The sequence below is a fragment of the Choloepus didactylus genome, chromosome 17 (assembly GCF_015220235.1).
Source record: "Choloepus didactylus isolate mChoDid1 chromosome 17, mChoDid1.pri, whole genome shotgun sequence".
Taxonomy (NCBI): Eukaryota; Metazoa; Chordata; class Mammalia; order Pilosa; family Megalonychidae; genus Choloepus; species Choloepus didactylus.
This window is the reverse complement of record NC_051323.1, coordinates 42259091-42331179: the sequence shown is the minus strand read 5'-3', so window position 1 is coordinate 42331179 and position 72089 is coordinate 42259091.

The following is a 72089-nucleotide window of genomic DNA, read 5'->3' as shown; positions in this document are numbered from 1 at the left end:
GAAGACATTTACCTTGAAGAGATATATACATTGAACTCTAGTTCCTCTCTTATGCACTTTGGCAAAGTTACTCAGTTTTCTGTGCCCCTATTTTTTTCCATCTGGAAAGTGGAAAGAATTATTCTAATCACCAGAAATAGTGACACAATACCAAAAGTAACAAATGTGGCAGTGCGTTAAGAAAAACTATTTTACATAAGAAAAGAATAGGATAGGAGTTAAGATCATTGCCTTTAGATTAAGATGGAATTAAATTGAACACTAATTTTCAGTAGATTGTAGGCAAGCTACTTAATATCACAGAGCCTTAGTTGCCTCACTTATAAAATAAAGAAGGATAATAACAGTGGCATGTTCACATGGTATCATACTTAGCATGCTTAATATGGTTCCTTGTACACAGTAAATATTAGTATATAGCTATTATGAGTTCTTCCTATCAAATGTTGACTAGTGGAGGTGAATCTCTGATAGCGATTGCAGTACCAACCTTACATATACTGATAAAGGGCAGATTCCATTAAATACTCTGGTGATGTCACTTTTATAAAGGCAATGTGCTCTAAAGAAATTTTTTTCTCTCTCTTTATTTTTCCAGTCAGTGCACAAGATACTTCTTGTTACTGAGAGCCACTAGTAAGGAGACTCAATGTAATTAAAAAATTGATCTTATGGAAACAATGCTTAATAACAGGCATGAAAAAGTGAGTAATTCTACATTTTCAAACACTATCCTCAAGTTAATTTAGCCTGAGCTCTTTGCGAACAACCAAGAAAGTCTAGAATCAGTATATCCAGGCTGAAATCTGTGGACCAGAGAAAGGAGACAATCTCCAATTGGCTATTTCATTCAGATCTCTGAGAGCCTTCTGAAAGAAGCACTTAGTGAAACATCCATTTTGAATGCTCCAAATACTAAAGTTCAGATTTGCAATAGCAATCTTTTATATTTTGCAAGTTCTCTAAAGTAAAAATCAATTTTATGCATGTATGTATATGTGTGTTTACAGATATATGTGAAAAACTATTTTATATATTTCAAAGTGCAAAAAGTGAAAGTGGTTTTGAACAACTTTTTCTCCTTACTCCAAAGCTTATCCTCTAAACAAGCAAACAAGCAAATAGGAAGACTTTGAACAATTCTCTGTTGCATTTGTTTCGAAGTTTCTTCACTTAGGGATCTTGGGAACACCAAAATTTCATTACTACCCATTCAATCTCTTTATTTCATGTTCTTTACCTACGCTTCTTGGCCAGATTTTCTGTACAATTGATTTGCCTCCAAGGCAGTTTCTCTTCTGTTCTATTAATTTCTAATAGTTGATGATTTTTCCTTGGGAGTATTTTCAATTCAACATTTATTGAGAACTGAGTATGAGAAAAGCCTGAAACAAAATGTTACTCATGGTATTTTCTCTTGCCTTCTTACCCAAATATTATAACCTTTGAGTTTTTTTTTTCATGTTTTCTCTCATCTTCCTCATTGAATATTTACCCAAGGACACCGTAACACTTATAAATTACTTCTAGACTGCTGGTTGTTACCTATAATACAAACATTACTGAAAGTCAAAAAGAACTTAAAAAATTAGAGGTCAAAGATTTTCCTGAGTGGTCATATGACTTGGTTTGTAGAAAATGTGAAAATATCCACTTCTGTAAGTCACTCAGGCCTGTAATAACCTCTATAGAAATTTAGTAATAAATACCTGACCCAAATGTTTCAGTGATTTTTTGCTAGGTTATCCAAACTATGTGAAAATAAAGTAGTATTGTATATAATAATTCAATCTAAAAAATCACAGCAGAGTCTGTGTTTCCTAAACATGCCTTTTTAATTTTGGTGCTGGAGATGGGTGTGAATTTATTTATTTCATGCTCATTTTGCATTTAGATAGCTTTTTGCAAAGCATAAGCACTTATTTTTTATGTGGGATATACTGTGGACATTAGAACACATCTAGCCTACCAAATAAATAATTTATTTTGAAGTTTATGTATGGTATCTTAACTTCCACCTAGCAGCTAAGAGATGTGTGAAGAATCTGAGAGCAGAGCTTGACATTGGGACCGGACCAGAGAGCAAACTTACAGTAGGATCTTTTTTTATTTTTTATTTTTTATTTTTTAATTCAGTTTTATTGAGATATATTCACATATCCTAACAATTGAGATATATTCACATATCCTAACAATCATCACAGTACCAGCATATAGTTGTGCATTCATCATCAAAATCAATTTTTGAACCTTCTCATTACTCCAGAAAAATTAAAAAAAAATAAAATAAAATCAAGAATAAAAATACAAATAAAGAAGAACACCCAAAACATCCCATCTGCCAACCCCCCTATTATTCCTTTACTTTTTGTTCCCATTTTTCTACTCATCTGTCCTTACAATAGGATCTTCAAGAAGCTTGCCCAGTCGCAAGGACAAATACAAAGAATGACATGGGAAAAAAGAATTCTACTTTCTGATTCGATTTATACATGAGAAAATGAAAAAAAAAGAAAACCACCTTATTTCTATTGTTACATCTTTTCCTTAAGAATAAAATATAGAGGAGAAATTCATCTAGGAACAGAATGACTGTTCCCTAAAAGAATGAAATGGGTTGAGTGACTATGCAATTTCAAACTAACAACTTAACAACATTAACCACTGAGAATATTAAAATTAATATTTATTAAGTACCTACTTTTTGAAATTAGTGGACCAGTGAGAAACATGAGGTATGTACTCTGTAAACTTCCTAAAATAAATGCCAGCAAACAAAACCAACAGAATGATTTTAATGTGGGACAAAGTGTTCTATTCCGTTGGTATGATCTTTCGCCCAGTCACTGTGAAATGACCTAAAAAGCTTAATAGCTAAGTATTCATAAAAATGATAAAACCTAACTAAAATTCATAATTTTTTACTACGTTGGACAAAGTCTGAGAGGTCAAAAAACTAGGTAGAAAAGGTATTCAGTTTTTTAAAGTAAAACTCTTAAAGCTATTAATTTGTCTTGCTATTATGGTGCAAAATGTTGTATATTCCAAACCTTTGACTATAAACTAAAGTAAACTAGTATATGAAAATCTTGATGGTTATTGGTTTCACAAAGTGATTTCCCATAAGATTTCTTTAAATAGCAAATCTTTTCACTGCATTTAAAATTGCATTCTCTATGAAATTTATTTCATAAACAATATTCAATACATGCCCCTTTTTTTTGTAAGTATATCTCTTTTCCCAGAATTCTATTTCTAAAACTCATTGCAGCTTAATGCATTCAGAACAGATTATTTCATTTGATATATTTGATACTTATAAAAACCCTTTAAAATAGAAGGAAAATTATTAGTTGTCCCTATAGTTAAGAGACACTCTGAGGTGGTTTTGCCCCAAATTAGTCAGTTACTAAAGGGCAGAGCCAACACCATGGCCAAGGTCTTCTACTTTTGAACTTACAGTTCTTTCCATTCTTTCTCAATGACTCAAATTTTTAAATTCCAGGAATTTCTTTTATTAGTAATGACTTTTTTTAAAATTCAGTTTTATTGACATATATATACATACCATACAGTCATCCACAGTGTACAATCAGTTGTTCACAGTACCATCATATAGTTGTGCTTCAACACCACAATAAATTTTTGAACATTTTCATTACTCCAAAAAAATAATAATAAAAATAAGATTAAAAATAAAAGTAAACATGAGCACCTAAAACATCCCATCCCCCCATCCCACCCTATTTTTCAATTAATTTTTGTCCCAATTTTTCTACTCATCTGTCCATACATTAAAGAAAGGTTGTGTGGGCCATAAGGTTTTCACAATCACACAATCACAGTGTGTAAGATACGTAATTATACAGTCTTCTTCAAGAATCAAGGCTACTGGGTTGCAGTTTGACAGTCTCAGCTATTTCCTGTTAGCTATTCTAATACACTGAAAACTATAAAGGGATATCTATATAGCACATAAGAATACCCCCCCAGAGTGACCTCTCAACTCCATTTGAAATCTCTCAGCCATTGAAACTTAATTTTGTTTCATTTCTCTTCCCTCTTTTGGTCAAGAAGATGTTCTCAATCCCACAGTTCTGGGTCCAGGCTCATCCCCGGAGTCATGTCGCATGTTGCCAGGGAGATTTACACCCCTGGGAGAGATGTCCTATGTACAAGGGGAGGGCAGTGTGTTTACCTGCTGAGTGGGCTTAGAAAGGCCACATTTGAGCAACAAAAGAGGTTCTGTGGGGGTGACTCTTAGACACAATTATAAGTGGGCTTAGCCTCCCTTTTGTAGTAACAAGCTTCATAAGGGCAAGCCCCAAGATGGAGGGCTCGGCCTACTAAATTGGTAGTCCTCAATGCTTGTGAGAATTTCAGTAATTCCCCAGGTGAGGAGTACTTCCACATTTTCCCCCATTTCCTCAGGGGGCCCTGCAAATGTATTTTATTCCCTGCATAATTACTCTGAGATTTATCAGGGCTTCGCACTAACCTGTACAAAACAGCCAGATCTCACTTCCTATTTTAAGTTCCATGTAATTAGGGTGCTTGAATAAACTGACTGTACAAGTTATATAGTGTGTCACAGAAAATATAATTCCTACACCCAATAAACATTTCTTTCCTTGGTTTCACACAGAAGTTGAGGTTTTAAAACACAGTCAATATTGTCCTTTATCCTTTGGCCTGATTTGCCTTAGTCCTACCAGATCCTTTCATTCTTATCTCTAATTGAAGCCTGAACTCTTTTGCAGCTTTTTTTAACAGTTATTTTATGAGACATTCATAGCTGCCGAACTCTAGCTCTAAGTCTTTGGTGTCACACAGATACCCAAAGTTCTAGGTCATTTTCACTCTTTTACCTCGGGTTTTCTTGTTGGTTGGCTTTGTTCTCTATCTGTTTTTTGGCATTCAGTTCAACTTATTCCAAACCTCTAACATAGCTTCTTTTTAGTTGATCAGAATTTTTCAGCTCTTGTTTTTCTGGTTCTTGCCCTGCCTCTATGTAATCTTTTTGTGAGAGTGTCTCCCCAGATATGAACAACCACAATCAGATTTTCTGGGTCCAGGTGGACCCAGGTCTCAGGAGGAGAGCGTAATCCATATGAAGTTTCCCGGAGAATGAGACCTCACAGGTTGTTAGACCCTTCTGTGAGGCCTGTAGACTATGTGCTTTTCCTATCCTGTCCAGAGGGTGGTGCTTGTCAGCCTGCCGCTCCCCATTGGTGTAAAGAGCTATGGTGCTTTTAATTCTCAGCAGACCCTGTCCCTGACATGTGGCTGTGGTTGTGGCTGACTTAAGCTGTTTCTGTTATCCAGCCCTGGGGTCTGAGTTCTCTGAATAAGGGCTCCACCTTCACTTGTCTTGGGGAAGTTATGTCCTTTAGGGAGTTATCTCCCCCACTACAGACTTATTACTTTGTCTCACAGACCTATATTTGCTCCACCCTTGCCTGGGTCCAGCTGCCAATTGCAAATATCTGAGGCTTTTTGTAATAAGCTACTTAGAAAAGTTTAAAAAAAAAAAAAAAAGGAAATCCCTTTCCAAGGCCTTTCCCCAGCCCCCAAGTTTTGTCAATCCCAGTGTGCCAGTTTGAATGTATTATGTCCCCCAAACACCATTATCTTTGATGCAATCTTGTGGGGCAGACATTTTAGTGATTATTAGATTGGAATTCTTTGAGTGTTTCCATGGAATGAGCCCCACCCAACTGTAGGTGATAACTCTGATTAGATACTTCCGTGGAGGCGTGCTTGATCAGTGGAGCTGTATGAATGAGCTGACAGGCAGAGGGAACTCAGTGCAGCTGTGAGTGATGTGTTGAAGAGGAGCCACAGCCAAGAGGGACACTTTGAAGAAAGCACAGGAGCTGCAGATGAGAGACAGTTTGAAGATGGCTGTTGAAAGCAGACTCTTGCTCCAGAGAAGCTGAGAGAGGGCAAATATCCCAAGTGCAACTAAGAGTGACATTTTTGAGGAACTGCAGCCTAGAGAGGAATGTCTTGGGAGGAAGCCTTTTTGAAACCAGAACTTTGGAGTAGACACCAGCCACGTGCCTTCCCAGCTAACAGAGGTTTTCCGGACACCATTGGCCATCCTCCAGTGAAGGTACCCGATTGCTGATGTGTTACCTTGGATACTTTATGGCCTTAAGACTGTAACTGTGTAACCAAATAAACCCCCTTTTATAAAAGCCAATCCATCTCTGGTGTTTTGCATTCCAGCAGCATTAGCAAACTTGAACACCCAGTATAGACTATTTGAAGATATGCCCTTTAGGGAAATATCTCTTTCACCTGACTTGTTACTCTCAGACAACTTTAATTCCATGCTTGCCTGAAGCAGTGCTGAAGCCTGAGATTTCTGGTAGCTCTAATGGGCTACTAAAAAGTGAAAAAATAAAGAGTCAGAGAGAAAGAAAAGGAAAAAAGGAAAAACACTTTTCAGAGCTGGATCCTAGCTTCCCAGGCTTGCAAAGGAGAGCCAGAGTTGGTACCCATTTCTATGTGCCCGTTTTTCTTGGAGCCCAGTCCTTTTCCAGTGTTCTGAACATCTCCAATTCCAAAAGTCTCTGTTTTTGTTGTTGTTGTTGTTAGCCCTACCTCCTTTCTGCCGGCTGTCCTCCCACTTCCTTTGTTGCCTCCTCTTGGTTTTTCTGTGCTCAGAGCTGTTATTCAGCAGTCTGAATTTGTTAACTAATTCTGCAATTGGGACCTGGTTGCACCCCTCTCCTTGCTCCTAGCAGAGACTGCTTTTTCCCTTGGGGAACTATCTCCAACACAGTCTGCCATGCCTACAGGGGAGGGGCACCGGTCCCCTGGCTGGTTCATTGTGGTCTTAGCCATCCCACCAGTTCCAGAGCCATCTATGATGCATCTCTGGTCACAGAAGTACCCAAAACAGCTGTTCCATACAGTTCCTGGCTATTTACCAGCTGCCCTATAGGAGTAACTAAATTCCACACTGCACCCGTCCACTATCTTGCCTTGTTGTGCCCTCAGTAATAACTTTTTGTAAGTTAATTCACAATAGTTCCAAATACTTTGTAAATGTTTCTCTCATCATAGGATTTTGTTTGATTCTATATTAGACCTATTGTGAAATATTCTATTCAATTCTTTAATTGGATTAGAACTCTCTGTGCTAATGATATAAATCCTTTCTCATTTTAATCAAATCCATTTCTTACATTTTATCTTCTGAATCTTGAATGCCTTGTTCCTTTTCAGTAATGTTCATTTATCACCAAATGTTATCAAGTGCAAATTTTATAGTATCTCAAACATGACTGTGCTGGTTTGGATGTATTATGTCCCCCAAAACACCATGCTCTTTGATGTAATCTTGGGGGGCAGACATATTAGTGTTGATTAGGTTGGAACTTATTGATTGAGTGTTTCCATGGAGATGTGACTCAATTGACTGTGGGCAAGACCTTTGGTTGTATAATTTCCATGGAGGTGTTGCCCCACCCATTCATGGTGGGTCTGATTTAAATCACTGGAGCCATATAAAAGAGCTGACAAACAGAAGGAACTCAGAGCAACTTAGAGAGACATCTTGAAGACAGCCATTGAAAGCTGAAGCTGACATTTTGGAGAATGCCATTTTGTAAAGCGCACTGGGAGTGAAAGCAAGCAGATGCCAACCACGTGTCTTCCCAAATAACAGAGGTTTACTGGATGTCAATGGCCTTTCTCAAGTTAAAGTACCCTATTGTTGATGCCTTTCTTGGACATTTTATGGCCTTAAGACTGTAACTTTGTAACCAAATAAACAACCTTTATAAAAGCCAATCTATTTCTGGTATTTTGCAAACTGGAGCATCTTTTACTCTGTTTCTGGTATTGGCAAACTGGAGCAACCACCTAATCTAATAAAATATCCAAATATATATATATATATATATATGTATAAATAATTCATGAAACTAATCTTCAATGAAATCAGTGTTTCATATTTACATAAAATTTTCTGTTTTTTCAAATCATATCACTTAATTAACTCTCTGGGTATTTGTGTTTTCCCTTGTAACCATGAATCCTGTGCACTTTGAAACTAACCTGTGATCCATGAACAATTAAAGGTATGCTTAACGTACTCAAGATTCCTCTCAAGCACGTAATATAATAACATTACTTTTCTAGTATTTCAGCTTTTGTTGAAATCAACTCTATATAGTCTCACATATGGTCCCTCAATTGGTCTTCCAATTTTGCTATGTAATGGAGCTGGGAAAGATCTTTTAATCATCTTTTACTCTAAATACAATCACCACAGAAGATTTTAAGCAGCACAGCATGAGTTTTAAGGCATGTTAGAGAATTGTATTTATTTCACTCACCTTCTCCTGACTCAGTAAAAAATGTATAACTTTGCATTGTGTTAGTCTGTATAATGAAACAAGCAAATGATTTTTCCATAATGTCTTTCACATAATTGAATGAAATAAACCTGTACCTAATTATGGAATACACTAGTTTGAAGCTATGATGTTATTAAGTATTCCTGGTTATTCTGGCTTATGATTTTAGTGCTTTTCTAATTTGAAAAAGAAGCATTTCCAGGCTGTCAGGGAATTACAATTTTTTTTTTTTTTTTTAAATTCTGCATGATAATTGGCACACAATTCTTGTAATAATCACTTGGCTTTCAATTGTGGCAGGACTGACAGAATGAAGACCCTTGAGTTATCACTAGTAAATTGCAGATTAAGTCTTTCCTTTGTTGCCCATGAGTGGAAATCACATTTATCTCAGAACTCAGATTCAGTACATCCTTAAGTTTCCCAGTTTTCTTGGGCTTGTCCAGAACCATCCTCCTTTTTCTATTTGGCTCATGATATTGCAGAAAACTATTATTTTAAGATGCCCATGAAAATGTTATGACTAAGTCGGAATTTTTACAACAGACTTCCCTATTTTCTACCTCATCTTACTTCCATCCTGGACTACCCTTTCAGAGTACCTGTTAGCAACATTTTGTCTCTGGAGAGTTAAAGTAATTTTATGTTTTGTCTCTGGATTCTGTGTCTACTTAGCCCCCATTTAAATGACTAAAGTTTGTTTTATTCAGGGTAAGATACATGAATCAACTCTTACTCTTTAATGTAGCACAATTTGTGATCTTCTCACAAAAGTAGGGGGCAGTGATGCTATAAGTTTCCAATTGCTTTTTGAGAATGGAGTACTTTGTCTAAATGGCATTAATGTAGCACTGTTACACTTTAAGGAGATTTACAAATACATTATGACATTTGATCCCCATAAAAAAAAAAAAAAAAAAAAAAAAAGCAAGTCTGAGTTAGCCTGGCTCTTTAAAGACAAAGAAATGGGCTCAAAGAGATTTTCTAACAAAGCCGGTTATTTACTGGCAAAATTAGATCTCCTGTTTAGCCTGTGCTCTTTCTGCCACACTGAACGCTTAGCTAAAAGGGTTGAATGGAAAATTTCCTAAGGCTTGGAATATATCTTTTTTAAAAGTCTCTTGGTTCCTTAAGATTAAAAAAAACATGCTCACTTTAGATAAGTTAGAAAACCTTGAAAACAAATAAGATGAAGCTCACCAATATTTACACTGCCTGAAGAAAAACTTTTTCATGAAGATGTTCATATATATTTGTATAGTTGACATCATACTATAATTATAGTTTAATCTACTTAACCACTAATTATGCCAGAAGCATTTTTGCATAACTATGAATATTTTTAGAAAATTTTAAAGAGGCTACATGCTATTTTATCATCTGGTTATACCATCATAACATTTACAATTTTATCATTGTTGAACAATGATGCTCTTTCTAATTTTTCACATTAGATCATAAAAATTAATTTAATAAAAATCTGTTGGAAATAAAAATGAATCATAGGATATAAATATTTTTATATCCATGCACTGTCCAATGCTTTCCCAAACTTCTGTATCAGTTTACACCCTTCCAGTAGTGTAAGTGAAAAACCAGCATTAAATTTTCTAACCTAATATACTATTTTCTAATTTGTTCTGTTTGCTAAATTGTTTTGATTTGCATTTCTTTTAGTGTTAGTGCTTTTGTTTTAAAGTTTTAGGAGGACATTTCTGGTTCCTTTTCCTGCATCATAGTTTGAAAATACTTTTTCTCCTTAAGTCTCTTATTTTTGTACTACCTCAAAGCACTCTTTCTTCTCTTACTGTGTCCTCACTTCAGTGTGTTTTCAGCTTTATGCTTTTGGGGGAAATTTCTTAAGAGCAGTTTTCAGATCATTACTACCTATGTAGTTCTTCAGTGTTTTCTTCTTCAGAGTGGTAGTATTTTTCCAGGTTTCCCCATAAAGAATTGATGCTGTTGACATCTCTGATGTTGGGGAGAATGACAAACTCACCATAACAAAACCTTATTAAGTTAAAAGGTTGACTTACTTTGATTCCATCTATTCTCCCTTGTTATTGCAGGAAATCTCATTCATTTTCATTAAATTACTAGAGAAAAAAATAACTTAAACAAATGCCTAAACAATATTTTACATTATTTTACTTGCTTTGGAACATTATAAGAAGACTGCCATTTTTATTTAGACTTCTGAAACTTACTGTTTTACTTAAAAATATTTTTCTAGGTTCATCGGTGCAGATAGGTGTAACCATTTTCCATTAATTTTCACTGCTGTAGTGTATTCCAATATATAACTTACTACAGTATATTCTTCAGTTCTTCTGAAAATGAACATTTGAGCTGTCCATTTATTTGTTATTAATTGCAATGCATCTGTGGACATTCTTGTATGTGTTTCCTAGTGCACGTTTGCAAAATAACTTTCCAGGGTAAATAAATAGGAGTAGAATTATTTGGTTAAAGCCTATCACCCTTGTGAAGAGGCATAAAATCAGTATAAAATAATTTTTTTTATTCAGAGAATAAGGTGCTGATAAATTTTTTAGTTGCTGTATTTAAGGCATGTTGACAAGAAATCATTTTCAGAATATTTGGTTGTTAAAAAAAGAATAACAACGACAAGCAACAAAGACATACCCACATCTAAACCAGTTCCCATTTCCTTCAAATTTTGTTCCAAAATTGTATTGCATATCATCAGAACCTAGTTGTAGTGCCTGTGTTCTGGGCCATGCCATTTTAGCACAGCAGTGGAATAAATAACCTAGGAGAAGTATTCTCTCAACTAACTAGTTCATGGACTTTCTGAAGCAGGAAAATTAGTGTGTAATCATCATTGATTATAAATACTTAACTGAATATTTCCATGGTGTCAGAACTTGGGCTCAAGGAACAATAAGATAGACAAAGCTGGGAAAGGCTGAGACCTGGAATCCAAGCAGATGTACAAGATAAGTCAAAAGCCAGATGTTAGAACATGGAATCAAGTAAAGGAGTGAACTATCTCAAAGAATGATGCTCAGGAATAAGTGACCAAATGAGGGTCTCAGGACAGGTGAGTTTCCCAGATGGGACAAGCAAAATGTAGATAACTTTAATCTACAGACTAAACAGTCAAGGATTTGGAACAACTTTCTACTTAGCCAAGGATGAAAAAATCAAAGGAAGCCTATCCTGGAAGGCAACTTACAGAGTGCCAGAGAGTCAGCAGATTACCTCCCTTGGTCTATTAGATTCTGTGTTTCTTTCCTTTCTCCAATACTACAATTTATTCAGAACAGATAAAATCTGCCAAAATACATACCTGAGAGCACCTGCTACATACTTTACACTGGTATATGTATTCTTTATAAGATCCCTATAATGTAGATGAGTATAACTGACTACATTTTAAATATGCAGAATTTGATATAATTGATGAAACAATATTATTATACTTGTGCTATTACCTATAATCCATAGTTTATATTAGTTTAAAAAGTATAACTACTGTTTATATATATATTTATATATATAAACAGCCTAATATAAATACTGTTTGTATTATACAGTTATACAGTGTTTTGTGTTTTATTTAAATATTTATGCTAGTAACATATATACAACCTAAATTTCTCCTTTGAACCACATTTAAGTATATAATTCAGTGTGTTAATTGCATTCACATGTTGTGCTACCATCACCACCATCATTTACCAAAACTTTTCCACCACCCTAAAAGAAACTGTACCAAATAAGCATTAACTCCCCATTTCATATACACCCTGGCACCTGGTAACATGTATTTCAGTTTCTGACTTTATGAATTTGCTTATTCTAATTATTTCCTACCAGTGAGATCATACAATATTTGTCCTTTTGTGTCTGGCTTATTTCACTCAAAATGATGTCTTCAAGGTTCATCCATGTTGTTGCATGTATCAGGACTTCATTCCTTTTAATGCTGAATAATATTCCATTGTATGTATATACCACATTTTGTTTATCCATTCATTGGTTGATGGACACTTAGGGTGCTTCCATATTTTTGCAAGTGTAAATAATGCCACTTTGAATATTGGTGTGCAAATATCTATTTGAGTCCCTGATCTCAATTCTTTTGAATTCATATGTAGAAATGGAATTTCCAGGCCATATGGTACTTCTATATTTAAATTTCTAAGGACCCACCAAACTTTTTCACTGCAGCTGCAACGTTTAACATTCTGTGGGAAATATTTTTGAAGATTTTATTTAATATATGCACACACAAAAAATACACATATACATATTAATTGTAGAACATTTGGAAGAATCTAGATAAACAGAAAATGGAAAAGAGCATCCAAAGACAATGGCTTTTATCATATTTATATATTTATTTAAGTATTCCTTCCATGCATATTTCACATCTTTTAGGAAAATTCCAAATATATATATTTCTTTAAAAAGTATAAAAACAGCAATGATTTTGGTTTGTCAATTTTTATTTGATGCAAAATTTGGTGCCACTATTATTTAAAAGCAACTTAAATAATCTTTCCTTGCAAAGTTGTTTTCAGATTTGGGGGAAGGAGAATTCAAGGTAAAAAGAACCCTTGACCTCTTTCAAGACCAATCATAGAAGCTCAGATGTAGAGTAGCCTCAACTCTTTGACTTCCAGTAAGTTGTCACCATTTTTTTCAGTTTCTTTATTTGATGATGACAGGAAAATGAAATGCAATACCCTACTGTGCTGGTTTGGATGTATTATGGCCCCCAAAATGCCATTATCTTTGATACAGTCTTGTGGAGGCAGATGTATTAGTGTTGATTAGGTTGGAACCTATTGGCTCAGTGTTTCTATGGAGATATGACTCAATCAACTGTGGGTGAGACCTTTCACTGGATTATATCTATGAAGTTGTTGTTCCACCCATTCAGGGTGGGTCTTTATTGGATCACTGTCTTTAAAAAGAGCCACACAGGCCAAGACTTAGAGCATCTGTGAGTGACAGTCTGGAGAGCAACTGAGAGTAATATTTGAAGAGGAGCTGCAGCTAAGAGAGGACACGACACCCCAAGAGCAACATTTTAGAGAGTGCCATTTTGAAACGCAACCTGGGAACAGGTGGACATCAGCCACGTGCCTTCCCAGCTAACAGGTTTTCTGGATGCAGTGGCCTTTCTCCAGTCAAGGTACCCTTTGTTGATGCCTTACCTTAGACATTTATGGCTTTGTAACCAAATAAACCCCCGTTATAAAAGCCAATCTATTTCTGGCATTTTGCATTCTGGCAGCATTAGCAAACTGGAACACCTACACAGATTAACAGATTGAAACTCAATGAAGATTTTTGCAGAAGAAGAAAAGTGCAACTCTGCCAGCTGAGGTTCTGTATACCCTTTAGGATATCTCTTTGATTCTAGTTGATAACAAAAATATTGATTCCAAGGAGTAATGTGGTTTGCCTTTGAAAATTTGACATGAGAATGGACATATTTTTTTTCTATTTGTCATGGCCCAAGAGGGCTTTTGTAGCCAAAGGACTAAAGAAAGCACCGAACATGTTCTGAGACATGAGCTTTTATTATGGGGCTTACCTACAGGGTGGGAAGTAGAGTTGAGTTGCCTGAATTCGGGAGCTTCTCTGAATGGATTCAGGAGCTGCTCTGAATGGCAGCGGGTTCAGAGCACAATGTGAAGATACTGCACACTTTGTGGGGGGCTGAATAAGCTGGTTATAAGGGCACAGCTTGACATTTCAATGGATATGAGGTGGGGGGGGTCTTACAATGTAGGGAAGGATTGATTGTAATCAACAGGGAGGAGGAGATGATTATAGATAACAGTAGTTTCAGGGAGGAGGTAGTTATAGATTACATTTAGCACCTGAGGCTTGATTTTACAAGGAGAATAGGTCAAACATTAATTGTCCTAGGTTAAGCAAACTGCTGTGTGCAGTCTTCAAGGCACTTGGGGAAGGCCCTGGGCCAGGGGCTTCCACGCTATGATTCTCTTCACAAATCTAAAAAGATCTAAAAATTTTAAAAAGAACTTAACTACCTACTAGTGGTTTACAAAAACAAAACAAATCATACAGATTACTACAATGAGAAGTCTTCAAGTAAAAGCAGATCCAATAACTCCCCCCTCTCCCAAAATTCTATTCCAAGGACAGTAAAGGATTATTGCATATAACCAAAAGACAAAAATAATATAAAAAGAGCTGCTGGCAATTTGTTTTGGAAACTGTAGAGCAGAAGGATGAATAGTAGCTGACCTAACAGATTCAATTAGTCAGTTCCTAGGCTGGCAGTGAGAAAACATTAAGAAGCAGCATGAATTGTGCTGAAGGACTCAAAAGGTGCAGTAAGTGTTCTTTATTTCTAGTACTCATAGAAGTAGGATCGAAGGTGGGACCAAAAATATGTGGATTGGGTAAAAATCTAAGATAGATCCCCAGTACTCTTCCAAAAGCCTGCACCCATAACAATTCCTTTCTAACTTCAGCATAAGAGTAGAGAAATATTTTCTCAAAAAGATAATACAGAGGTTTCCTGGATGGGAGGACATCAAGCACAATTGTAGGTAGCCATACTATCATGAAAATGGGGAAATAGAGTGAAAGTAAATTTGCATATTAAATGTTGACATCTCCTGTTTTGTTCTTCTATTTAGATCCAGAATTCTGAAAACAATGTTTAAAAACTCCAAACATGAACGTGAAAGATTTTTCTGTGAGAAAGCTAACCAGCCCGGGAGAAAAGACCTAAAAATATGTGGGGTCCCCCCAGGCAAAATGGTGCAGACAGATCATCTTGTAGCAAAGCCCTAGGTTGACCCCACTGATAGGCATGTAGCTGACACTAAACAATTTAGGAACATAGGAACCAAAATTCACAGAAATGAAACAGCAACTGAAGAAATACAGGTCATGGAGGGATATGAAAAATGTTAAAAGGTAGTATTAGTATCTCCTGAAAGATGAGAGAATATATTGCTCTAATGAAATAACAACACGATAATATTTTTTTAGAAAGAACAAACAGTGAAAAAACAGAGCTTTTAAAAATAGAGAAAGAATATACATGACATCAGAAATTACAACCTCAATAAGAGTACAATTCCAAGGAAGGAGAACAAAATTAAAAATAGATAGGTGGGACAAACAAGATAAATAAACTGAAAAAAACTGGGATTCCAGAAAAAGAGAACTAAGAAAATGGAAGGGAAGAAATAATCAAAGATCTAATTAAAAAATAAAATTCCATAATCAGAGGACTTGAATTTCCAGATTGATAGTAGTTACCAGCAGTGGACAAACACAATGATAGATGACAGACTCATTATGAAATGTTTGGGCAATGGGACAAAAGAAAATCTGAGAAGCTTACATTGAGAAAGAAGAGGTCAAATTCTAAGGATAAAGAATAACATCATTGGAAGTGAGAAGGCAAGGAAGCCATTTTTTTTTTTTTTTAATTCCTAGAGAATTTCCATCCTAGAATTTACTCCCCAGCCAAATTAAGCATGAGTGTTGATTTAAAGACATTTTGAGAATTAAAAATTATATATCTCCACTGTACCCTTTCCAAGGAAGTCACAAAAGAGTTGCTCTAACAACATAAGAGGGAGTAAACCAAGAATGAGGAAGTCATGAGATTCAATTATCTGTTTCTAGCCTAAGATTGAAGGGAAAGGAATTTCAGTAGGATGCTGAAGAAAGATGCCAGAATGACAGGTGCGCATCAAACTTTAATATAGCAGTCTAGTTTGAAGAGGGTATTAGAGTCCTGGGAGATGTATATCCACAAAGATAAAGCAAAAGAATTCCTGATGTTTTTGACAATTCTGCTAAAATACAATCGAGAGATGTGTGGATGATAAGTACATAGAATACTAGATAATTATCTGCTGGAGAAACAAAACAAAAGGTTATGTAAGAAAGAAAAAATAATCACAGTAGAATATGATTCAGCTGTGAATAGAGCTTATAGTCAATATAATGTGAACAAGATGACAATGATAAATTCAAAATTATGGTTTAATTTTATTGGCAGAATGGAGGGGTAGATATGTGTGTGGACAGTGATGGTGATGGTCACTAGAATCAAGAAATGGAAAGAGTTAAATCTTTATTTTCTGTCAAGAGTAATCAAAAATAATATTTCAAACTTAGAAATCAAAAAGCAGTACAGGGGTAGCCAAGTTTCTCACTGTTAGAAAGAATAGGAGGTTATAGACAAAGGGAGAGGACTAGAATGATGGAGGTAGTAATAGATTAGAGAGTTGAAGGGATCAGTATGAACTCATGTTTAGCTTAGTATAGATACAGTTCCATATAGAATTATTTATGAATATGGATGTGTATGTATTTATATGTGTGTATGTATACACATATAAATACACACACACACAATTTCCTTACTCTGTAGGCCATGAGGGCCTAGAAGCAACAAGACCCTAGTAGCAGTGAACACACTTAGTGCCCATATCTTGGTTTCTTTTTCCATTCTCCAATAAAAGGGACCAAGTCTCCTTAGAGAAATGGTTGATTGTAGGATTGGGTAAGAAATGGTTGATTCTAGGATTGGGTAAGAGAATATATAAGATGATCCCAGAGCATCTTGTAGTGCCAGAAAGTAACTAAGTGCTTCAAAACAAAACAAAGTAAATAGAAAACAATATTGGGGGTGTATCAAGGAGGACAAAGGAACCAACTGAAAGAATTCCCACCGGCCAAAGCTGGAACAATTTGCACAAGAAAATAAAGTAGTATTGGATAATAACCTAAAGTAAAAAATAAGTATTCATGAGTCCGTACTGATATAAATAACTGACAGAATAAATTAATAAATGAAAGAGACTAGATAAATATCTTATGCAGACTTCCAAGTAATTTTTGTAGATACTCCTCCCTTAAGGAGGTGGAGCATGACTCCCAACTTGCACATGGTGACTTTCTTACAAAGTGTACGGTATGAAAAGGGGAACAAGAGTAGTTTTACCATGGAGAAACCTGGAAACACTACTTCAGCCATGTGTATCTAGGTCAACCATGTGTAATAGAGGTTAGCATCAACAGTCATAAATCATGTTGATAGTATGTATCCTTGATCTATATGATGAGGATGTCACTTTACCTCAAGGTCTTCCTTTCCAAAACCCATGACATAGTCTCATCATGAGAAAAACATCAGACAAATCCCCATTGAGGGACATGGTACATAATACCTGAGCAGAATCCTCAAAACCCTCGAAGTCATCAAAACAAGGATATTCTGAGACTCTTTCATAGCCAAGAGGAGCCTAAGGTGACTTGATACCTAAATGCAATCCTGAATGGAATTCTGGAACACAAAAAGGACATTAGGTAAAAACTAAGAAAATCTGAATAAAGTATGGGGTTTATTAATAATATATCAATAATTAATAATATCATACTTGAGAATTTTCTTCACCATAGCATTATTCTAACCAGAATCTATTTTTAACATCTTCACTTTGCTTCATTAAAGTATTTTTCTTGCTGAGAGCGTTTCTTATGCCAGCTTAAACTTACTTTTGTTTAAGATCCATTACAATTATAGGGGTTAGAATTTTGGATGGAAACAATTTTAGAAGTAAATTTCCATGAGTTCTTATTTTTTCCCTTGATAAAGTCATATTTGAAACTGTATATTTTCCATAAATATTTTTTATGAAAAATAAAGTTTTCTTTTCTGTCATATCTTTCCATATAAATTCAGAGAAGTAAGCTGGCAAAAGGCATTGATCATTGTTAGTTATTTTATTGAGAATATATTGTGTGCCAGAGAGGGCATAAACCTCAATATCTTCTCTCTATTGTAGTCCTGGACTGTGTAAAGAGAGATAGGCAGACAGGCTTTCCAATGAAAGAAAGAAAATGTTTTTGGTGAAGGAAGAAACTATTCTGATACAAGCATTATTATGGAACCTTGAGGAAAGAAAAGGGCAAACCAACTAGCAATGAGCAGCAATTTATTTTGTTCTTTCAATCCTTACGCTTACCCTATACAACAAATATTCTTGTTCCTGTTTTCAGATAAGCAGACCATGTCTTACAGACGCTAGGTACACTGCCTAGAAAATTGTGAACCAGAATTTGAATGCATATCTGTTGAACTCCAATGCTCTTCTCTTAATATTACATAATACTGTTGGTTAATTAAACCAGTTTTTTTCCATATAATAATAGCAACAGCAAGAGCCACAGATGAGTGCCATTTTCATGACCACCCACATGGTGTCATACTGTATGCAGTGTTCTTTATTCTTCATGTTTTGGAGATATGTTCATGCTTGTACCTCATTGTTTATAACAGCTGCATCTTTGTCCATACTCTGAATATGTCATACTTTATTTTCCCATCTCCTTATTCATGGCTGTAGTTTGTAGTTTTTCTCTAATACCACAAATATTACAATAAACATCCTTTTTATATGTTCCCTTTTTTTGTACTTGGGTGAAAATTCCATTAGATCAGATTTCTAGAAATGGAATTTTTGGTTCCAAGGGCATGTATCTTTTAAATTTTGAGAGACTTCCGTATTACCCTCCAAAAGGGGTTTTAACAATTTACACTCTCACTTATAAGAAAGTGCCAATTTCTTGGACATCTTGAATCTTTTAAAAGTTTTATCAATATTTTGACTTTTGCCTACCTTATGTGTGAATATATCTCATTTTATTTTTTTAATTTTTTTACTTGAAATATATACAGAAAAGTGATAACTTTCAAAGTACGTTTAACAAGTAGTAATAGAGCAGATTTCAAAGTATATGGTATGGGTTACAGTTCCACAATTTCAGTTATTTCCTTCTAGCTGTCCTAATATATTAGAGAATTAAAAAAAAACTCTATATAATGATTCAGTAGTCATAATACTTCGTTAAATCCTATTTTGTCTGTTACTACTCCTCCCTCTGATTTGATCACTGTCTCAATCTTTAGGGATATCCAGGTAATGACCACTCTTTTCAATGTTCATATTGAAAAGGGGTGTCAACATTATGGGGAAGGGAGATGCAGCTGGTTGATGTTTTTGAAGAGACTGGTGCCTCTGAGTTTTGGGACTTATCTGGTATAGGAGCAACCTGGAGGTTTTAAGTTTATGAAAAATAAAGTTAGTGAGTGAAACTTGTATAGAGTCTCAGATAGAGACCTGGATATTTTTTGGGTTTTGGGGAATACTGTCAGTTTGACCTTGGCAAACTATGGCAATTTGTAATATCTAGCTGAAGCTTGCATAAGAATAACCTCCAGGATAGCCTCTCGACTCTATTTGAAATCTCTTTGCTACTGAAACCTTATTTTCTTACATTTCTTTTCCCCCTTTTGGTCAAGAAGGCATTCTCAGCCCTGCAATGCCAGGGCCAGGCTCATTCCTGGGAGTCATATCCCACATTGCCAGGGAGACTCAAACACTTGGGAGTTATGTCCCACATGGGGTGGGGAGGGTAATGAATTTATTTGCAGATTTGGGCATAGAGAGAGAGAGAGAGAGGCCACATCTGAGCAACAAAAGAGGTTCTCTGGAAGTGGCCCTTAAGCATAATTATAGGTAGGCTTAGTCAGGAAGTGTAAGTCTTCCCACTTTGTTCTTCTTTTTCAGGATGTTTTCGGCAATTCGAGGCCCCTTTCCCTTTCAAATAAATTTGATAACTAGCTTTTCCAAGTCTGCAAAGTAGGTCTTATAAGTTTCATAAGAGCAAGCCTCAAGATCGAGGGCTTGACTTGTTAAGTATGGGGTCCCTAATTTCACATACTGTATATTCTGTCCAAAATAAACAGTCTCATTATCCTCACTTAGTTGTACAATCATCATTGGTCTCAATTTTAGACAATTATCCTAACCCCAAACACTCCATAACTCTTATATCCACCTCCAATTATTTACCCCTGGTATTGTTGTGGTTCTAATAAAGTATTCCTGTTAAAAATAGTCCATAGTATGAAATGTATAGTTTTTCCCATATACCACTCTTTTGTTAACTCTTTGTACAAGTGTCATACCTCCGAAGTAGATTATACAAGAATTTATTTATATTTGTAGTGTTAATTTGTGAGATATATCACTTTCAACAACCCCTTTCAATCACGTTTGCCTTCAGTGTGGCAATGATGCTTATAATCCCATTAACAAACTGTCATCACCACTGTCCATTCCCATACCTTTAAGTTCAACCTCATTAAGAAGTCTGTACATATTACGTAATCCTCCTTCTCTAACTTCTGTCTATCTCTAGGTCCCCTATATTCTACATTTTAAGACTCCTATTTTACATTATCTTGTGGGTTCATATTAGTGATATCATACAATACCTGTCTTTTGGGTCTGACTTATTTCACTCAGCATTATGTCCTCAAGGTTCATCCATGTTGTCACATGTTTCTGGACCTTATTCCTTCTTATTGCTGCTTAATATTACATTGTATGTATATGGAATGTGTATATATATCACATTTTGTTTATCCACTCATCTGTCGAAGGCCACTTGGATTGTTTCCATCAGGCAATTGTGAATAATGCTGCCATTTGAACATCATTGTGCAAATGTCTGTTTGCACAATGCTTTCAGATCTTCTGAGTAGCTACTAAGTAGTGGGATTGCCAGTTGTAGGAGAACCTGATATTTAGCTTTCTGAGGAACCACAAAACTGTCTCATAGTGGCTGTACCATTGTACATTGCCACCAGCAATGGATAAGTGTTCCAATTTCTTCACACCCTCTCCAGCATTTGTAGTTGCCTGTTTAATGGCCACCACTCTTATAGGTGTGAGATGATCTCTCATTGCATTTCCCTAATAGCTAATGAAGATGAACATGTTTTCATATACTTTTTTAGCCATTTATATTTCCTCTTTGGAAAAATGTATTTTCATATCTTTTTCCCATTTTATAATTGGGTTGCTTGTACTTTTGTTGCTGAGATGTTGGATTTCTTTAGATATACCTGATATCAGTCCCTTATCAGATATATGGTTTTCAGATATTTTCTCCCATTGAGTTGGCTGCCTCTTCACCTTTTTGATAAAGTACTTTGAGGTATAGAAGCTTTTGATTTTGAGGAGTTTCAGTTTATCTCTTTTTTTTTTTTTTTTCTTTCATTGCTTGTGCTTTGGGTGTAAGGCCTAAGAAGCTACCTCCTATTACTAGGTCTTGAAAATGTTTCCCTATATTTTATCCTCTAGGAGTTTTATGGTACTGGCTCTTATATTTAAGTCTTTGACCACTTTGAGTTAATTTTTGTAAAGGGTGGGAGGTAAGGGTTCTCTTTCAATCTTTTGAATATGGATATCTCGTTCTCCCAGCCTCATTTGTTGAAGAGATTATTCTGCCCAGGTTCAGTGGATTTGGGGGAGCTTGTCAAAAATCAACCATAGATCTGGGGGTCTGTTTCTGAACTCTCAATTCAATTTCATTGATCAGTATATCTATCTTTGTGCCAGTACCATGCTGTTTGACCACTGTGGCTTTATAGTAAGCTTTAAAGTCAGGAAGTATAAGTCCTCCTACTTTGTTCTTCTTTTTCAGGATGATTTTGGCAATATGAGGTCCCTTTCTGTTCCAAATAAATTTGATAACTAGCTTTTCCAAGTCTGCAAGTAGGTTGTTGGAATTTTGATTGCAATTGTGTTGAATCTGTAGATCAGTTTCGGTAGAATTGACATTTTAACAACGTTTAGCCTTCCTATCCATGAACTCGGATTATTTTTCCACCAGTTAGGTCCTCTTTGATTTCTTTTAGCAAAGTTTTGTAGTTTTCTGTGTAGAGGTGTTTTTACATCCTTGGTTAAGTTTATTCCTTGATACCTGATTATTTTAGTTGCTGTATTAGTTAGGGTTCTCTAGGGAAACAGAATCAACAAGAGATATCTATAAATATGAGATTTATAAAAGTGTCTCACACAACTGTGGATATGTACAAGTCCAAATTCCATAGGGCAGGCAGCAGACTGGCCACTCCAATGAAGATGTTCAATGAACTCCTCAGGCAGCAAACTGGCAACTCCAATGAATGTGTTCAATGAACTCCTCAGGCAATGAATTGGCAACTTCAACGAACTCCTCAGGAAACACTTCGCTGGTCAGCCAAAGAAGTGAAGGTCCTCTATCTGTCTCGCTTAAAAGTCTTCAACCGATTGGATTAAATCCAGCTGATTGCATTCTCTCATTATGGAAGACAGTCCCTTCATTGATGTGATCAGTAACAGCTGCAGCCAGTTGACTGATGATTTAATAAACCAGCCTTTGGGTTTATTAACCAGCCACAAATGTCCTCACAGTAATGGTTAGGTCAGTGCTTGCTTGACCAGATACGTGTGTACCATGACCTGGCCAACTTGACACATGAACCTAACCATCACAGTTGCTATTGTGAATGGAATTTTTTCTTGATTGCCTCCTCTGTTAGGTCATTACTATTGTGTAGAAACATTACTGATTTTTGTGCATTAATCTTGTATGCCGCCACTATGCTGAATTTGTATATTAGCTCAAGTAATTTTGGCATCGATTTCTCAGGATTCTCCAAATATAGGACCATATCATCTGTAAATAATGTAAGTTTTACTTCTTTCTTTCTAATTTGGATGCTTTTTATTTCTTTTTATTGCCTAATTGCTCTAGCACAGTGTTGAATAATAAAGGTGACTGTGGTTATCCTTGTCTTGTTCCTGATCTTAGGGCAAAAGCTTTCAGTCTCTCACCATTGAGTACTATGCTGTCTGTGGGATTTTCATAAATGCCCTTTATCGTATTGAGGAAGTTTCCTTCAATTCCTGTTTTACTTTTTTTTTTTTTAATCCAGAAAAGAATGCTGAATTTTGTTGAATGCTTTTTTAGTGTCTATCGAGATGATCATATGATTTTTCCCTTTCGACTTGTTAATGTATTGTATTACAGTGATTGATTTTCTTATGTTGAAACACCCTTGCATGCCTGGAATGAACCCCACTTGGTCGTGGTGTATAATTCTTTTAATTTGCCTTTGGATTCAATTTGCAAGTATTTTGTTGATAATTTTTGCCTCTATATTTATTAGGGAGATTGGCCTGTAGTTTTCCTTTCTTGTAATCTCTTTATCTAGTTGGGTATTAGAGTGATGTTAGCTTCATAGAATAAGTTGGGTAATGTTCTCTTTTCTTCAGTTTTTTTGAAAGAGTTTGAGCAGGAATGGTGTTAGTTCCTTTTGGAATGTTTGGTAAAATCGCCCTGTGAAGCCATCTGGCAATGGATTTTTTTGTAGGAGGCTTTTCGATGACTGAATCGATCTCTTTATTTGTGATTGGTTTGTTGAGGTCTTCTATTTCTTCTTGAGTCAGTCTAGGTTATTCATGTGTTTCCAGGATATTGTCCATTTCCTCTAAGTTGTCTAGTTTGTTGGCATACAGTTGTTAATAGTATCCTCTTATGATTTTTAAAATTTCTTCAGGATCCATTGTAATGGTGCCCCCCGCCCCCCATTTCTGATTTTGTTTATTTGGATCCTTTCTCGTTTTCACTTTGTCATTCTAGCTAAGGGTTTGTCAATCTTGTCGATCGTTTCAAAGAACTAACTTTTGGTTTTATTTATTCTGTCTTGTTTGCTTGTTTGTGTTTTTTTTTGCTCTCCAGATCATCTATTTCTGTTTTAATCTTTGTTATTTCTTTTCTTCTACTTGCTTTAGAGTTAATTTGCTGTTCTGTCTCTAGCTTCTTCAGTTGTTCAGTTAGGTCTTTGCTTTTAGTTCTTTCTTCCTTTTTAATGTGTGCATTTAGAGCTATACATTTCATTCTTAGCACCACCTTCACTGCATCCCATTGGTTTTGATACATTGTATTCTCATTTTCATTCATCTCCAGACATTTACCAATTTCTCTTGCAATTTCTTTAGACCTGTTTATTCTTTAGGAGTGTGTTGTTTAACTTCCATAGGTTTGTGAAGTTCTGGTTCTTTGGTGGTTATTGATTTTCAGCTGCATTCTATTATGGTCAGAGAAAGGGCTTGGAATAATTGCAGTCTTTTTGAATTTATTGAGATCTGTTTTGTGCCCCAGTATAGATCTATCCTGAAGAATGTTCCATGAGCACTAGAAAAGAATGTATGTCCTGATGTTTGGGGTGCAGTGATCTATATATGTCTATTAGGTCTAATTAATTTATCACATTGTTTAGATTCTCAGTTTCCTTATTGGTCCTCTGCCTAGTTGTTCTGTCTATGTGTTGTCTTATTCCTACCAGCCTTGTCTCCCTACAGTATATCCCCTATAAAGAAATCAAAGGGAATCTTGTTAAATACAGGCCAGATCATGAAACTCCTATGTTCAAAATCTCCAGTAGATTCCCTTTTCACTCAGAATAAAAGCCAAAGGCCTTCCATGGGTCTAAAAGACGCCAGGTGATCTCATCTTCTACCACTCTGTACCTTCTTGCACCTGCTATAGCCTCCCAGCTTTCTTGAATTCCCTCAAATATGTCAAGTAAATTTCTCCCTTGTGGTTTTTGTTCTTGCTGCTTCATCTTTTTTAGATATTATCTTAAATATCATCTCATGAGGGAGGCCTTCACTGTCTCATTTCTTTTTTTTAAAAGTGTTTAATAGCTTTATTTAAGTGATTCATGAAATAATAATAATTCAAGCAATGCTTACAAAAAAGAAAAAAATATTACCCCAAATCCCACCATAAATAAATAATCAAATAATCAGCTTTTTGGGCAACTTGGCCTTGCAACTGAAAATATATGTTTAGATAAATGCAAATGCTGTTTCTGATGAAAATTATTAAATTTTAATCTACTTTAAGAGAATAATGAGAAAATGAAGTGAAACTGAACAAATCATTAAATATGGGATAAATGTTCCTTTATCATGATAGCTAGTATTTTTCAAAGTACCATAAAAGATTTAAATGAGAGGTTATGAAAATCATTAAAAAGATGAAGTCTTTCTTTGTTACATGTTTCAGACTTAGAAATCTCAACGTAGTTCTTGCTATGATGATATAATTAGCACTCTTATTTTTCTTATCTCCCAATTTTTATGAGTTGTATTGCTGGTTTAGTATTATCAGAGTATTTAATATTCAGATTCTATTCTATTACCATGGTTATAGAAAAACTATGGCTCTTTAATTTTATCTCAATGTTTAAGTAGATTCAGTGCTTACTATCAGCTTTACCCAGCTTTTCCATTTTTGATTTTTAAATTTCTATTCATCTTTTAATGAGTTGGATTTCCTCTTCTAGACATTTTTCATGAAAAGAGAATGGGCTATACATTTCCTGAATTCTTTTATATTTGAGGATGTTTCTCTGTTGTCTGTATATTTGAACCCTATCTTTTACTGAGTATAATCTGAATCATGCTTTATTTTCTGTAAACTTAATAGACACTTCTCCATTATATTCTGCTACTAAATGCCATAGTATGTTCATATAAAGCCAACTTAATCCCTCCCTGCTTTGTAGAAGTTTTTATTTATGATTCTGCCTGGAAGACTGAAAGATTGATTCATAATTTAATGAGGATATACATTAATATGAATTATTTTGCATCATTTTTTTCCTGTATTAGACTGTACCATTTCAATATTAAACTCTTGTTCAGCTTTAGAGTAATCTTATATTTTTAAGCACTTTTTTTGTTCTATACCTTGTATTTTCTACTCCAGAGACACAAGTTGTCTTCATGTTGGGCATTTATTGGTTGCTTGCTTATCTATTACATTCTCTCCAATTCATTTATTTATTAGATCTTTCCCTGATCATTCTTTGTGATTATCTGGATTCTTTCATATATGCTATTGATGCTATTTCAGCCTATCATTTTATTTCTACTTTATTTATTAGTTTGACTGTTCAACTTGCTTCTTCAGCTCTGCAGTTTCCTTTATTGTATCATTCTGAAGTGAAGTTCTCATTTTAGCAAATAAATACTTTTACTGACTTAATAGCACGAAACACTTGCGGAGTGATACATTCCATGTCTCTAGTGTTTTAGTTCACATTGAATTCTTTTTGTGGATTCTATTTACTATTTTTCTTTCTTCTTTCCTTCTCATGCATAGACTACCAGCTGCTTCCCAATATTCATCCTTCTCTTCTTCCTAAGGAATAGAAGCCTATTGTAGGCACAAGGCTGCTTGGATTAAAGGCTACTTCTCCAACCTCCTTTAGAGATATGTATGTCTATGAGTTTATGTTGTGGCCATTTTGGTGTAATTAGAAATGTTTTCTTTAGATTACATGAAATGTCCCTTAAGAAGTGTGGTATGCATTTGTTTTCTCCTTCCGTATTTCTGCTGCCTGAAATGTGGGTACAAGGCAGGAACTCAAGTGGTCTATTTTATACCATGAGGTGTAAACCACATGCTGAAACCTGGATCCCTGGTAAACTGTTAGCAGCTCTAAAATACCTGAACATTGATCTACAGACTTATGTGAGAGAGAAATAATTTTTAAAAATATTGTTCAAACCACTGATATTTTGGAGTTTCTTTTATTGTAGCTAAAACTAATTCTAACTGATAAACTTCCTTTATTCCTTCCTCCCTACCTCTCTCATTGTTTCTCTCCCCCATTCACATCTCTGGCATTTTTCTTCATTTTGCTTATGTTTGGCAGCTCTGTTTGGGCTTGTTGTTGGTTGTCATATTCTGTGGGAGAGCTCTCCTTTATTTTCTTCTGATGCCGTTTTTATTTCCTCTCTGAGCTACAGCTAAACAGAGATTTATGTTCTGGCCGCTCCTCTGTGGCCAGAGAATGGGAGCAGGTGTGTAGAATAGGGACACTAAAGCAGGGTTCTGTCCTGGAGACAAACGCTGACTCTATCACTTGTTTGCAGTCTGGTTGTTAGTAAACTACTTAACTGTAAGTTTCCTCGGTTGCCCAATTTGTAAGGGAGGATAAAAATAAAACCCACTTCACAGTGTTATGAAGACTAAATAAGAAAATAAAACTGAAGTGCTTAGAACATTGCCTGGCATATTTAGAGTGCTATGTTAGTATTGTCGCCATTGTTATTATAATACATGAGCACTATTGCTTCTTCTAGGTTTTTGCAAAATGTTGTACACTGACTACACTCCACTTAATCAAGGTTGTGTTCTGTTACCAGAATAAATATCTTTGATCTTTGAGGTTTTCTGCCAATCCAGTGTGGATTTCCGGAGGATTCCTGTTCCTTAGAGAGTCAGTCTCTCCAGTTTCTCATGAGGCATTTTCACTCCCTCCCAATCAGAAAAGGGAAGTTAGCAGTGTATACTTACACCATTTCTCTGAAAATTTGGGTATATTAGTGAGAATTCTCGTGATTCTGTCAACTCAACAGTATGGCATTAGAGAGGTGAAGGCAGGATTAGTTTATATTGAACCAGAATTTTCTGTTTCATTCCTTGGCTCTCTCTCTCTCTCCCTCTTTTTTTTTTTTATTCCCCCCGCCCGGCTATCTCTTTTTGAAGTTTATAGACTTCGATTGTGTTCCTTAATTTTTTTTTTTCCTGTATAAACGATTCAAATGTTTTAAATTTTTATGTAATTAAAATCAGTTAATCTTTTCCTTAAGTTTTTCTTAATTCTGTGTCTTGTGCAGAAGGCCTTCTCCCTTTCTAGGATTATAGCAAACTTCTTTTATATGTCATTTTAATTTCTTGATGATGTTCTTTTGTCTTTCAACCATCTGGAATTCGTTTTTGTATCTGGAGTGAATTAAGGGTATAATTTGCTAATTTTTTTCCAAACAACTAATTTCACCAGCACCATTCATTGAATTGACTATCCATGCACCACCAGTTCAGAAACTCTTCTTTATCATGAATTTGTTTTTTCCTGTGTGTATGAATCTATTTCTGGATTCTATTCTGTTCCATTGATCTATTTGTCTATTATTGGCACATCAATACATTGTTTTAATAACCATAGATTTATCATGTATTATGAGAAAACTGTATTGTGTAAAGTGAGGAGTCCATATCCTGACCAGAAATTTACATGTGATCTTTCAGGCCAAAACATAGGTGATTATAAGGCTTTACCTGGCAAGGCTCATGGGGGAAAGCTCCCCTCCCACACCAAACTTATTGCACAACCAGTTCATGTAGTCTCTGAAGACAGTTGCAATCAAGGACTCAGGCCACCCTGGCCACCATGCTCTTATTCGTTTCTGCATTCCTAACCGTTGTGCGTCCATTTGAAGGCCTTTTTTGCAGGGGCCCTCTCCCAAGGGTTTTCCCAGGCAAGTCTGCTAAGAACTCCTTATGGGGAGGGTGGCCTTGAGGATGCTTTTCTCCACTCTGAGTCAGTACTCTTCCACTCCAAGCCCTTCTCTACCAAACCCTACTCCCTTGGCTTCCTTGTCCATACATTGGCAGGAGCCTTTTATTCAGGGTTCCCTTGGCAAGGAGACATCCCTCACATCTGTGCTGATCAATCTGACCCTTGCCAAGCACCATTCCATGGGGAAAAATGGAACAGATGGGGGGGAGGGCAGCACTTCTCTCTGAATTAGCCTTTCTCTTATCCTGCTGCAGTAAGTGATTAAAGGCTTGACTATTACTTTAATTTTGGCTTATTGTCTTGAAATGAGCTTTTTTTGATGTGTGACCACTAAGCTCAACTTTCTCAGCTCAGCTCAGCTCTTGACACACATATTGTATAGTGTCAGTTCTTTTAATTATTAATTTTCAATTTTTTTTTTGGCTGACTTTATGTATATGGTCTTCCAAATGGAATCAGAATTCTTGTTGAGGTGTTTGTTGGTATTGTTTTTCAATTATAGATTACATCTTTCTTTCTGAGTCCATAGCATCCTGTTTCTTTAGCTATTATATTCTTCAGTAAAGTTTTATGGTTATCTTCCCATAGGTCTTGCCCATTACTTATGAGATTATTCCTGGTGTTTTATAGTTTTTGTAGCTATCATGAATGTGATCCTTTTGACCTTAACATTTTCTACTTGTTGTTGGTGAATATAGTAAAGTTACTGACTTTATAAATTACCACAATATGAAATTCTGATACTTTCTTTTTATAGTTTTCCTGTTAATTCTGTGCATATTCTAGATAACAATTCTGTCATTTTTGTCTTCTCCAATATTTACACTCCTTCTCCATTTTACTTGCCTTATTGCACTTATTAAAACTATATTAAATAGTAGCTATTTTATTGGATATCCTTTTCTTGTACTGTATGACATTTGCTCTAGTTTTCTTAGGTTTTTTGTTTTTTGGTTTATGGATGTATTATCTCCTTCCTTAGCCTTCTGAGACTACTGTTTATCTCTAAATATTTAACATATATTATATGTGATTTCTAAATTAACAATTTTGTATATTAATTTCTAAATATATATTATATATATATAAACAGTATTTTATCATTTAACTCAGTTTACTTTTGGTTTGTCATCATTGTTGTTATTTTATGGTTATATATGATAACACATAAATAACATGTGCAAACAGTTTTGAAGTATTTCCTATGTGCCTGGAACTGTTGTAAGTACATAAATTTTAGGCAAATTAATCCTTACAGGAAATCTACAAGAATGTGCTATTATTTACTTGACAAATATTTACTGAAAGGCTAACAAGCAAAATCCCTGTTTTCATGGAATTATATTCTGTTATTTTTCCTCATTTAAAGATAACTGAATGATTTTGCCAAAGAGACAAAAGTAGCAAGTAGAAAAGAGCTGGAATTAAAATTCAGGCAATCCTGCCCCAGAAATTAACACTTTGAACCACTAGTTTTTACAAATCTTTGTTGGTTCTTTGCGTTGGAGAGAACCTGTCTACCTGTTTATTGTTTGTTTATTGGAGCCTGTTGAAGTTAGAGGGAAGGAGCAGGGCCATGCTGCCTGGAGATACACGTCACTGTGATTCTCTGGCTGTGGAGGTTATCCATCATTTTTGACATTTCTAACTAGTTGGGCACTTTAGGAACACTTGATGCTTTGGTCCAGGGTTGGTCATCCCTGCTGGTTGTTACTGAGCAGAAGTTGGGGAAGGATGACCTAGTTACACTAAATACATTGAAGACTGCCATCTCTTCCTTCTTACAGCCCAACTCCGGATGTGCTGCTTCCGCACTACATCTATCTTTATGGCAGTCTTCACCTTTGTCAGGTTGTTCTCATTTCATTTCTCTATGTGATCCAATCTGTTTTCCATATTTCAGGTGATACCAACTATTTCCTACACTGATGACAATACATTTTGTTTTCCTATGTTGCTGTGGATTAATCCTTTAACTTTTGCTTTGTCTCCTAGATCTTTATTTCTACCACTATACATCTATCATCTATCTATATTTTGTTTAATGTCATGGGATTTGGGCAGATGAGGATTCAGTACTAGGCTCTGACATCTTGATCTAGTCATTTCTTTTCAAAGCAGAATTGTGAACTAATGAAGAAAAATCACCATGTCTCATCAGATTTATACTCTGCATAGAACCTAGTGCACAGACTTTTATTGAAATTGCATTTGTATACTATATGCTTATCTCATAGACCCTGAAATCTTTCTAGTTTCCATAGAACTAAGTTTCTCTTGGGAACAGCTTTGAAAAGTGGAAGCTAGTCCTACTTAGTAGCCCTCAATCTCAGTAGGAAGAATTTTTTAAATTATGTCGTAAACTGTGGGCGACTGTTAAATTATTTTTGAGGTTCATGACCTCCTTCAACTTTAATACCATTCTACAAACTCTACATCACAGAGCTATAATCTTGACTTGCTTTTATGTTTACTCTCAGAACTCTCAAAGAGCTTCTATAAACTCTCCCTGCATCTCAAGGTTATTAATCTCATTTCGGCACTAATGACTAGAGAGTCACCGAGGTTAAGAGCAGTGAGGGAGCAGGAAGTACTCACTCCTTATATCTTAATCTCAGTCCAGTGCCTCATCCAGTGCTTCATCTTTCAAAGGTCCTCTCTGAGGAATGCTATATTTACTTGACAGCTGCAGAATTTGAAGCAGTGAAATCAGCAGAGGCACAAAGTAATGATCCAAAAACTCAAGTCACAAATTGTAGTTGTAATATTTAACCATTTGTACCTGCTCCACATGCTCCCTAATTGAATCTGCTAATATTAATTTTTAATAAGCAAGCTCTTTTCTCTTCTTACAAAAAGCTAGAGTGACTTTGATGACTTAAGAACAATTGGCGTACACATGTGCAGTAGAGCATTTTTAAACTGTAGATGAATTCTCCCTGAACTCTGTTTTTCTCTTTTCCTGACCCAGAAAACATAAACTCTGCTTTCTTATATATTATGCTGTCAGCTTTGACCCAATTTTAGATTTGGTAGTAGGTTGTTTTTTTTGTCATCACCCTTCCCCTCATTTTTGAAACTAGCAACTTATTCTTATTTTTTAAAATAAATTGAATATTTGTGATATATCATCAAATTACATTTACCTGGAAATCTAGGCTATAAAAGCATGGAATTTCTCCTTCCCCTCTGGTTAAAAATCCTGGAAAGATTAGAATAAGGTGGCCTAAACTACACTATTTTTTTCTTTTCCATGAATTCCATTCATTTCATCTGCACATGGGAGAGGAGGCAGGTAACAGGTGAAATTGGTAGCAGAAAGACGGAGCTTGCCACACGCAGACTAAACAATGATAAGGGAAGGCAAACAATGGAAAGACGGGAAATGGAAATGATGACTTTCAGAATTCTGGATCATGTAATTCCTTTAAAAAATCAATGTGAGTATATTATGCACTGTGATGGTTAGGTGAAATAGATGTGTTATTGTTCTCTACTTAGGGATACAGTATGGTTTCTGGTGATGTGTATAACTGCCAAGTTGACAAGGGGTGGTCTGTGATGGTTAGGTTCGTGTGTCACCTTGGCCAGGTGATGGTACACAGGTGTCTGGTCAAGCAAGCACTGGCCTAACCTTTACTGCAAGGACATTTGTGGCTGGTTAATAAACCCAAAGGCTGGTTTATTAAATCATCAGTCAATTGGCTGCAGTTGTGACTGATTAAATCAATGAAGGGTATGTCTTCCACAGTGAGAGAATGCAGTCAGCTGGATTTAATCCAAGCAGTTGGAGACTTTTAAGCAAGACAGATAGAGGACCTTCACTTCTTCTTTGGCTGGCCAGCGAAGTGTTTCCTGAGGAGTTCATTGGAGTTGCCATCTTGCTGCCTGAGGAGTTCATCGAACACCTTCATTGGAGTTGCCAGTTTACTGCCTGCCCTAGGGAATTTGGACTTGTGCATCCCCACAGTTGTGTGAGACACTTTTATAAAATCTTTTATTTAGATATCTCTTGTTGATTCTGTTTCCCTAGAGAACCCTAACACATGCAGTAACTATTTAGGTTTTATTACCTTCAAAAAACATTCCTATATCCCTCTCTTTGCAAAACTAAGGAACTATATACCCTAAAGAGAAGCAACAGCAATGGCCACTTAAAATTCTTTCAGAATTTTATCACTGAAATAAGCACCAAGGAAAATGAGACAGGAAAAATGCCCTTACAGAAAAGAGTAGAATGAGTATGGTTATGGGTATAATACTTGAGAAAGTCAGTTATATCAAACTGAAAATATATGACACACTGTGGGTTGGATGCAGTGGACATGAAGTAGAAAGAACATATTCCAGATTCTTTTCTTCAAGATCCTTACAGGCCTTGGTAGCAGTATGTGTTTGCTTTTGAAAATTCTGAACATTTTACAGGTTGATGGAATAGGCCAAAAATATATATGTTGTTGGAAAATTATTATTCTGCTTGCCTCTCAAATGTTTATTATAAGAAAGTTAATAGGAAGGGTTTTTTGTTGTTAAACTTGCTAAGACCTTGTTTTAGTGTTCATCAAAATTCTTCAATATTCAGAATGATGTGACACTCAGGAAAAAATAAAGATAAAAATAAGTACCAGATAACAATTATTGATGGCTTTAAATTGTGCTCAGCTGTGTATGTTCTATTTATGTAAATGCAATTATTGATATAATACCACATCCACTTAGTAATTAATATATTTTTCTTTTGGCTTTAGCCACATAGGAAATTTTATAAACCATGGAAACAGAACTCTCAAGTTTGCACTTAAAGTAATTAATCTGCAACTCATATTCATATTAAAATGATTTTGATATTTCTTCCCCTCTTCCTCTGAGCCAGCTTCTCCTTGATCGTTTTCAGTCTGGCTTCCTCCCTAAATGCAGTACTGAAACCATAGTTTCTAAGGTCTCTAAACCTCTTCCATAATTTCTTTAATAACTATTCCTATGTCATCTACATTTTCCATTGGTAACCACTCTACTGTCACCTAAGTGTTGGCCACACCAAAATTGAATCCCTGAATCTAAAAGACATACATACATATATGCAAACATGTTATACACTTTTTCATCATATTTTCTGGATTTTGAGGTCATAATATTGGGGATATTTTCAGCTCCAAGTAAAAAAAAGATCTGGCCTAACAATAATGTAGTTTATTAACTCATATAATGAAGTCCAAAGATAGGGCAGTTTTCAGGGATAGTTGATTAAGAAACTCAATGATATCAAGTATCCAGGCTCTTATTACTCCCTTCTGCTAACCATAGCAGCAATTTCAATGTGAGACTGTTTACCTAATGTTCTTAAAGTAGCTCTGGTTTATTCTTAATATTCATAAGGATGGGGAGACTTCTCCTCAGAATCTGTCCCTTAGGAGTAAAGATGATTTCCAAATTTCTGCCAGTGTCTTCAAGCAAGTGGGTAAGAATTGGGTTATATAACCATTTCTGAATCATTCCAAGCAAGGGAATAGAAATTTTTCTGTAGATTAGTCAGGCACTGTCCCACAAAAATAGACACATCGACTTAACCCATTTCCCAAACCCCATTGCTCCAACTATTGGTGAAGGCTTGTACTAGAAGTTGGGTTGTCCACTTTAGAGAACTCCCTAATACATGTTTTTTTTCTGCAGCTTATTTTGTCTCTTTGTTCCTTTAAAAAATAATTTGTCATCTAAATGCATTTGAGTCCATAATTTTCAAATTTCATACTTATATTCTGTCATTTTGATTTCCTCCGTGTGCATTTTTAATATTATATTATACTGTTTTCCTGAATTTTATCTTAAATACAATTTTCTACAATTAGTCTGATAAGGAATGAAAAGGATGACATACAGGCATGGTTCTTAGGTTTGGAAGTGGTGGGTGGTTTGTACCCCAGTAAAACATGTTCTTAAATTTTATCCATTTGTGTGTGTGTGAACCCATTGTAAGGGGTTTTGATATGATTACTTCAGTTAAGGTGTGTGTGGTGTAGCCCAATCAGGATGAGTTTTAATCCTATTAATGGAGTCCTTTATAAGCAGAATATTTTCAGACATGAGAGAGAGAAAACCACAGGGAACAAGAAGCTGAAATAGAACCCAGAAGAGAAGGAATAGACCAGTAGATACTGCCATGTGCCTTGCTATGTGACAGAAGAACCGAGGATCACTGGAAGCCTGCCCCAGAATGCCACAGTCATCAGGGGAAAAGCATCGCCTTTATGAGACTTTGATTTCAACATTTTCCCAGCCTCAAAACCATGAGTGAATAACTTCCCATTGCTTAAGCTGAGCCGTTTCATGGTATTTGCTTGAGCAGCCTAGAAAACTAAAACAGAAGTAAATGCATGAAAGTAATGAAATGAATGATCAAAATTAATTTCAAGGTTTATAAATTTGTGGAACTTAAAGGATCTGCTTATAGAAGCTGGTGATACTTATAGATTTATGTTGTTGAATGAGACATGGATACGATAAAATATATTTTAATGAAGAATAGAGATTTGATAATCAAAAAATTTAATAATAACGGAACTATGGGGACTCCCTTGACACTTGAAGGAACTAAAAGGAAAGTCTTCCCTTCAAATTTTGATGGATGATCAAATCAGTAAAAATGGACTGAATGCCTAAAACAGTACGGTAATGTGCTAGGAATTGTGGAGAATATCAGGCATAGGAGGCAGGCCTTCATCATGAAGAAACTTATACATGGAGGGTTCATAAAACCATGTGAAATTAATTAGACAATAGTTGAAGACAGACACAGTAGATGTCTTAAAATTAAACACGTTATGATTTGCCAACTGAATTATTCTAATAATGGTCCTACTAGAGCTTATAGGGAGAAAATTATCAAATGAACATAAGAAACTCATTAATTATTAATTATTATTAATTATAGTAACTGCATATCAAAACATAAGTTTAGCTTTATTGATAGTGCTCACAAACATTTAAGAAAAAAAGTAGTACAAATCTTATATAAATTCACAATATAGAAGAGGAGGGAATACTACATTATGAAGCCAACATATCCTTGATAAAGAATACGACAAGAATATTGCAAGAAAAGAAAATTACAGGTCAGCTATTTCTTAAGAATATAGCTGCAAAAAATCAGAAAACAATATTCACAAACCAAACCAAACAATATATAGGAAAGAATATATAATAACCAAGTGGGGTTTATGTCAGAAATGCAAGGCTGTTTTAATATTTGAAATTCCATCTGTGTAATTCACCACATTAACAGAATAAAAAAGAAAAATCACATGATTATCCCAATTGATACAGAAAAAGCATTTGACAGTATTCATACATATTCATGAAATTTTTAAAAACTCAATAAACTTGGAATAAAAGAAAACTTCCTCAACCTGAAAAAAAGGGAATCTATATAAAATCCAGAGATAACATCTTATTTCATGGTAAAATAATGAATGCTTTCTTCCTTATACCAGGGAAAGGCAATGATGTCTGCTCTTACAATTTCTGTTGAACATTAGAATGGGGGTTTCAGTGAGTGCGATTAGCCAGGAAAAAAGCAAAAGGCTTCTGGACAGGAAAGAAATAAAACGGGCTTTATTTGGAGACAACATGGTACTTAATGTAGAAAATTCTAAGGAATCTATTTACAAACAGCTAGAAGTAATAAGTGAATTTAAGATGATCATAGAATACAAGGTCAGTATATAAAATCAATTGTATTTACACCTTTACTATAACCCAGCAATTCCATCCCTAAGTATTTTCCCAAGATGAATGAAAACATGTTGTACAAAAATGTTCATAGCAGTGTTACTCGTAAAAATGAATAACTGGTTAAAAAAAAAAAGATAAAAACAATATCCGTCAACAAAGGAATGGATACACAAATCATAGTATATCCATATAGTGGACTATTACTCAGCAATAAAAATTAACCATTACTTATATATGTGATAACATGAATGATTCTTAGAAACATTATGTGAGCAAAAGAAGCCAGATGTGAAAGAGTGGTTACTGTATGTTCCATTTATATGACGTTCCACAACAGGCAAAACTAGTCTATAGTGATAGAAACCGGAAGTGGTTGCTTCTGGCATAGCTGGGGGAAGAGGGACAGGAAGATATGATGGAAATATCTTGTATTATGTTTTGACTGTTGGTTACATGGGTGTATACATTTTTCAAAACTCATTGAACTATGTACTTAATATAAGTGTCTTTCATTGTATGTAAATTAAACATCAATTAAAAAAAATAAAACACAATTTGTAGAAGGAAACTTCAAGGAAATTCATAGAGGGTGACTATCATGATCTCCTACTGAATATGTCTCTGGCCTCTTGTCAGTGATAAAGTAAATGTGGGACTAGGGGAATAGAGCCAGGCCAGGCAAAAAGTCAGAAAGTGGAAGTGAACATGCATGGCTACAAATATAGGTGCCACTAGCTGGTCTTGACCTAGACAAGTCCTTTTCCTTTTCTGAATCTCAATTTTCCCACCTATAAAATTAGCACGATTGAATATCTGGGGATTTTGGCCTCTTTTTTTTTATCCTGTCTAAACTAATTTTACATAGAAACAAAACATTCAAAAATGATAAATGCATAATGTCTCTAATAGAAAGGGTTTGGGACTCCGGTACACAACCCAGTTAGGCTTCGTTGTTTCCACTGCAGTGTCACCTAATGAACCTCTGAGGGATGATTCTGAGAGATACAGTTAAAAATTCTGTTGTGTACAAGTTTGCTCATAAAGTATACAATTTGCAGATTATCATTAATGTGTCTCACACATTCATATATTATTCTTATGTTTAATAGATCTTGATTATTTTTATGATTTTGTTTTTTCATTTTTTTAACAAAATGTATTGACCACATTCTTATTTTTCATTTAGACTTTCCTTGATATTACTGGGCAAAGGAAGCAAACATTTCAGAGGGCTCTAAGTATCCTAGCAATCCTCTGGAATGGTGATTTTTATTAAGAAACAAACAATTCTGTGATACTGAATGAACTATATAAACAAAAACAGCTAAATGCTATTATCTGGAATTAGGAGCACATACTTCAAATAAATCATGTAACAAAGATACTGCATTATGGAAATAGGTTTACTGTCAAACAGGCAATTAAAAGCTAAAGTATAGCGAGCCACAGACATTCATTTTCTAAAGCTGGGTTGAGTAACAAGTGGAATCTTTCTTTTTTCATATAAAGAAAACAGGGATAGAATGTATTTCACATGTGGTGGAGTACATATAGCAGACTAGGTCAACACATCTTTATTGCTCAATCTGTTACTAAGAAAACTAAATCTGCTTTTGCAGTTTGTGGGCAGTTAGTCTGGCTGCACATGTTAATAGAGAGCCTCTACTTGAGTTAATTTGCCATTTAGAACTATGCTAGTGTGAAAGTAATGCTTGCAGTACACAACATGTACTCCACGGTAAACACTGCATTATCCCCAAGCTGAATGAATGATGGAGTCACCTCAGAAATCAAAAGCCCTGGCAACAGTTCCTTCCTTCTACAATTAAAAACGAATTACTGGTTGAAAATAAACAGTGTGGTAATTTCATTCATTAAGTGCATCAAACAAAGCCCACAAAGTCCATGCATTTGAGAACTTGATGTTGCTTGGTTATGGACATTAATTTTCTTTAACCGTATCTCTTGACCATTTCACAAGGACAATTACAGCACAGGCACAGGAAGATTGTTGTTAGGAAGTCCAGTTGTCTGAAATATATGCCACAGATGAATATCATTTTTCTGATCAGGGCTTTAAGTCAGTGACACAATTAGTAAAGAAAAGTAAGTTTTCTATTGCTGAGGCATTTGCTATAAACATAACCTTTCATCTCATTTATTAAATGTAAACTAAAGGTGCTAGCAATATGGTTGGCTAGAAAATGTTCTGATAATGACTAATATTCATTAATGCATCACTATATACCAACAGCTGTTACACATAATTTTCATAAATCCTCTCATTTAATTGTCACATCAATCTTAGGAGATAGGCATTATTCGTGGTGGATATGTCAGATTCATTATTACGCATTTCATTCGCAAACAAGTCATAATACAGCTCACTGTGAGGCAGGATGGAGACCCTTGTTACCATTAAAGCTTCTTGGTAGGTATTAAAAGCTGCAAGAACATTTCTGTACATTCACACAGTAATTCCACTGCTTGTAACTTAACCTGATAAGTAATCACATATGCTGTTTCAAAAACAACTTGCAGAAGCCATAAAGAAAAAAAAAATTGGAAGTAAATAAGACAAAATAAAAAATAAAGGTGGAGTAATTAAAGAAAGCCCCTGCAAATTTAGTACACAAAGAACTATTGTGAATAATTGTTAAAGTTGGGTCACAAATTTAACTGTGATTTTTACCAGAGATCAAAGCACAGAGAGAAACCATCACAAGATTCAGTGTCCCTAATATAACATAACAATAGGTAGAATGAAGCATGTTGTTTCTCCTGGCATTAAGGTTCGAAAAAAATTTCTCCCATGGAGGTCATAAAAGTCTCTCCTTAATGAACTTGAAAAGTTTTCCAACAGCGTACGTAGCATCAATACTTACTGCAAATCAAGAATCTTATCCTAAAATGTAGCTCAGTAAAACTATTGACTAGGCACCCAAATAATGGTAAACATACATAGATCTCTGATGGTCTTGGTTGAACCAGGATCAAAATTAGAATAAATGGAAGACTGAATTGAATATACAGAGTTCAGGCCAGTGGGCCACAGAAACCTGCACCTCTGTCATAGCTGCCAGAGAAAGGACGAGAGAGAGTGAAGTGACAGCTGTGGTGGGGTTCTGGGATTCTACTCCTGTTTTATCCTGAGTAGTTCTTTGCTTATCATTTTTATTATTGATCTCTCATTTTATAAGAAAGAATCTACTGAAAAAGAAATATGTGAAATATACTAGCATTAACTATAGCAGTGAAAAAAATTTAATGTGAAACCACAAAAAATAATGGTTAATCACAAACATAAATACAGTACACAAACTATTGTGCATAATTGTTAAAGTTGCATCACAAATTCAACTTTGATTGTACTGAAAGTCAAAGCAGAGAGAAATCAGTTCAAGATTCAGCTTCAACATGACCAACCCAATAGTTTTCTGCCATTACAGGTGATGATCATGAAGACTGAAGATAAATATAGATGATTTTTATGAGCTACTGAGCAGAATGCAAAATAGTATGCCCAAGATGTTTGCAACTATATAAAAATGTATATGAGTCATGGAAGAGAAAACACAAAAGATGAAATTTTGGTGGTGTGATTTCAAGAGTTTCTTTTTTTCATCTTTAAACATTCCCTTAAAAAAAGATTAGTAATTTTGGGTACATAAAGTTTTTAAATTAAAAGGCAAACCACAATATAATAGAAAAAAAGTGCAGCAAATATAATCATAAATAGGTAAAGGCCCTTATTATTAAAAGCAACAATTATTAAATGATAGGAAGAACATTAAGATTTTAAACTTTCTGATTTGAATAATTTGGAGTTCAATTAGAAATAATAATAACAAACCTTACATACTAATTATAGTGTGCCAGGAACTTTTAAAATGCCATACATAATCTCTTAACAACCCATTTTGTATTAGTTAGGATTCTCTAGGGAAACAGAACCAGCAGGAGCTATCTGTAAATATGAGATTTTACAAAAGCATCTCATGCAACTGTGGGGATGCGAGTCCAAATTCCATAGGGCAGGCAGCAGGCTGCCAACTCCAATGAAGGTCTTTGATGAACTTCCCAGGAGAGGCTGGCTGGCTGAAGAAGTGAAAGTTCTTTTTCTTCTCCCTTCAAAGTCTTCAACTGATTGAATTAAATCTGTTTGATTGAATTATCTCATTGGGGAAGGCATGCTCTTCATTGATGTAATCAGCTGCAGATGCAGTCATTTGACTGATAATTTAATAAACCAGCCTTCTGGTTTATTAACCAGCCACAAATGTCCTTGCAGTAACAGTTAGGCCAGTCCTTGCTTGACCAGACACCTGGGCACCATCACCTGGCCAAGCTGACATATGAACCTGACCATCACACTTTTGAAGTAGATACTGTCTTTATAGATGGGAAACGTGAGGCACAGGAATATGGAGGAATTTGCCCAAATCCATCTGGCTAGTAAGAGGTGGTTCCAGGATACCCAAGCAATGTAGATCCAGAGCCATGCTCTTAACCACAACACTACTGCCTCTCAAGAATGAATTCCTTTCTAAATTCCTCTCCAGCTCTACTGTACTCCATAACACTATGTCTTGCAACAATTACACTTTACTTTCATCTGCCTGTCAATCTACACTTTTCAAAATGTTGTCCTGTATATTCTCTGAACATCAGGACACTTCTGTGAGCAAGGACACTATCCTCATGCTGTCTCCCTAACTTTAATTCTAATATTGCTATTACAGTACATCTGCTGGACATCTGTAGTCATTTCCATAGATTTGACTTCTTGATTCTTCACATCTTACTGAAATAGTCTCATCTGTAGGGTTTGATTGTCTGGATTTCAGGAAGAAGTCTGGAGAGTTGTTAAAAGTCAGAAGCCACGGATTTTAGAGAAGGAACAGAATGAACCTGTCTACTCTAACATCTTCATTAGTTGGAGCCTTCAAAGAGAGAGCCAAGTTTACAAAGCTAATGAGTGGTAGACCCTGAACTAATACTTAGGTTTTAATCAGAGATGACATATAAGTGTAAAAGTGGCCAGTGACAATATTAACCAGACAAATGTTCTAACATTAACTTGAAAATGGATAACAAAGATATAAAATCTAGAACTATGATTTCAACTAAATGAGAAAAATTGTTTCTAGTTCGCAGCATTAGGCCAGGAACCCAGGCTTCTAGGCAAGATTGTGATATGCTACTAGACAATGGAATCCACATCTGAGAGGAATTCAGGAAGCTTCAGAAGCCTTTAAGTCCAGTCAACACTTAAGAGTTTTCCTATAAATAGAAAAAAAAGCCACACATTTATATACACATTTTTGTTTAACTGCAGCATTGTTAATCCATTCTTCAGTTGAGACTCTGGGGAATTGAATAGCTTGTAAGGTCATAAGGACAGGTTCATTCTTTCTATCTAGCAGAAAGCCAAACCCAACTAATGTTCAATAGAGTATTTGTATTTGCTTTAATAACTGAAAAATGATTTTTTTAAAAAGTGACTTAAAATACCCAGAACAAAGGAATTTTTTTGAATAGAAGAAATGTGAGGAAAATACAGGGGAAAAGTGGGTTCATGTGACTTAGCTGAAAGTGTGGAAAGATGTATCATCTTTCCTTGGAATCCAATGTTCTCTACTTGTAAAAATGAACATTAATTTTGCAGTTATTGATTTTTAAGTATCACAGAATTTGAACTCTGAAGTATTTTTGTGGTATATTAAAGTAATTATTTAGATTACAGCTTGTCTTCATGTCTTGTGGTTAAAATTAGTAAAATCATCTTGGCTCTTTGGATGAGAGAATGTTATCAAGGTGGTGGGAAAGTATATTTTTGATTTTGCCTCTGTTTTAAACTGAATGAATGCTCAGGTTAGGGAGACAAAAAGAAAGAAAATGCATAAACAGGAAGAAATTATAAAATTGAATATAATCTCACCAATAAGTTCTAATAAACATTATTATAATAACATTTACAAAGCACTTACCACATGCCATGCACTATTCTAAAGTGTTTTTAATTATCAGTTTGTTTAATCTCTGAGGCATGAACCCAAATTTTTCAGACTCCATTTTATGGATGAGAAACAGAGTCACCGAAAGGCTAAGTGACTTGCTCCAAATCACACAGCTAGTAGTGGCAGAGCCAGGGTTCAAGCTCAGATTGTATCTTTGATCAGTGGTTGTTGCCACTATTCTCTACTGCTGGTAAACTGTATTTTACACCACGTATGTCATGAGCATTTAGGAAGCATGTAACTCCGTGGAATGTGGGCTGTTCAGTTAAATACTGTAGATGCTATGCTATTGACAAATTTTATGCAAACTCATAACCTGAAAATATCCTTTCTGAATTTTAGCATTTCAGTCTCATGATAAAATTTTCTACCAAATTAACCAACTGTCAGAAAAATTGGCAAAATGAATTCCTTGTAAGTGTAAGAAAATTTAAGTTCTGAAAATGGATTAAGTAGAAAAGATAATGGTATTATGACAGTTAAATTTGGTATTGAATTGTCTTACATCAATTCAGTGCTTCCCCACCCAATGTACGATCTAACATTCTCATGATCAATACTGATAGAAATTCAAATTGAACAAAACAGGATTTTATATAATTTATTATTCACACTCATATATCTTATGATGAAATCGGTAGAGATCTAACTACATAATTAACAAGTACACTTTTAAAGCTGATTCATGGAAACTACATCAGAATAAGAGGTAGCTTTATTATGTTCCATTTCCTCAATACTGCCATTTTGGTAGAGCTGCCATGTAGCTTTTTTTTACTCCAGATATGTCAATTCAATCCTTACCACTAAGTGATTCCAGTCAGGGACACTACTTTTGAATAAATTCCAAAGCTAAAAGGTATGATTCAGATAGTCCTTGAATTTTAGCTTTGAAAACAGTGGTTCAGTATTTAATAGAAACTATTACGTGGTTGTTTTATGAGGAATACTTATATCGAGTTATTCTATAGAGCTTTAATTAATGACAACTCTTTCTAAAACGTCTACCCAGCAACATATCCAGTTCACACTCTATACAACTTGGGGTTTACAGTAACATATTTTAAATTACAATATTTTACAGCAAGAAGTAATTTTAGAGATTATCTACTTGTGACAGAAAAGAAAAGAAGTCAGGTTGCTGGTTATTTATTCCAATTCTGTTTTTTCCTGGGTATACAGACTACATGTCCCAGGCTCCCTTATGGTCATAACATGTGACTGAGTCCTAACCAGTGGATTGTGAGTGAAAGTAATGTGTCATGATTCCAGGCCTGGCTCATAAAAATATCTTCCACACGTATCTTCTATGCTTTCTTCCCAATGGAAGAAATGGAAGGAATGGAAGAGATGTCCAGTCAATGATGTTCTGAAGGCAGATCCTGGTAGCCCCTAAAAGTCAAGTATTAAGTATTCAGGAATTTTGTGAGCCAGATGTTCAACCACTGGGAGCTTGAAATTGACCATGTCAGAAGTATTTACACCAAAGAAATCAGCAAATGCTGCAAATTAGGGTTTTTGTTTTGTTTTGTTTTTGAGAGAAGAGTTACCAGAGTTACCAGAAGACCACTGTCACAAGAATGATCTTATAATTCACATATGAAAGAAGGTGGATTCAAAATCTGGAAAGAATCTGAGTCTCTGATTCACTCCTAGGAAAAAGCCACTCGACCAGAAACAACTGCATTACATTGTTCTGTGAGCAGGAAATCAGGTTGCCCAGCTTTGCTCAGGACAGTCTTTCTCAGTGTAATTTCAAATGTGTCTTAGTTTCGATGATACTGACCCTAGCACGATAAAAAAATAAAATAAAATCTTTCTTGTAGTAAGCTATTGAAAATGTGAGGTTTGTCTCTTATATCAGCTAGGAACAACTTAACTAGTCAACTATTTCAATCCCTTCATTTTACAATAAGGAAACTGATATTTGATCTTCGTAATAATTTTGTGAAGAAAAGCAGTTAGCAGGTATGTAGCCCATGCCACTTATGTGTAAAGTAAGGTATAGAGAGAGAGGGTAAAGAAACTTGACAAATGGATGGAAAGTGACAGAGGATTTTAGGGCCATTGCCAAAAACTATTTCTGCATTTCCATTTGTCTTTTAAACATATTGTGTGATTTAGGACCATAATTCCTTTTTGGCCAGGGAAATATTTATTTCAGTTTGCATTTTCTCAGCATGCACCAATTGGGAGAGGATGAGATCATCCAGATGTCTCATGGATGGCTATATAAAATTTGTTTAACAAAGTTATTCTGTCTCCTTAGGGCATTTTGTTTCTCAGTCAAAACTTTAGTTGTTGCTTCAATATATTAACAAATTAATGCCGCTTGGCTTCACATCAAATCCAACATGCCAAAATTTTTTGCCTCTAGCAAGTATGGTATAGAAAGACCTATGACCAGAATAAATAGTGCTTTATCTAAAAGCAATCAGAAGTATGGTTAGATTGACTCTGGGCACGCAAACTCATGCCTGTATGCACACATACAACCCACATCCATGCTGCCCTTTAAAAGCCTCTGGATAAAAGAAGCTGGTTAAACATTGGTTAAACTACAAGTTTTCTCTTTGAGTCTTAATTTCTGGATTATTTTCCACTGGTGTTTATGTCTGGACCCCATGTGTTACTATTATTATTCCACAAAAGTCAAAAGCCTCAACAACCTGTGTTCACTCTACATTTTAAATTGTAATTTACATTTAAATGAAATGTGTGCTTTTCACACATTATGTAATTTGGTCCTCTCAGGAAATATATAAAGCAGATGTGATTAGTATCCCCATTAATGAAAAACCTGAGGTTCAGAGAAGTTAGGTAAAATGTCCAATTTCTCATAGCTATTAAGAGGCAGAATTCAGATTCAAACACACACTCATATGCTTCTAAAGCAGAATTCAAATTCAAACCCATGGGATTCTAGAGCCTACCTACTACAATAACCTGTCTCCAGATTTTCTTCCCTGATCTTCCACAGCTCCTCAACTGTCCCCCTTTGCTTTAGTCAAATTGGTTACTTCATTGAGCTATAAATATGCTGTGTATCTCTCTGCTACCGTATCTTTGCTTATCCTCATCCTTTCCTCTATAATTACTCCTTTTCTGGTCCACTTGAATCTTACTCAGTCCTCAACAGTCAATTGAAGTTCCACATTGCTCTCAAGTTCATTTTTGATCATTTCAGTCATTTCTTATTTCCCTCAATTCTGGGAGAATTTGCCTTAGAGATCCTAAGTTACAAAAGTTCTAGTGCAAAGCAGCAAACTGACAGTGCTCAGGCTAAACATCCTGACGACACATTTGGTCTGCAAGGTGACTTCCTGTGTTTAATTTGAAATTGTTTCCTGTATTTAAAAATTTTGATATTTTATACACATTTCTGGATTTTTTCTTACAGATGAGGAAACAAAGCATGGAGAGATTGAAATTTTGACAAAGAACACACAGCTAACTTAGCTGAAAGGAGACCCGGGTTTCTACACTCCAAGTCTGCTGCTCCTCCTCCAAACTACTTATCACAGGTTGGCTTATTCAGCTGTTTCTTTTTAGTTGTACCTGTATTGTCATCCTAATTAGATTTTATGATCATTGACAGTCATTTTCTAGTCTCATACCTTTTTCTTATCCCCAAAAGCAATTAATGCAGTACTTGAAGTACCTGATAAATACTGATTGATAACTTGGTTGAATCTTATGTCTACATTAAGCAAGGCAAACTCAGCACCATTTCTTCCTGCTGACAAAGAAGAAGAGAGACGTGAATTTCACCCAACAATTGATAGTCCCAAAGCATTGTTTTACCTCTAATCCTCCTATGCCAGGGGTCATCCTACCACAGAGCTCCTGTCAGTCACCATGGGCTTCCAAGCATCTGGATAGGACCACAGAAAGGAATCTCAGTGGGCTTAGATCATTTTATGTCAAAACCTGAAAATTGGAATATACTTGAGCCAGTTTCATTTATTTTAACCTGATTTTCTTTGGTGTAGGCACAGTATTAAGGGGGAAATAAGGAATCAGAATAAAAAAAGTGACTTGTGAAGGAAGTTTGTCATCTAAGATGGGGGGAGGAAGAACCAATAATAGAAGACAGTTCTATAATCTCAGCTTCTCAATTCTGCCATCCTTTTTTTCCCTATAAATTGGACAAAGAGAAATGGACTCACAGTGATCCATTCAGCATAAAGAAAGGATTTCCTTGAAATAAGCTTCAGTAGCAGAGAGATTCCAAAAGGAGCCGAGAGGTCACTCTGGTGGGCACTCTTACGCACAATTTAGACAACCCTCTTTAGGTTCTAAAGAATTGGGGTAGCTGGTGGATACCTGAAACTATCAAACTACAACCCAGAACCCATGAATCTGGAAGACAGTTGTATAAAAATGTAGCTTATGAGGGGTGACAATGGGATTGGGAAAGCCATAAGGACCACACTCCACTTTGTCTAGTTTATGGATGGATGAGTAGAAAAATAGGGGAAGGAAACAAACAAACAAACAGACAAAGGTACCCAGTGTTCTTTTTTACTTCAATTGCTCTTTTTCACTTTAATTATTATTCTGGTTATTTTTGTGTGTGTGCTAATGAAGGTGTCAGAGATTGATTTAGGTGATGAATGTACAACTATGTAATGGTACTGTGAACAATCAAATGTACAATTTGTTTTGTATGACTGCGTGGTATGTGAATATCTCTCAATAAAATGAAGATAAAAAAAAAAAAAAGAAAGGATTTCCTATTTCCTTATCCTCTGGTTAAGAGTAGTGATCTATTATGTTTAGGAAAAGAAAAACACTCTTGTCTCTAAAATTTAAGATTGATAATAACTTGTTTGTAAATTAGATAATTGTGATAATTCACGATCTAAAGAATAGATTGTAAAATTGCATTTTTCTGATAATTTGAATAGAGGGAAAAAAGCATAAACATGTTTTTGGTAAAACATACTTAGCACAGGAGGCAGGGCAAGATGGCAGAGTGGTGAGTTCTAGGTTGTAGTTACTCCTCTGGGGCAGTTGGTTGAAAGCCAGGAACTGCAGAGGAATTTGAGATTGGACAAAGTCCATACAACATTCACGAATGTGTGAAACAGCTGAGATAAGCGAAATCTGTAAGTTCTTGAGGCCAGGGGGTGGAATCCTGAGGGAGGAGGGGCTGTCCTTGCTGAGAACCAGGAAGGAGAACAAAAGCTGCAACCATAGATAAACTGAGAGCAGACACTGGAAAATCTGGGAGCAGTCAGCCCAGTAGAGAGGAAATAGGGCTAGCAAAACAGCAAAAAAATAGAAAACAAAATAAAAACAGAGACTTTTTGGAGTCAGGTGAACATAATACAGAGAAGGGCAGGGCTCAAAGAGAATCAGACACATATGCAAATCCAAGGAGGGAGAGCCCTTGTCTGAAAAGCCACCTTCTCTGCTTTCTTGATTGCTCTTAATCGCCCTCAACTCCTGGTGTTTTAGTGTTTCAGTAGCCCATTAGATCTGCAAAGACTGTAAATAGTCCACACTGGGCCCTTCCCTTTTTTATTTTTTATTTTTTTTATTTTTTTCTCTTTTTCTAAAACAATTACTCTAAGAAGCCCACTACAGAAAGCCTCAAAGACTTGCAGTTTGGGCCCAGGCAAGAGCAGAGCTCAGATAGCTCTGAGAGACAAAGTAATAAGTCTGGTGGTGAAGAAAGTTGACTAAACACCATAACTTCCCAGCCCTTTTAGGAACTCAGATCCCAGGGTTTGAAATTCGTTAACCATCTTCAGCCAGCCACGTACCAGACTGGGTTAGGGTCACCTGGAGAACTAAAGGCTCCCTGCCTCCTTACAATGGTGGGGGAACTGCAGACTGGCAAGCGCCACTTGCTGGACAACATAGGAGAAGCACAGAGTCTAAAGGCCTCACAGGAGGATCTCATTTTCAAGGAAACTCCGTACCCTTCTTCTGAGACCTGGGCCCCTCTGGAGTAGGAAAACATGACTGAGGCTGACAATATCTGAGAAGATCACCACACAAAAAGGCTACATAGAGGCAGGGCAAGAAACAGAAAAACAAGAGGTAAAAAACTCTGATCAACCAAACAGAATCTAAGTTAAAGATCTAAAATAAGCTGAACTAAGCACCAAAGGTTAGAGAACAAAGCCAACCAACAAGAAAATCCTAGGTAAAAGAGTGAAAACAAACTCCAGAATAAACTAATCAAGAAAGTCAGATGCCTAGACAGTTTAAGATAATGAGCCATACTAGGAAACATGAAAATATGGATCAGCCAAAGGAGCAAACTAATAGTTCAACTGAGATACAGGAGTTGAAGCAATTATTGCTAAATCTACTCAGTGAGCTGAAGGAAGAACTAATTGGAGATGTTCAAACAAATCTAAATCAATTCAAAATCAAGTCAATGAACTGAGGGAAGACATAGCAAAAGAGATGAAGGATATAAGAAGGACACTGGATGACCATAAGGAATAATTCATAAACTTGAAAAAAAAAATGACAGAACTTATGGGAATGAAGGGCATAATGGAAGAGATGAAAAAGACAATGGAGGGATACAACAGTAGATTTGAACAGGCAGAAGAAAGGATCAGTGAATTGGAAGACCAGACATCTGAATTCACACATATAAAAGAACAGATGGTGAAAAGAATGGAAAAATATGAGCAGGGTCTTAGGGAACTGAGAAACAACATGAAATGCACAAACATATGTGTTATGGGTGTCCCAAAGGGAGAAGAGAGTGGGAGAGGGGCAGAAAGAATAGTAGAAGAAATAATCACTGAAAATTTCCCAACTCTTATGAAAGACAGAAAATTAGAGATTCAAGAAGTGCAGTGCACCCTAAACAGAATAGACCCCAATAGATGTACTCCAAGACACTTACTGATGAGATTGTTCAATGTCAAAGACAAAGAGAGAATTCTGACAGCAGCAAGAGAAAAGCAATCCATCACATACAAGGGAAGCTCAATAAGACTATGCACAGATTTCTCTGCAGAAACCATGGAGGCAAGAAGGCAGTAGTATGATGTATTTAACATACTGAAAGAGAAGAACTGCCAACCACAAATTCTATATCCAGCAAAACTGTCCTTCAAACAAGAGGGAGAGATTAAAATATTTTCAGACAAACGGACACTGAGAGTGTCTGTGAATACGAGACTGCTGCTACAGCCTAAAGGGAGTGCTAGAGGCTGATAGGAAAAGACAGGAGAAAGAGGTTTGGAGAAGAGTGTAGAAATGAAGATTATCAGGAAGGGTAAAAAGAGAGAGAGGGAAAAATAAGACATGACATGTAAAACCCAAAAGACAAAATGATAGAAGAAAGTACTACCCTTATAGTAATAACACTAAATGTTAATGGATTAAACTCTCCGTTAAAAAGACACAGACTGACAGAATGGATTAAAAAACAGGACCCATCTATATACTGTCTACAAGACTCACCTTAGACACAAGAACAAAAATAGGCTGAAAGTGAAAGGTTGGAAAAAGATATTTCATGCAAACAGCAACTAGAAAAAAGCAGGAGTAACTATATTAATATCAGACAAAGTAGACTTCAAAAGTAAAACAATTGAAAGAGACAAAGAAGGATACTATATACTAATAAAAGGGTCAGTTCATCAAGAAAACATAACAATCATAAACATTTATGCACCAAGCCAGAGTGCCCCAAAATTCATGAGGCAGACACTGAGAACACTGAAAGAAGAAGTAGATAACTCCACAATAGTAGTTGGAGACTTCAATACACCACTCTCATCAATGGATAGAACATCTAGACAGAGGATCAACAAGGAAACAGAGATGTTGAATTGTATGATAAATGAACTAGACTTGCAGACATTTATAGAACACTACACCCCACAACAGCAGGATGCACATTCTTCTCGAGTGCTCATGGAACATTTTCTAGGATAGACCACAAGCTGGGTCACAAAGCAAGCCTCAACAAATTAAAAAATATTGATATTATAAAAAACACTATCTCAGATCATAATGGAATGAAGTTGGAAATAAATAACAGGCAGAAGATTAAAAAATTCACAAACATATGGAGACTAAACAACACCCTCTTAGAAAACCAGTGGGTAAAGGAAGAAATTACAAGAGAAATTAGTAAATACTTTGAGGCAAATGACAATGAAAACACAACATATCAAAACTTATGGGATGCAGCAAAGGTGGTGCTGAGAGGGAAATTTATTGCCTTAAATGCCTATATTAAAAAAGAAACTAGAGCAAAAATTGAGGAATTAACTGTCCACCTGGAAGAACTAGAGAAAGAACAGCAAATAAACCCCAAAGCAAACAGAGGGAAAGAAATAACAAAGATCAGAGCAGAAATAAATAAAACTGAGAACAGGAAAACAATAGAGAGAATCAACAAAACCAGAAGCTGGTTCCTCGAGAAAATCAACAAAATTGATGGACCCCTAGCTAGGCTAACAACAAAAAAAAGAAAGCAAATGCAAATAAATGAAATCAGAAATGGGAAAGGAAACATAACTACTGATCCTGCAGAAATAAAGGAGATAATGAGAAGATACTATGAGCAACTATATGCTAATAAACTGGACAACTTACATGAAATGGACAATTTCTTAGAAAAGCATAAACAATCAACATTGACCCGAGAAGAAATAGAGGACTTCAACAAACCAATCACAAGCAAAGATAATGAATCAGTTATCAAAAAGCTCCCAAAAAAGAAAATCCCAGGACCAGATGGCTTCACACGTGAATTCTACCAAGCATTCAAGAAAGAATTAATACCAATCCTGCTCAAACTCTTCAAAAAAATTAAAGAGGAGGGAAAACTACCCAACTCATTCTATGAAGCCAACATCATGCTAAAATCAGACAAAGATACTACAAAAAAAGAAAATTGTAGACCAATCTCTTTAATGAATATAGATGCAAAAATCCTCAACAAAATATTCACAAATCGAATCCAGCAGCACATTAGAAGAATTATACACCACAACCAAGTGGGGTTTGTTCCAGGTATGCAAGGCTGGTTCAACGTAAGAAAATCAATTAATGTAATACACCATTCAATAAATCAAAGCAAAAGAACCATATGGTCATGTCAGTCGATGCAGAAAAGGCATTTGACAAAATTCAACATCCTTGATGAAAACACTTCAAAGCATAGGAATAGAAGGGAATTTTCTCAATATGATAAAGGCAATATATGAAAAATCCGCAGCTAACATTGTACTCAATGGGGAGAGACTGAAAGCTTTCCCTCTAAGATCTAGAACAAGACGGGGATGCCCACTGTCACCATTGTTATTCAGCATTGCGCTGGAAGTTCTAGCTAGAGCAGTCAGGCAAGAAAAAGAAATAAAAGGCATCCAAATTGGAGAGGAAGAAGTAAAACTTTCACTGTTTACAGATGACATGATTCTATATGTAGAAAATCCAGAAAAATCTACAGCAAGGCTATTAGAGCTAATCAATGAATACAGCAAAGTGGCAGGCTACAAGATCAACACACAAAAATCTATAGTGTTCTTGTACACAAGTAATGTGCAAGAAGAGGAAGAAATTTTTTAAAAATTCCATTTACAATAGCAGCCAAAAGAATCAAGTATTTAGGAATAAACTTAATGAAGGCCACAAAAGACCTATACGAAGAAAATTACAAGAAACTGCTAGAAGAAATTGAACAGGACCTTAAAAAATGGAAGAACATACCATGTTCATGGATTGGAAGATTAAATACAATTAAGATGTCAACTCTACCTAAACTGATTTATAGATTCAATGCAATACCAATTAAAATCCCAACAACTTACTTTGCAGAAAGAGAAAAACCAATAACCAAATTTATTTGGAATGGCAAGGTGCTCCGAGTAGCCAAAAATTTCTTGAGAAAGAGGAATGAAGTGGGAGCTCTCACACTACTTGACTTTGAAGCATATTACAAAGCTACAGTGCTCAAAACAGCATGGTGCTGGCATAAGGACAGAGATACTGACCAATGGATTGAATTGAGTGCCCAGAAATAGACTCTTGCATCTACAGAAAATTGGTCTTTGATAAGGCAGTCAAGCCAAATCAACTGGGACAGAGCAGCCTGTTCAATAAATGGTGTTTGGAGAACTGGATATACATTTCCAAAAGAATGTAAGAGGACTCCTACCTCACACCTTATACAAAAATTAACTCTAATTGGATCAAAGACCTAAACATAAGCGCTAAGACCATAAAACTCTTAGAAGAAAATGTAGGGCACTATCTTAAAGATCTTGTGATAGGAGGTGGTTTCCTAGACCTTACGCCCAAAGCACGAGCCACCAAAGAACAAATAGACAAATGCGATCACCTTAAAATCAAACACTTTTGTACATCAAAGGACTTTGTTAGAAAAGTAAAAAGGCAGCCTGCACAATGGGAGATGATATTTGGAAACCACATATCAGATAAGGGTTTAATATCCCAAATATATAAAGCAATCCTACAACTCAACAACAGAAAGACAAACAACCCAATTAAAAAATGGGCAAAAGACATGGACACTTTTCCAAAGAGAAAATACAAATGGCTCAAAAACACATGAAAAAATGCTCAACTTCACTGGCTATTGGGGAAATGCAAATCAAAACCACAATGAGATACCGTCTCATACCTACCAGAAGAGCCATTATCCAAAAAACAGAAAATGACAAGTGCCAGAGAGGATGTGGAGAAAGACGCACACTTATTCATTGTTGGTGGGAATGTAGAATGGTGCAACCACTGTAGAAGACAGTGTGGAGGTTCCTCAGGAAGCTAAGTATAGATTTGCCGTATGACCCAGATATTCCATTGCTAAATATATACTCAAAGGAACTGAAAGCTAAGACACAAACGGACATTTGTAAACTGATGTTTATTGCAGCATTATTCACAATTGCCAAGAGATGGAAGCAGCCCAAATGTCCATCAACGGACAAGTAGATAAACAAACTGTGGTGTATACACATGATGGAATATTATGCAGCCATAAGACAGAACAAAGACATGGAACATATAATAATGTGGATGAACCTTGAGGACATTATGTTGAGTGAAGTTAGCCAAAAACAAAAGGACAAATACTGTATGATCTCACTAAATATGAAATAACAGTAATGAAAAAACTTTGAGTGTTAAATGCTGATAACACAGGCTACCAGGAGATAGAAAGAGGGTAGAGATCAGGCATTTGATGGTCAAGGATTACAGAAATGTTCAGCAGGATTGATTGAATAGATCCAGAAATAGATAGCATAATACTATGTTATGGTAGCACAATATTATAAGTACATGGAACAAAAATGTCTGTGAGCAAAGCTGAAAGAGGTGGATAGGGGAATGTATGACACCAGAAGTAAAGATAAATGATGAAGACTGGGACTATATAACTTGGCAAAAACTGGAGTGGCCAATGACTGTTGCTAAATGTACAAATATAAAAATGTTCTCACATGTGGGAGAACAAATGAATGTCAACCATGCAGAGTGTTGAAAAAGGGATGCTATTTGGGAAAAAACATAATCATAGCAAACTGGAATCTATGGTCAACAGTAACATTCCAATATGCTTCCATTAAATATAACAAAAGCAATATACCAAAGTTAAATGCATGAGAGGGGGATATAAGGGAGGGATATGGGATTCTTTCTAGTGGTAGTTTTTTGTCTTTACTACTATATTATATTGTATGACATTTTTATTTTTCTTTTCATTATCTTTTTTACTATTCACCAAAAAAAACACACTTTTTCATGATAATATGTTCAAGTGCTGACTGTAGCGATAAATGTACAAATATGTGATGATGCTGTGAACAACTGATTGTACATTGTGGATGGTTGTATGTTATGTGAATGTATCTCTATAAGATTGTAGGAAAAAATATAGAGGTAAAAATCCTGGAGAAAACATGGAGAGAGGGATGTACCTATTTACTGTTGATGAGGAGGCAGAATGCTGTAGCCTTTCTGGAGGTCACTGTGGTGGCTCCACACAAAGTTGAGTATGGGGGGCCATGGGGTCCTGCAGTCTCATTGTGGGGTGTATATTTGGAGGATCTGGGAGCGGAGACATGGGTGAACATTTGCACACTGGTGTTTGTGGAGGCAGTGCATGATTTGCAATGGGTGGAGGTGGCCTAAGGATACACTGACTGAGGAACAGAATGGCGAACTGTGGTGTATGCATACACTGGAAAATTGAGCACCTACGAGAAGGAGTGAAGCTGTGAGACACGCAATGAGGTGAATGGTTCCTGTAGACAGCATGTTGAGTGAAGTATGCCAGAAACCGAGGCAGACACTATAATGCCTCTCCAATATGGACTAACTACAATGTGTAAATTCAGAACTGAATCTTAGAGCACAGCCTAACAGGGAAATGATTATTGTAATGGTCCCTAGATTGTAAACTCTGAACAGCAGTCAAATCTATTCCTGAACCGTAATGGCTGTCTCCAAACTCTGACATGTTGATCCCTTAATGTATAACCTGATTAGTCTCTGGAACATTGCGTATCTGTATTACACCTGAAACTCAGAGCCAGAGCTTGGCAGATGTGAATATCAGTATTAATGCATACAGCATCTGTTAAAAAAAAAAAAAAAAAAGGAAAACTGAACTGAGCCCAGACTTCAATTAGAGACATGAATAAAGCAGATCTGGCTAAGACTAGAGCAAATCGGGCCAAAGGGTAAAGGTTGAAGCTGACTGTGTTCAAACTTCAACTTCCATGTGAGACCAAGGGAAGAGATGTTTATTTGGTGTAGGATCTATATTTTCTAAACAATGTAACTTCTACAGTCAGTTTGTTCACTTTGAATAGGAAGTGAGCTGTGGTAGGTCTGTATAGATTAGAATGAAATAGCAACACATCCTAAATCATTTTATGGAGAATAAAAATATATATTCAGGGCTCCTCTGTGGAACTGGGGGAGGATGCGGAGGTGTTGGACTTCCTCACCTGGATTGTTGCTGATGTTCTCACAAACATTGGGGACTGAGGCTTGATGTGCTGAGCCCTCTGTCTTGGGGCTGGCCCCTGTGAAGCTTGTTGCTGCAAGGAGAGGCTAACCCTGCTTGTAACTGTGCCTAAGAGTCTCCCCGAGTGCCTCTTAGTTGCTCAGATGTGGTCCTCTCTCTATAACTAAGCCACCTTGGCGGGTGACCTTGCTGCCCTTTCCCTACATGGGACCTGACTCCCAGGGGTGTAAATCTCCCTGGCAACGCAGGATATGACTCCCGGAGATGAATCTAGACCTGGCATTGTGGGATTGAGAACATCTTCTTGACCAAAAGGGAGATACAAAATGAAACAAAATAAAGCTTCAATGGCTGAGACATTGCAAATGGAGTCGAGAGGTCACTCTGGTGGAATTCTTATGCAATAGATAACACTTTTTAGGTTTTAATGTATTAGAATAGCTAGAAGTAAATACCTGAAACTACCGAACTCCAACCCAGTAGCCTTGACTCTTGAAGATGTTTGTATAACAATGTACCTTACAAGGGGTTACAGTGTGATTGTGAAAACCCTGTGGATCGCACTCCCTTTATCCAGTGTTTGGATGGATGAGTAGAAAAATGGGGACAAAACCTAAATGAAAAATAGGGTGGGATGGGGGGGGTGACTGGGTGTTCTTTTATTATTTTTATTTTTTATTCTGATTCGGATTCTTTCTGGTGTAAGGAAAATGTTCAAAAATAGATTGGGGTGATGAATGCACAACCATAAGATGGTACTGTAAATAGTTGGTTGTACACCATGGATGATTGTATGGTATATGAATATATCTCAAGAAAATTGAATTAAAAAAAAATACTTAGCACAGAAAAAAATCAATGCAATAACCCTTAAACCTCAGGTATATAGTCTTTATCTTACCAAACAAGATAAAACTTAATGGTATAAACAGCTCAATAGTTAGAAAAATTTCCATCAAGCATCTATCAAATTTAGTTTTATAAGGCTCTTAGGTATTGTTTTAGTTTCCTAGGCTGCGCCAAGAAAATTCCATGAAATGGGTTGCTTAAACAATGGGAATTTATTAGCTTACAGTTTTGAGGCCATGAAAATGCCCAAATCAAGGCATCGTCAAGGCAGTGCTTTCTTCCCGAAGACCGGCTGCCAGCAATCCTTGGCCCCTCTGCCACGTGGTAATCCACATGGTAGCATCTGCTGGTCTCTCCCTTCTCTGCCAAGTTTTGTTGCTTTCAGCTTCTTGCTTCCAAGGCTTTCTCACTCCCTTTTCTCTGTGTTCATTCCATTTATAAAAGACTCCAGTAATAGGGTTAAGACCCTTGCTGAGGTGGGTCATCCCTTAACTGAAGTAGCCTCATAGAAAGGTCCTACTAACAAGGGTTTCCATCTACAGGAATGGATTCAATTTAAGAGCATGTCTTTTCTGGGGTAAATACAGCTTCAAACCACCACAGTTATCATAATGATAGTACTTAACACATGAATGGTTAAACAAGTAATCCCAGTGTCTTGCAGGCTCTTAGACTGAGTTGTTCTGGATACCATAACCTTCCTGCTCCTACCCTCCCACAACATCTACATTACAGGCACATAGATATACTGGATAGATACAACAAAAGAGTACATAAAATACAGTTACACTCAAAAGAAAGAAAATGAAGATGGCAGGTTTGAAAAATAAAAACAAAAATCACAACAAAAATGTTAAGTATGAGTTGATCTCTGGGGGTCTGCATATGAGACTGAAGGGCTAATTGTTTCAGCTTGATAATCAAAGTATAGAAATGAGATGTGGCTTTGAGCCCATGGAGGAGCTGGATTGATACTCCTGAATAAACCCTAGAAACTTATGACCTTTGGAAACAGGGACAAAACATGTCCAGAAGAATACTGTTCAGAATTGATGGAAGACATGAAATCTCAAATGGAAAGTGTTCTTGGTATAGAAATATAAATGAGAAAAAAATCTACACATATAGGCCATCATGAAGAAACTATAGAGTAATAAATAATATATATTTAAAATAGCACCTACATACATATATGTACACTTTCATTTATATGAAATAGTATCTTCAAAATGCTGAGAGAAAATTACTATCAGCTTATATCCAGTTTAATTAGGACTCGAGTAAAGATAAAAATAAGTTTTTGCTACATATGTGAATAAATCTGAATAAACTGTTTTAGTTTGTTCTCTTTTTAAAATACTGGTCAATTCTTTGAGATTTTTAAAATGGTATAACTAAAATAGTTAATAGAGCAATATAGAAATTAAGGAAGAAAAAATAAAACATTTTAAGATTATTTGATTGTTAAGGAGGAAGATGGAAATATTTTTTGATTGTAAACTCTCCAAGGCAGTATACAACATTAAAGTTTTAGGATAATCACTTGGATAAATGGAAAAAAGAAATATATAACTTTGAAACTAGTATTGGGAAAAAAAGGAAGAAAGACAACTTGATAATTTCAATATAAGACAATAAAAGAGGGGCAAAGTTCACAAAAAAGCTTGGTAAATAGAGAACATAAAAAAGGTTAGATAAATATCTAAATATATATAATTATTAATATAAAGGAATTAAACTCACTTATAAAACTCACCTATTAAATCACCTATTAAACAGACAAAAATGTAGCCATATACTATTTATAATAAATAATCTAAAGGCATATGCAAACATGGTCTAAAGTAAAAGGATAACACTAATCAAAGGAGAAACTGGTAAGTAATTTAACAGCAACAATATAGATTTAAGGATTTATTGAGTATGTTAAGTTTATTCTTATTGAAAAATATAAGATTCAATTCATCAGAACTAGGTTTTCAAGTAAAATAATCAAAGTAAGAAGAAGAAATTGAGAAGTCTGTAATCACAATGGGATATTTAACACACCTTTCCAAACTGGAGAAATCAATCAATTTGTTGAAGAAAATTTGTACAAAAAAAAAGCAAAATTATTCTAATGGGGATATATAGATTTGTGCAGTAAGGCATTATACAATTAATGTTAAATAAATAAAAATTTAAATAGAATCTTGAGTCATTTAAGATGCACACGAAATATTCACAAAAATTGCTAAGTATAATGAAGAGTCTGACTCCATTTTGATGTTTGCTGATAGTTTTTAAGCCCCACACCTTTTCCTTCCCCTGTAGGCCCACATTTGGACAAGGTGATGAGAAACCGCAGGAGTCTTCCCTTGGAACCATTGAGAAGTTAAGATCATGCCAGCCCCCATTTCATGTGCACATGGGAAACCTCATCTCAGCCCCACTCCTTAACCACAATAAAACCCAAGCCATCACCACATCCTTGCTGCTCCCAAGCCATTTCTGGACCTGTCTGAAGTAATGAATCTTTCCCTTGCCTCTTGGTGCATGTGTAGCATCATCACCAAATACTGGGTGTAATTTTGATCCTGCTCTCTGCAGTTCAACCACAAGATACACTTGAAAGGACATCTCAACAAATAACAGAGAATTGATATCTTACCACTATATTCTTTGCCAAAGCACAATGACATTATAAATCAGTTAACAAAGAAAATATTTTCCTAAAAAAGAGTATATGTGGAAATTTAAAAATACACTTCTAAATAACTATTATTACAAAGAAGAAATTATCGTGATAAGTGTGAAGTATGTATGACTGACTGAAGAAAGTATGCAATGCAAATTTGTGGGATATAAGTAGAGAGTTCTTAAAATGAAAGTTTATACCCTTATGTTCACAAATTAAAAAAAGGAGAACTTAAAGTTAATGATCTAAGTATTCAAACCAACAAACTAGCAAAACAACAACAGAGTATATTTTAAAACAAGGAGAGAGGAAAATTGCAAAGATAAATGCAAAGATATATTAATAATAAGCAAAACAAAAATTACAGAGTGTCAGCAAAATAAAGCTCTGGTTATTTAAAAACCACAGTAAAATATACAAACCTGTTTTGAGTTTGAACAGGATATAGGAGTCAATAATAGATAAATTATATTTAGAATTTAAAGGTGACACATCTACAGATATATTGGCTAATGGAACTAGAGATAAAGTAAAAGTTTTAAAATAATAAAAGACTCATGAGTAACTTCATACCAACAAAATTAAATATTTAGTTGTAAAATAAATATTTAGAGACATATTTGCAAATATGGCTTAAAAATTAGAAAGTTCAATTTAATCAGAAGAAAATGTAGCAGGTTTTATTGATTTTATAGATTTTTCCAAATCTTCAAGAAAGAAACTCTAACTTTCAAACATCTGAATACTGATAAATAAGTACTGAATGCACATACCCAGCTTCTTTTATGAAATTTCTAAAATTTTGGTTCTGGACAAGGATAATGTTAGAAATTTCTCACTGACGAATATAAATGAAAAAATCCTGAATAAATAATTAGCAATCCAAATCTAAGAATGTCTGATATATATATGGATATATCCAATAAGGATTATTTCAGGGATATAAGAATAGTTTAATATCAGAAAATTTAATGATGTAATGCACATTTAAGCAGATTAATGGAGGATAAAATAATTTATTGTCATCATAGTAGTTTCAGAAAAGGAATTTGATAAAATTTAAAGTGAAACATTTGTGACAAAAAACAATGAACCAAACATAACAAATAATTTTTAGCAAGCCAGAAATAGTAGGGAACTTGCCTAACATTAAAAAGATGTTTAACCAAAATGCATAGTAAATAAAATACTATTTCAGACCCAGAAAATTATAAGTCAGACAACAGGTGACAGTGAATGTGAAGAAATCAGAATTCCCAAAATCTTGTAATAAAATTGCTTTGAAAAGCAGTTTATCGAAGTTCATGATACACATACACTAGTAATTCCAATTCTAGATATGTTAAAGGATCCCTAATATGGGCAACAATATATATATGCATATGTATGATTTCTAATAAATAAATATTGAGGAAAATTAAATTTTAATCTATAGGTGGTGGACATGTATATTATGGCATACTCTTATAATGTATTACTATATAGCAGCTCAATGAATAAATTAGATCTATATGTACTGACAATAATAAATCTGTATTATATACAGTTAAATGAAAAGTATAAGCTCTATTCCTTCAAAAAGCAAGCTACTGAAAGATACTTACAATGTAGTGAAAAAAATTACATAAAATATAAAAATTTGTGACAGTATTTTCATATGTGTGCAAATAGACATGTAGTCAAAACAAAAATATGGACCAGAAATCTACACACCAATTTCAAAATAGTAACTACCTCTGGGGAAAGATGATGAGAAAAAGGGATTTGAGACTCTAATTTTATTCATGATGTTTTATATCCTTTAAAAATATTCTGAAGTAAATATGTCAAAATGTCAATATTTATTAAATCCTGGTGGAAAATTTTTACATAAAATAATAAAACAAATCAGTGCTATGAATGATCAGAACTATCAGTTAAGCCTTTTATTTTTTTAATATGGAGATGAAAATCCAGAGAGTACATGGACTATAAATTCAGAAAAGGAGATAGTAGCAGAACTAGAACTAGAAATCTGAGTTTCCTAACTATTCATTCAGTTCTTTCCATGAAATTACACTGATTATTATAGTCAGCAAGAATTTGCATGGTATTTTAATTTGATTCAACAATAATATTTGTTATCCCTATTCAGATTTTATTTTTCCTTCTGGTAACATTCCTCAGCATCTCTCTTTCTTCTTGTTTTATTCTGCCCCATAATGATACAAGTTTTTTCATGTCCATGTAACTCTCCCACTGTGAGAGTTTCTGGAAGTCAGGGATCCTATCTTGGTTATCTTTTTCTTTCTATTTATCTTAGTGCCTTTTTGACAAGAGACATTTAATATGTGCTTAATGAATTGAATACACTGATTCATACTTTCAAACATAAAATATAAATATATATATATTTTAGCATCTGTTATATGCCATGCACTGTGCTAGGCACTGGGCTAATTGTCATATATGAAATGAGTCAAGGTTTTAAAATTAAACTGAGGGAGACCTAAGATGGTGGCTAGGTGAGACAGAGCAAAAATCACCTCCATGGAAAACACTAGATAAAAAACCAGAAAGTGACCCAGAACACCACTTCCAGAGTAGCACCAGCCGGACAAGGTCTGCTAAAGCCACGGGGAACGTGTGTTTGGTGAAACCAGGAGTCTGCATTCTGAAACGAGTGACTGAGTCAGCTGAGTCCCTCGGCCATGCTGTGGTGTGGGGAAACAGTGGGTTGGTGTTTTTAAAAGAAAAAGAAGCTGGGGATCAGCTGCAGATAAGACGGGAGTGGTCTGGACTAACACCTCAGTGTCTGGGGTGGAGGATACCCCTTCCCACACCCACTGCTGATTGTCTCGGGTCCAGGGGAGCAAAGGGAAGCCAAAAGGAGAGAAAACAAACAAACAAAAAAAAATGCATGACTTGCAGCCATCTCCCCAGTGGGTGGGGCTACTCCTGCCTGGGGCAAAACACACAGCACAGAGCCAAGCCAAGAAACCCAGCCCACAGGGAGTCTTTCCCGCAGCACCATTCACACTACACAATATCGGCCATGGACAGTGGCCTTGAATACACCCATGGCTGATTGTCCTGGAGCTGGGAGGGTGGAGCTGTGCAGAAAGGGGGAAGTTAACGCGTCCTATTCAACCGTCTTTGAAGTGGCCTGGGAACGCCCCTACACAGCCCGGCAGCCCAGGGCTTCCCTGGAGGCCGGCGCTCACTTGTGACGTGGCACGGCCCTCCCCCTCAGCAGAGATCCTGGAAAAGCACAGCAGGGAGCGGGGAACAGCTCGGAAATCCCAGGGAACCTACGCCAATACCAAGGACTTTTGGGTCAGTGGCAGAGAACAGACTTAAATCTCCGGGAACACCTGGGAGGTTTGATTATTAAACCTGCCCTTTCTCCCTAATCGCTCAGGCACACGCCCCTCATTAAGGGCAGACAGCACCGACAACACACCCAAATTAAGTGCACCAATTGGACCCCACAAGAATCAGATCCCCACAGACCACAAAGATGGGGAGAACTGACTTGAGGGGAGTAAGTGACTCACGGACACCATCTGCTGGTTAGTTAGAGAAAGTGTATGTCACCAAGCTACAAATCTAACAAATTAAAGATCAAGTAAAGCAAATGTCAAGAGGCCAAAAACAACAGAAAATCTTAAAGCATATGGTAAAACCAGACAACATGGAGAACCCGAACCCAAACACTCAAATCAGAAGATCAGAAGACACGCAGTACTTGGCCCAATTAATCAAAGAACTACAGACAGGCAATGAGAGCATGGCACGAGATATAAAGGACTTGAAGAAGAGCATGGCACAGAATATAAAAGACATAAAGAAGAACCTAGAAGAGCATAAAGAAGATATTGCGAGAGTAAATAAAAAAATAGAAGATCTTATGGAAATTAAAGAAACTGTAGGCCAAATTAAAAAGACTCTGGATACTCATAATACAAGATTAGAGGAGGCTGAACAACAACTCAGCCTCCTCGAGGAGCACAGAACAGAAAATGAAAGAACGAAAGAATGGGGAAAAAAATTGAAAAAATCGAAATGGATCTCAGGGATATGATAGATAAAATAAAACATTCAAATTTAAGACTCATTGGTGTCCCAGAAGGGGAAGAGAAGGGTAAAGGTCTAGAAAGAGTATTCAAAGAAATTGTTGTGGAAAACTTCCCCAACCTTCTACACAATATAAATAGACAAAGCATAAATGCCCAGCGAACTCCAAATAGAATAAATCCAAATAAACACACTCCAAGACGTATTCTGATCAGACTGTCAAATACTGAAGAGAAGGAGCAAGTTCTGAAAGCAGCAAGAGAAAAGCAATTCACCACATACAAAGGAAACAACATAAGATGAAGTAGTGACTACTCAGCAGCCACCATGGAGGCGAGAAGGCAGTAGCATGACATATTTAAAATTCTGAGAGAGAAAAATTTCCAACCAAGAATACTTTATCCAGCAAAACTCTCCTTCAAATTTGGGGGCGAGCTTAAATTTTTCACAGACACACAAATGCTGAGAGAGTTTGCTAGTAAAAGACCTGCCCTACTTCAGATACTAAAAGGAGCCCTACCAACAGAGAAACAAAGAAATGAGAGAGAGATATAGAGAATTTCAACAGACATATATAGAATATTACAGCCCAGGTCACTGGGACACATGTTCTTTACTAGTGATCACAGATCTTTCTCCAGAATGCACTGTATGCGGGGACATAAAAAGAAGCCTCAATAAAATAAAAAATAAAAAAAATGAATTTGTTCAAAGCACATTCTCTGACCACAATGGAATACAAATAGAAGTCAATAACCATCAGAGACTTGGAGAATTCACAAACACCTGAAGGACAAAAATGAGGGGGAGATGAAAACATTCCCAGATAATCAAAAGCTGAGAGACTTCATCACCAGTAGATAAGTCCTAAGCAGGCTGAAAGGAAGGGACACTAAATGATTGACTGAAACCACATGAAGAAATAAAGATTTCCAGTAAAGATCACATGGTAAATATAAATACCAATACTACTGTATTGTTGATTTATAACTCCACTATTTACCTCCTACAGGATCTAAAATACATAAACTGTAATGATGAATCGGTGGTTTTGGACTCAATGTAAAATATGTAATTTTTGACAAGATCTATATAAAGGTGGGGGAATGGAGGAGTATAGGAACACAGTTTATGTGTCCTACTGAAGTTAAGTTGGTCTCAAAGAAAAACAAGATTGTTATAGATTTAAGATGTTAAAGTTAAACACCATGGTAAACACAAAGAAAGTATCAGAGAATATGACCAAAGAGATGAAAAGTAGAGTAGGGGTTCCAAGAAGTGGGGGAAGGAGCAATGGGGAGCTAAGAAATGAGAGTAGGGGTTTTTGTTTGGGGTGAAGGGAAACTTCTAGAAATGGATAGTCGGAAGGTGATAGCATTGCAACATTCTAAATGTGATTAATCCCACTAATGGAATGCTAGGGAAGGGTGGAATAGGAAGATTTAGGCTATATATATCTTTCCACAATTGAAAAAAAAAAAATAAGACAGTCTAAATTGATGACACTTCAATGCCAAGGATGATCCTGGATGGGATCTGAGGTCGGAGGAGAGGAGGCTCAAAGGGACACAGATGGGACACAAGGAAAAAAAAACAAGGAAATATAGAATGTAAGCTTTATATCAATGTTGAATTTCTTGAACTTCTTAGCTGCGATTAATGAGATTGCATAAAATAATGTTCTTGTCCAAAAAAAAAAAAAAAATTAAACTGAAAATAAACTTTGCAGAGATTTTTAGATACTTTTTAATTGCCCTTCAGCTTGGAATTTCTATGACCATCTCTAACACTTTTTGAAAGGAATAATTTCAAATGCCAAAGAAAAGTAGACATCTTTGGGCTTCTTAGAGTAATGAACTAAACCTAAAGAGAAGCTAAGTTTTGGCATGATTGTCCTTCAAATAATCAATTTGTTTTCACTGATTTTATAGCATGAATGTTCAGGGCAGTAGAAAAAACTAATCAATACCAAAATAAAATCCTTCATGCCTTTTTTTCATCTGCTCCTTTAAAAGTATTAATAATGTAAAAATAAAATACTAACACCACTGAGGCTCCTTAAAAGATACGTTTTTACTTTTTAAATATTTCACATAGGAGTTTGCTTCTGGGTAAGAGGTATAAGCACATTCTAACCTGTCTTTCCCAATAACTAGAGCTTAAAAAATGGGCAGAATGCATAGATTAGTGATTTAAGAATTGAGAAAGCAAATAATAGCTGGTAGATTGGGAAAAAGACCAGAATCCAAAGTATCAACAGACTATTGGTGATTATAGCATATTTTTCCCTTTAGTAGCCACAAACTTGAGTCAAAACAACCCAAAACAGAGGGAGCTCCAGGAGAAGCACACTAATTCTGGCTCAATAGAGGCAAAAGGATTTCCTGATTGTGAGGGAAATGGAAGAAATACCTCCATTTTTATTTTCTTCTTTTTCTTTTCTTCATTGATTCATGCCTCAGCTTCCAAGCAATCTCACGGTACAGTGGCAGAAATAGAAGTTTGCAGGGACCTGAAATTCTAAAGGAAGGCGACTATCCTTCTCTGAACAAAATTCTGTTGCCTTTTTCCTCTGTGTCCCATTGCATGGTCACAGATGCAAGAACAATTGTGGGAAATATATATGAGGGCAGGGTAAATAAATCCCAGCTTTCTAGCAAGAACACAGAAAAAGGAAGGATCTGAGAATGAGCAAGTGCTGGGGAGATAAAAGAAGAGGGACTTTTAAGACTGAGAATCTTGTAACATAATATTCAAAATGCTCAGAACACATCTAAAATCACTTGGCAAGTGAAGAACCAGAAAAAAAAAAAGACGCCAATTTCAAGATGACACCAATGTTGGAGTTATCTGACAAAGACTTTAAAGCAGTTATTTATAAATCTTTATATATATGCTTCAGTATTTAATAGTGAACATTCTTGGAACCAATGGAAAAAAGGAAAGTCTCAGCAAAGAAGGAGAAGATATTAAGAAGAACCCAACAGAATTTTTTTTTATCTTCATTTTATTGAGATATATTCACATACCACGCAGTCATACAAAACAAATCGTACATTTGATTGTTCACAGTACCATTACATAGTTGTACATTCATCACCTAAATCAATCCCTGACACCTTCATTAGCACACACACAAAAATAATAAGAATAATAATTAAAGTGAAAAAAAGCAATTGAAGTAAAAAAGAACACTGGGTACCTTTGTCTGTTTGTTTGTTTGTTTCCTTCCCCTATTTTTCTACTCATCCGTCCATAAACTAGACAAAGTGGAGTGTGGTCCTTATGGTTTTCCCAATCCCATTGTCACTCCTCATAAGCCACATTTTTATACAATTGTCTTCGAGATTCATGGGTTCTGGGTTGTGGTTTGATAGTTTCAGGTATCAGCTACCCCAATTCTTTAGAACCTAAAAAGGGTTGTCTAAATTGTGCGTAAGAGTGCCCACCAGAGTGACCTCTTGGCTCCTTTTGGACTCTCTCTGCTACTGAAGCTTATTTCATTTCCTTTCACATCCCCCTTTTGGTCAAGAAGATCCCAACAGAATTTTAAAAACTGAAAAAACAAAACAAAACAAAACAAAACAGGAACTGAAATAAAAGAAAATAGTTGGGCTCAATAGCAAAATGGAGATGATGGAGGAAAGTGAGTGAACTTGAAGACAGAGCAATAAAATTATTCAATCAGAATAATTGGGAAAAAAAAGATTTGAAAAATGAACAGAAACTCTGAGACTAAATTAAAAATACAAATATTTTGTCATTGTAGTCAGAGAAGAGAAGAAAAAGTGCAATGTAGAACAAACATTTCACCCAAGTGGACATACATATTGCAAATAAGCACATACAAATATGTTCAACATCATTAGCCATTTTCATTAAATGAAAATACCACTGCATACCTAGTAGATGGCTAAAATGAAACAAACTGACAATACTAAATCCTGGCAAGGATGCAACACAACTCAAACTCTCATGCATTGCCAGTGAGAATGCACAATGCTACAGTAATTCTGGAGAACGATCTGACAATCTCTTACAAAGCTAAACATACATCACATACCTTATGATGCAGTAATCCCTCCTAGATATTTACCCTAGATAAATGAAAGCATGTGTTCACATTAAAATCTGTATACAAATGAACAAATGAATCGTGTTATATCTGTATAAGGAAATAGTACTTAGTAGTTAAAACAAATGAAATATGGACACATGCTTTTGGGGATTGAATCATGTTCCCCATAATGACATGTCCAAGTCCTAACCCCTGTCCTATGGATATTAACCCATATTTAAGTAGGACCTTTGAAGATGTTCTTAGTTAAGGTGTGGCTAAACTGAATAAAGGTGATCTGTAATCTAATATGGCTGAATTCCTTATAAGCAAAGAAATTGTACAGGGAAGCAAGAAAAGACAAGAAACACAAGGAGACAAATTGCCACATGACAGAAGATTACTGGAACATCACCACCAGGACAGAATGTTCAGATTTTGGTGAAAGCATGGCCTAGTCAACATCTTGATTTTGAACTTCTATCCTATAAAACTATGAGACAACAAATTCCTGTTATTTAAGTCATCCCATTGTGTTGCATTTGTCATAGCATCCCTGGCAAACTAAGACACATGTAAAAATTTGGATGAATCTGAAAGCTAGTCTGCTGAATGAAAGAAGACTGACTGTCTCAAATGATCTGAGTCCATTTATGTGATATCCTTCAAAAGACAAAACTATAGTGATGTAGAGCTGTTCAGTGCCAGGTTAAGGGTGGGAAGAGGATGTGACTACAAAGGGACAGCATGAGGGAGTTTCTTGAGATGATGAAACTGATTGTGGTGGTAATTACATAATTCTATACATGTGTTAAATTTCACAGTACATACCAGAAAATTCCATTTTACTGTATGTTAATTTTAAAAATCAAATAATTCTCACAGAAAGTTGTTCATCTTGTATAGGGAGCTGGGTGACTCATGGTGCCCTCAGTTTGTACTTGACAAAGGTGTGAAAGGGACTCTTCCCAGGTTCCATATCAGGTGTGAAATCTAAGTTCATAGGATTGCAGGATGCCACATTTTCATTAAAATGGCACTCAATCCCTTCCTCCAAGGAAATTTGTCTTGTTCAAAAAAATAATCAAGGACACACATATTGTTGCACTTTGATAATGCTGCTGGAATGCAAAATACCAGAGATGGATTGGCTTTTATAAAGTGGGTTTATTTGGTTACAAAGTTATAGTCTTAAGGCTATAAAGTGTCCAAGGTAAGGCATCAACATAGAGTACCTTCACTGAAGGATGGCCAATGGCATCTGAAAACCTCTGTTAGCTTGGAAGGCATGTGGCTGGCATCTGCTGCTCCCAGGTTGCTTTTCAATATGGTGTCCCCCAAAATGTCAGTGTCAGCTTCCAATGGCTGTCTTCAAAATATGTCTCTAATCTGCAGCTAGCAGTGAGCTCCTTCTGTCTGAGCTTTTATAACGCTCCAGTGAACTAATCAAGGCCTACGCTGAATGGATGGGGCCACACCTCCATGGAAATTATCTAATCAGAGTCATCACCTACAGTTGGGTGGGTCACATCTCCATGGAAACAACCTAATCAGAAGGTTCCAATCTAATCAACACTAATGGTTCTGCTCCCACAAGATTGCATTAAAGAATATGGCTTTTTCTGGGGACATAATATATGCAAACCAGCACACATATTATCTTTGTATCTTTGGATCATCAGTTTGTTGATCAATCTTGCTAGTTCAACTCTTAAATTTTTTTTCTATGGGTCAATTTTGCAATTCTAATATTAGGAAAAAAGTAAAAGAAAAAACTGCAATGCAGTTTTATGGTACTATGGTATAAAACTATGGCACAAAACTGTCTCAAACCCACGCATTCTAACTCAGCAATTAGTATAGATTCATTTCAAGACAGACGTAGCCTACTTCCCATGACTTTTAAAATTATGTTAGTACACTGGCACATAGAAGAATCTATAACTACTTAACATATGAATTCCGCATGCAATTTTACCATTCAGGTTTTTAAAGAAATTGATGCAATGCTATATTACAGGATTTGTAAAAACAATCTTTCATTCAGCAATTGAACTCTTCTTTCAGCACCTATTACAGAGTTGGATAGAACTAAGTGAAGACTGATTAAAGCACCCAAAAATGGAAAGGGAGTAAACAAAATCACATTCTAGTCTTTTTTAAACATTGCTTACCATGAAAAATTGTATTCTGTATTTACACATTTTACATTGCACGTAAACATCAGATGTTTTGGGTAGTTTCTACAACTAATACTGGCTCACTATTAAATATTGTTTTATTCTCATCAATGATTATAAGAATAAGTTGCAAGATGGTCCTGCTTTTAAATGCTTATTTTCTAAAAACTAGTTCACAAATATGATCCAATTTTTTTCTTAATAGCTCAAGGTTAATTATAATTTGCTCCATATCCTGTCATGAGTTAATAACAGAAGAGAATCAGAGTCTTGCTGATCATTCCAAGTTCAGTTACTTTTTTCTCAAATCTTTAAAACCCATTCTTACATAGTGGTAGAGAAGGTAACCAGGTGAAATGTTTTCAAGTCTTTCTCTTTCCCTAAATCCACCCTTTCTTGTTGGATTCTGAAATGTCATTGCTAAGTACTTTTCTCTTTTAATCTAAATATTTGATTACTTTTGATTATTTTTAACCTAAGTCTTTGATTATCTTTGATTATTTACATTACATGCCTGCAATGTAAATAATATTTTAGGCTGTCATCAGGCATTTACATATTAGTGAGAAGGGATGATCTGAGCTCAGTGCTGGTGAGATGTATTTCATACATCACTTATTTATTATACAGTAGCCAGACATTTGCATCAGCCTTGTCAGTGCATTTTCTCCCTCTAATGAAGTTCATAAAACTCAAAAGTATAAACAAGATTTTTGGTTACTGTGGAAAATGAGTAAAGGGAGTAGTTGTATGTTTTGATAGGTTAATGGCATCAGAGTCTGAAAATCTGATGTATCTCTTTCCACAATAGAGTTATATCTACCAGGAGTATTAGATATTTGCTAAATTGGACATTTTAAATAAGAGCTTGTAGATGATATTGAACACTTTTGAGTGTAGAAAATGCCTTCTGATGCAATGGTGGTGATGACAGCGGTTGTTGTCTTCATAATTTTGCCAAGAATTACTCCCTTCTTCATCCCCTCAGTCAAGGCTGCAGTTATCTTGGTTCAGTGCAATATTATAAGCCCTTGACACAGTTACATACCTAAATCGTCTCCATCCCAGAAATCAGGAACTATTTAGCTTTTGTTGACTGACCTCATTACTCTAAAGTTGCTAAAGTAGACAAAACCTGGGAGACTGGGATACATTCTCATTGTTGTAGCAGACCATTGTCAGGAAGCACTTAGTTTCACACACAGAAAGAGAGCTAATACTCCCATTTTCTCATTCATACCTGGCATAAAGAAACCAAACACCATCTGAAGGCCAGGTAATGAATATGGCAGAGCTTAACTTGACAGTAAAAGGAATTGGGAAGTGATGTTATCTTGTTTGAAGGGTCTAAGATAAGACTATTTTATTCGGAATCCTCTTCTATAGGAAATAGTACTATGGAAAGGATACCATATAATTGGATTTTGATATTTGGTCACTTCTCTACAGGCACTGAATAAGCTAATTGCTTTTCAACCCCATCTGTGTTCTTTAGTCCTATCCTATATTCTCTCTCTCTCTCTCTCTCTCTCTCTGTGTATAATTGTAATCCCCTTCTCTTTACCATTATTGCTACTAAAAGTGAAGCTAATTATCCAGGCAATTGTGCTTACATCAATTTTCTCTAATCCCTTTGGGTTACAGAAAGCAGAAACACCAAATCCCTAGCACTTAGAATTCATGAGAGTATTTGAAATAAAATCACAGTATCTCCTCCTCCTCTCTCAAAAAAATATTTTATCTTGAGCAGCTTCATCACTATGCCATTTCTGGATTTTTTTTTCTTCAACAGTGAGTATTCTTGATATTGATACTGCTCTTCTTACACTGAAAAGACAATCATTGATACATGGTCTCAAGACATATCTTTCTGAGTCCATAATGTCCTAATCAATCATGGCAAATTAGTGAATCATGCATCTAGTGCAATGAGTGTAGATAGTAGTTTTCTAAAGTGCTACTGTGTTTTTTTTTTTTTAAAGTGTTATTTATATAAAATTAGAGAAGATATGATATTGAGAGTTGTTCATTTGCAAACATTAAACTAAGAATCATTAAACACAATATATCATTTATTGTATGTTTTTTTTTTTTTTAAATCTTCATTTTATTGAGATATATTCACATACCACGCAGTCATACAAAACAAATCGTACTTTCGATTGTTTACAGTACCATTACATAGTGGTACATTCATCACCCAAATCAATCCCTGACACCTTCATTAGCACACACACAAAAATAACAAGAATAATAATTAGAGTGAAAAAGAGCAATTGAAGTAAAAAAGAACACTGGGTACCTTTGTCTGTTTGTTTCCTTCCCCTATTTTTCTACTCATCCATCCATAAACTAGACAAAGTGGAGTGTGGTCCTTATGGCTTTCCCAATCCCATTGTCACCCCTCATAAGCTACATTTTTATACAACTGTCTTCGAGATTCATGGGTTCTGGGTTGTAGTTTGATAGTTTCAGGTATCCACCACCAGCTACCCCAATTCTTTAGAACCTAAAAAGGGTTGTCTAAAGTGTGCATAAGAGTGCCCACCAGAGTGACCTCTCGGCTCCTTTTGGATTCTCTCTGCCACTGAAGCTTATTTCATTTCGTTTCACATCCCCCTTTTGGTCAAGAAGATGTTCTCCGTCCCACGATGCCGGGTCTACATTCCTCCCCGGGAGTCATATTCCACGTTGCCAGGGAGATTCACTCCCCTGGGTGTCTGATCCCACGTAGGGGGGAGGGCAGTGATTTCACCTTTCGAGTTGGTTTAGCTAGAGAGACAGGGCCACATCTGAGCAACAAAGAGGCATTCGGGAGGAGGCTCTTAGGCACAACCATAGGGAGGCCTAGCCTCTCCTTTGCAACAACCGTCTTCCCAAGGGTAAAACCTGTGGTAGAGGGCTCAACCCA